The sequence below is a fragment of the Rutidosis leptorrhynchoides genome, chromosome 11 (genome assembly GCF_046630445.1).
Source record: "Rutidosis leptorrhynchoides isolate AG116_Rl617_1_P2 chromosome 11, CSIRO_AGI_Rlap_v1, whole genome shotgun sequence".
Lineage (NCBI taxonomy): Eukaryota > Viridiplantae > Streptophyta > Magnoliopsida > Asterales > Asteraceae > Rutidosis > Rutidosis leptorrhynchoides.
Genome location: NC_092343.1, coordinates 196,141,278 through 196,213,366, shown reverse-complemented (window position 1 = coordinate 196,213,366; position 72,089 = coordinate 196,141,278). Strand labels below are relative to the sequence as shown.

Below are 72,089 nucleotides of genomic sequence, written 5' to 3'. Positions count from 1 at the left end.
CTACATTCGTACTATTCGAAGTAATCGAAATATCTTATACATATTACTCAACAGTAATAAAACTCTATTTATCAGCTCATATTTGTCATGAAAACATTTTTATTGTTAGCCATGACGACCACACTCAAATTTCGGGACGGAATTTCTTTAACGGGTAGGTACTGTGACAACCCGGGAATTTCCGACTAAATTTAAACTTAATCTTTATATGATTTCGATAAGATAAGCAAAGTCTGTAATGTTGAAGTCTCAAAAACTGTGAACTGTGCTCATGTATACATTGGACCTTCGACTATTCCCGACGATTCACGAACAATTAATTGTAAATAAATATGTGTGTATACATGGTAATTGGAATTTATAATTTGTAATATATATATATATATATATATATATATATATATATATATATATATATATATATATATATATATATATATATATATATGTAATAAATATTAAAAATTCAATATATTATATAATTTGTAAATAATAATAATTTGTAATATATATAATCTGTAGATATTAAATATTTAATAAATGTTATTATATAATATATTATGTAATTATTAAATATTAGTACAAAACTAATAATAATAAAAAAACTGCAAGTTAAAATATGAATGTTATAACAAATATTATTATTACTACCTTTATTATTATTATAAATATTAATACCAATAGTATCATTAATATTAATTAGTATTATTACTAATATTGTTAGTAATAATATTATTATTAATTATTAATTATTAAACCTAATGAAATTATCATTATTGTTATCAGTAATATCATTATATTATTATAATCAGTATTTTTAAAATGTATTATTATTATCTTATAAATAATAACATGATTATTATTAATATAATTATTATCAATATTACTAAAATATTTATATTGCTTATAATATATGAAAACAGAAAAGAAAAGACAGATATGCACGAATTAGTTTCATATTACCATCAACTGTATGGATTTTTGCTTACTATCCCTGGATTTGATTATGAATAGAATTAAATCACAGATACACACAAAATCTTTTAGAATCAAAATCAGATATAATCATTCGGTAAGATACAAAGATTGTTTGATGTTAATTAGATTTAGAATCAAATTCAGTTGTGTATCAACATCACTTTTCTTTTTATATTATTCTATCCGTCCTTCCTTTCTGCAATTTGTACCATTGAATCTTCACTTCAATAAGACAATCGAGTAACTATAAATTCAGTTGAAGGTCTTACTCAGCTTTTATTCCTTCTGTTCCAGATTGATTCTTCTCGTTGACTACTTCCAAGCTATATAACAAAATCTGTTAGAAATAAATATCAAATAAGTGTACGAATTTATCATAGGTCACTATCTGTTTTGTTTTTTCCTCCTGACTTCTTCTTCCACTGGAATACCAAGTCGACATCTTCTTCAATATAAAACAAATCGATCGTACCTTGGAGTTCTATTTTCAATCATTCAAAAAATGCACATATAACATATGCATAGGAGAAATATAATATACATAGATATAAAACCTTCCTCTTCTCCTAAACCATCACCAACGTGCCACTTATGATCTTCTGTTTCGATTGTCACCAAGAACACCTGTTTATTACCTTCCATCATTCATGTCTTTCTGTTTCTGTTTAGTCGAGCCAACACCAACCATAAATCACCTTTGGCCGTAGAAACCCATCGTGAATCACCATTCTTATTTTCTTTTTCTATTCACAACATGAATATCCAACACCATGATAATCAAAACCCTACACCACTTTAAAACAAACCACCACCAAATCTCCATTTGTTTCTTGCATTTTTCTTGTTTTTGTCTAAACCAAAAATAATCATCCTCACACCTTCTGTTTCGTGAACCACTTATCAACCGCCATCGCCTTCCACTTTCGTCATCAAACAATCACCAACGAGTCACCACAATCACCATGAACAATCCCTCATGAACAACCAACAACAACTACCCAAAAACTGCTATTGCTATTTCATCAGTTTCTGTTGAAGTTGAAAAAGCATAAGGAAGAAGTATTAAAGATAATGATAATTGATAAATACAGACGATGATAGAACTACAACTTACGTTATATTTTTTTTCTTGACTTCTTCGATGAAACCCCATGATCATCTTCTTCAACTCAATCCTTACTACTATAAGAAGTTCGAAACCTTAACACCCACGCACAGACACTATGAATTTGAATATGCGGCCTGTATATAATAGCACACACGATGTACGATTATTTTGGCATCTTGGATATAGAATAAAATATATAGACAATGCATTATCAATTACTAAGTGGAGCAAAATAACATTTGATGGCAGACAACAATTAATCACTTTATTAAAGTGGCTGTTGAATATGATAATTAATCAATATATGACACGTTTGTGATAGACTTAAATTAATGGTATTGATATTTGGAAATTTTTTCGGATGCTGTTGGGATCCAACGGATCATGGTGGGGCAATTAATCTTTGAAGGGTCATTTGATTCGTTTGCCCATAAGAAACCCTATCATAGATTTTGTTACTGTATAATGCAAATTGAGTCCGTTAACTGTTTAGGAATTGGGTTTATATTGGGTCAAATATACGTTGATGGGCCGAGATCCATTTCAGATTTCTTTTCGGCCATATACTGATGAAGATATGAAGTATTAAGAACGTGAGTTTTGATGATAATGGAGACAATGTGATGGTAATGACGTGTTTAAAGAAGAAAAAGGAAACACAAAAAAACGAGTTAAATAGAAATGAATCGAGTGTTAAATTAGAAAGAAAACAGATGGAAGAATGGTTAGGAGTGTTGTGGTCTAAGCTAGAGGTCGCGGGTTCGAGTCTTGACTGAGGCATTACTTTTTAGGAGCCTAATTCTTTGAGGTAGTTACTTATTCATTAGCATTATTATTATTATTGTTAATTATTATCATTATTATTATTATCATAATTATTATTAATGTTATTATTAGTACCATTTTTAGTAAAAGTATTTTTTTTTACTATTATTATCATTATTAGAAAACTTATCATTTTTATTAAAATTATTATTATTACTATCATTATTGTTATCATTAATGTTATAACTATTATTAGCCTTATTTTAGTATGATTATAATTAACATATCGCAAACTGGAGAAAATATATAAAAATATATTTATTACCTAAGTATACTAATATCACATAATATTATGTTTTAACTTATTTAATATTATAACGTTAACTAAATTTTATATCAGATAAATATTACAAAATATTATAAGTATTAATGAAATTATATATAAGAAAATTAATCTTAATACATAACAGAATATATATAAACTTAGTTGAATTATAATGTGTTAATATATATACATGATATAGGTTCGTGAATCCGAGGCCAACCCTAATTTTGTTCAATATCGTTATATGTATTTTTACTACAAAATACAGTATGGTGAGTTTCATTTGCTCCCTTTTACTCTTTATATTTTTGCGCTGAGAATACATGCACTGTTTTAAAGACTGTTTTACAATATTTATATGCGTGAGTTTCATTTGCTCCCCTTTTAAATGCTTTTGCAATATATATTTTTGGGACTGAGAATACATGCGCTGCTTTATAACTGTTTTATGAAATGGACACAAATACTAAAACTGATTTTTGCGTGAGTTTCATTTACCTTTTTACCCTTTATATTTTTGGGCTGAGAATACATGCGCAATTTTTATAAATGTTTTTACGAAATAGACAAAAGTAATAAAAACTACATTATATGGTTGAATGATCGAAATCGAATATGCCCCTTTTTTATTAAGTCTGGTAATCTAAGAATTAGGGAACAGACACCCTAATTGACGCGAACTCTAAAGATAGATCTATCGAGCCCAACAAGCCCCATCCAAAGTACTGGATGCTTTAGTACTTCGAAATTTATATCATGTCCGATGGAGGATCCCGGAATGATGGGGATATTCTTATATACATATTGTGAATGTCGGTTACCAGGTGTTTAATCCATATGAATGATACTTTTGTCTCTATGCACGGGACGTATGTTTATGAGAAATGGAAATATGAAATCTTGTGGTCTATTAAAATTATGAAATGATTATTTATGTTAAACTAATGAACTCACCAACCTTTTGGTTGACACTTGAAAGCATGTTTATTCTCAGGTATGAAAGAAATCTTCCACTATGCATTTGCTCATTTTAGAGATATTACTTGGAGTCATTCATGACATATTTCAAAAGTCGTTGCATTCGAATCTTCGCGTTCATCAAGATTATTATGAAGTCAATTATAGTTAGATATATTATGAAATGGTATGCCTGCCGTCAACTTTTGATGTAATGAAAGATTGTCTTTTCAAAAACGAATACAATGTTTGTAAAATGTATCATATAGAGGTCAAGTACCTCGTGATGTAATCAACTGTTGTGAATCGTTTATAATCAATATGGACTTCATCCGGATGGATTAGGACGGGTTTCTACAATTAGCATATGATTTCATATGACATTTTAATTGTGAATCATTAAAAAAGACTTTATAATACATTTAACGGTTTCGTGTTCCTAGTTTAAACAATAATCAATTTTGGTACTATACGGTTCGGTACCATTACTCCTATATGTAAAACCGAAAACAAAAGATTTGGTTTTTTGCACGTTCAATTACCTAAGTTACAAATACCATGTACTAACCAAGTATTGTAGTCCTACTTATTTGCAAGTATTGTAGTCCTAAGCATGTTCCATTGGGAATGTTCGACCGATCTTATGTTGTGGCATAACAAATGACTTTTACCTTCATCTAATCTAATCTCATAATTTCACTATGTAAATTTCCTTATGTGTAAGCATTAAATTTTTAAATAATTTTTAGTTAAATAAGAAATGTTTGAGATTGTGTTATGATACATGTAGAAGTAAATCACGTGCCTAGCGAATTTGCGTATAAATTGCAGTCAAGCACATGTAACATGTAGACTATGAAATGTACGTGTGAAAAAAGAAAGACATGCGAATTATACTGTAAACTGCACACACATAATTTTAAGTAATTTAAAGCTAGCTTTCCATGTAGTAAACATAAACATAGTTCACTTCACATAATCACATGATTCTTGACTTTTGCGAAAACAATGTGAAGGTACTTACTCATTTCAAATAGGTACCATCTACTAAACAGTATATACCGAAAAATACCAGTACCGATACTGAAACCGGTACCGCTTGTGTCAAATGGTTCGGTCATCGGCTCCTGAAATTGTCAAAATTCGCTATCGGTATTTTCGGTTCTGGTACTGGTCTAGTACCAATCTCATCCCTACTGCATGTGGTTCTTAAGTTATCCAAGTTCTGTGTTTAGTTCATTGTTTCATATGGGTCAACAAGGGCCCTCACGACTGGACTTAAAGCAAGAGTCACAACATTTTTGGCTTTATCGTACGGCTTTTCATTACACACGATATAATATATTGAAAATTCATGAACTTCATATCCCATCTTGTACATTTGAGAAGCAACTAAGTTTTGAACATATGAACAAATGTGAAAAAACTCACATCTGAAGAGCCGGATTGTTGGGTCAACACAATCAACTGTCACCACGGGTAGTTCATAGTTAACACTTTCAACATCTGAAGAGCCGGATTGTTGGGTCAACACAACCAATTGAACAAGTGGTCAGGAATCCACCCAATATTGAAGTAGCCTCACTAACAACAACATTCGAGAAACAACATGTGATAAATCATATATAGATGACCATGTGTAGCTAAACACAAAGCAAAATAAGATGAAAAGGCCTTTGACACCAAATGCTTGATCGACACTTACCCTTGAATTTGTATGAGTCTTACTATGATGTGAAATATTAGGACATTACTTTCAATCGTATCATAATAAAATTTATTATTAATCATCATGACAAAATAAGAAAATCAAACAAAACAAAACAATAGCCCAGCTTATGAACACCAAAAGAAACAAACAATAGCCCTAACCAGCTTATGAACATAACTTAGGATCAGCTCGTGGACACAACTCATGATCCATTACCTGCTGCGGTTGTTGATAACCTCCGTAACCAGCTGCTCCAGCAATTTAAGATTCTTTGCAGATATGCCAATTTAACAGGTCCTGCTTCCTGAAGAGGAAACATCGCCCATTGCTTCGGTGCCCATATTTGGTTCAACCAAATCTCCAGCCCTATAAAAAAGTGGCGCTATTAGCTAAAACCATTCACCCAAGAACTGGCTTGGTTCGGTGAACTGGCTTGTTGTCAACATGATGTTGGTTTGTGGTCACTTTGTGACTGTTTGATATGGGTAACAGGAAACAGTTGGTCAACATATATTCGGGGTTACTTATTTACATTTTTAGTTGACGAACATCTACTATAGTACGCTGTTATTAGTCATTTATTGTGAACGAGTCTCAATTACAAAGTGTAATAAACTGAAGATAAAATGAAGTTGTACGGTGTTACCTAGAAATTAGATCAAATTCCTGCGAGTACATATGCGGTGTTTTTACTATTCTGGTATTTTTCATCCTCTAGATTTGTGAATGGCGTTCTGTTGAGCCCTGCTGATGGGTCCGTTGCATAATCGTCTTAGTACCTGTTTACGACATTCAGTTTAATCAGAGGAACCCAAAGCTGTACAACTAACTATGTTATCTTCCTGATCAGCAGGTGAATCGACGTCTTTGGAAACCCACACACGTCCTTGTTCACAACAACCATGGTAGCGCAATTGATTACCCCGAGAGCACGATCTAACATGCTCTTCGAACCAAAAATTAGAATCACCATTGATTCATCAGCTTACCACCACCACAACTCATGGCTATTTCATCTCCATCAGTGTAGCCAGTCGCCACCAGCTAAACCTTTACTATGTACATACTGTCAACTCTATTAAAACCCTTTTATCCACCGGCTGCTGGTATATATTTTTGCACAATGTATTTAGCCATTGAAGATTCCTACATAATCGATATTCAATTAAACCATCATTAACTTCACATAAAAGAGTCGATGGTAACTACGGAGTAGTATTTTGAGCTAGCTTTATACATATAATAAAAAACTATACCATCTGAGCAAGTCTAGTAAGAATGTAATTTTGATTAAACATTACCCGTAATTACATTTTTTTGGAAAGGCACCTGCAATTACATATTAATATTATTATAATGATAATCATCATATACATAACAATAAAATATCTTATCTATAGTATAACCTTCTCTTAATGCAATATAAACTCTCAGCAGAGGTGTAAGCAATTTCAATCATAATAAATGGAAGAGGCTGATAAACAAACGACTTTTGACGAACTCCCATAACGCAAAAGGTGCAAATGCCTTAACATGTACCTATGAGGCTCTAGTATATATACAACTCTAATTGTAAAATTTCTCAAAACAAAGATGCTCACATACAATCTTTTGACACACCATGGTAAATTTACAGTCAGATACATATATATAGCTCGAAGCAAAGGAAGACAAAACACCATGGCTGCAACTATTAGGTTGTCATGCCAAGATATGACGCATCTATTCCATTACATGAAACCATGTCAGTATAACGGGTGACATGTAGTAAAACAATAAATAACAGCGACAATTTTGACTAATCTACTTGGAAATGGAACATCTTAGTTATATGTTATCTCCAAAAGGTCAATTAAATAAAGTAAAGGAAAGCAGCTAAAACCAAATATGAGATGGGAATGTATTTTACTTCCAATAGGTTGGCAAGGACAAAAGAGTTGAAAAACATGTTTTCATAAACTTAAAGGCTCATATAGTCATATATTGATTTTTTAAACAAACTACAATCTATTGTAAAATTATAAAGATCTTGTAATCTTATCAATATTATTACTGTTTATTTGCTTTTAAAGCGGCTAAAAATGGCGATGGGTCACAGGATTTGAACTGACCCATTCATTATTTTACATGTCCGTAGAAGACGAAAGAACATCCATGAAGAAAGAAGCATGTCCATAGAAGACGAAAGCAGAAAGTCGAGCGGGATTTTAGTGATTTATGCTTCATATGTATACAACTGCTAATCGAAGATACAATCGTTCAAGAATTTATGTTTGCTTCTATTTTCCCTAAGTAAATGTTTTAAAAATTATGTCACAATATGTTACAAATGAAGACCGAAACTCAGTCTATGTTTGTGTATGTGGATCAAGTGTCTTTATAACATCTTCTTTAAGACATATGTAGCAATACTTGCACAAGTTGAAAATAAAATGTTACCAAAATTCACGATTGGCCAAGCAGAATATAAAATTTTAGCTGTGGAACCCTAAATTGAGTGTACACAAAGTTGGAGTACCAAAAACATTATCAAAAGTTATGTATAACACTGTAGATCAGCATATTGAATCTGTGATGATACCTTGTAGGACGGTGACCATGGTGTGATTTGAACAAGGCTGTTGTTAAATCGTACGACTTCTGGTGAAATTAGCCATCATCTAAAATGATTAAAAAAATCCCCTGTAACGCAACACAAATATAAATCAAAGATCGTAAAATGATGAACAAAATTAAAAATAACAAATACCTTCAAGTACGACTAAAATCGCAAAAAACTACCTTCAATTTATATATGCGATGGATTGACCGAGAGTTTGTGAGTCGATGTTGCTGAATCGCTGGTAGGTGAGATTCAATGTATCTTAATGTTAGAATCAAGTAACGGGATCTAAAATACGATTTAGCAATAGATGTACTATTAGGGTTTTCTTATGAAACTAAAAGAGGCGAATGTTAAAACTTAAAGGCTCTTGAGAATAAAACTAAAGAGGGAACTAACTGTTCAAGAAATTTGGGGAAAAACAAGAGTGAAGTTTCGCGGCATGGCGCTAATTTTTCAGACCTTGAAATACTTGCAGATATCAAATATCAATATCAAGTATCAATTTTTTTATAAACTTAAAACATACGGAGTATTAATAAATCGTTTAATTTAAAATTTAACTTTCATTTAATGTTATTTTAAAGAATAGTTAATAAATTAATTGTTATACTTAAAATTAATTTTCAACAATAAAAGAGACACATTTAAAACTTTAATTATTTCAAAAAGTTATTTACAGTAAGTAATAATAATTTTGGGACGAACAAAAATACTAAAATAGACAATTTTATTTTGTGGGACAGATGAATTATTTATTAAATATTTTCTTCAAACTAAAAAGAAATTCACATTACCATTTATATTCGTTTACTATTTATATACGTTTGAGAATAAATATCCGTTAATCAAAATAATATACGGAGTACTAAAAATCCATTTAACAGGGAAGTGTTAAAATTTTGAGAAAGAACCGGGAACCTTGCGCCTAATTTTTCAGAGAGTGAAATACTTTTTAGTTTTCCATTGTTTATCTACATACCAATATTTTTATTTATTAAATATATTGTTGTAAATATCAATATTCAAATATTCTATATTTATAATATTTACTTAATTTTATATTTTAAAATAATAATACGAGTATAAGTTATCATCTTTATATCGTGATTGACTCTGGATCGAACATATATATTATATGAACATATCCATAATCATTGTTTAAATATTTATTCACTATCTTGACTATCAAATTATTCATTCTTTCACCTAATGTAAACACATATTCTTGTAAAAAAACGTAAATTAAAATTGAAATAGGTTCAGGAACACAAAGTAAATGCATAGGAGAATTTAAACGAAAGATTACCTGAAAACAATATAGTTAATTAAAGGCTTTTGAAAGCCATAGCTGGAACAGCAGAATTATATTGCATAATTAGAATAGCAACAATAAATAACAAAAGAACAACTATTTGACAAAACATAAACACCAGGAAGGCTTCCAAATTTTAATGGTTGATTTGGTGAGGGTCTATTTGGTGGTGGATGCATCATGGTTCATTAGTCTAGGGGTCTAATGGTTCGGTGATGGTCTGGTGGTGGTCTCATGGTGCTTCTATGGCCCGGTGGTGTTTGGGTGATAGTTCATTGGTCCTATGATGGTTTGGCAGTCCGGTGGGGATTCAGGGTCGGTCTGGTGTTTCGGTGGCGGTTGGGTGATCGCCGGTGGTCTTATTTTTCAGTGGTGGTTTAATGGTCTGGTTATGGTTTGTTGGTCCGGTGGTGCTCATTTCTACCACCGCCACCACAACCACCACGACCATTACCATTCAACACAACTACTCCACCACCACCATTATCACTCCCACTCTTCATTCATTATTTTTCATAGTTGGTGGTAGTTGGTAGGTGGTGGTGATGGATGGTGGTTAATGGTGGTGGGTGATAGTTGATGGCGGTAGTGGGTGGTGGTGGTAGTTGGTGGGTGGTATGGTGGTGGTTGGTAGTTGGGAGAGGTGGTGGTGGTTGGTGGTGGTGATGGTGGCTGGTGGGAGGTAGTGACTGTTGGTGGTGGGTGGTGCTTATGGATAGGTAGTAGTGGTGGTTAGTGTACGTAATGGTTGGTAGTTGGTAGGTGGTGGTGATGGATGGTGGTTAATGGTGGTGGGTGATAGTTGGCGGTGGAAGGTGGTGGGGTGGTGGTGGTTAGTAGTGGTAAGTAGTGGTGAGGTTGTGGTGGTTACTGGGAGGTAGTGGTTGTTGTTGTTGTTGGTGTAGGTGATTGGTGTTGGTGATTGGTGGTGGGTGGTGGTTATGAGTAGGTAGTGGAGGAAGGTGGTGGTTATTGGTGGTCGTGGTGGTTGGTGGTAGTTGGTAGGTGGTGGTGATGGATGGTGGTCGAAGGTGGTGATGGTGTGGTGGTAGTGGTTGAAGTTGGTGGTGGTAAGTGGGAGGTGGTGGTGGGTGGCGGTTATGAGTGGTTAATTAATTTTTTGATAAAGTTATAAAAATGTAATATTTAACATTTTGTTTCACTAAATTATTATAAGTTATAAGTTTTTTCTTGGATTAATTACATTTATTTTTAACAAGTTATTTTTTTTAATATATAGTTAACATCGCAACAAAACTGAAAGTATATGACTTATATGTAGCAACAGAAATTCAATAAAATGTTAAATAATTAGTCTACCGATTCGGTGAAATCAAAGGTTTTTTCTCAAAACACTTATCGTCGCCTATTCGCTGTGGGTTATCGTTTCGCCAAGTGAGTTTCTTTAAAAAAAAATTGTTCTCATTAATTTCTTGCTCTATTGTAATTGTTTTTTGCTGCCATTAATTTTCTTTCTTACCCTTTATTGATACTCAATGATCACGTATTCACGTATTCTGTCCATTATTATCTATTCAAATCATATATCGCGTACATATTTATTTAATATCTTATAAATTGAATTCAGTTTGATATTCAATTTTTGGTTAACGAAATTCAGAATGTTCAAAATTGAAAACCGTACAGAAAACCAATTTTTAAAATTCAGTTTCGATTTTACTTAATCCGAAAATGAATTTTCAAATTCGGTTTGATTTTTTTTTAATTTGGTTTCGGTTCAATATTCGGTCTAAACGGCGCCAGATCAAATCTTAAACACCCCTAGATTTTGCTGAAAAGAGATATGGACTAAATAATTTGGTTAAACAAAAAAAAAAAAACAAAAGTTCACGCTAAAACAATTTATAAAATTTAAAACCCTTAAATTATTCCCCAATTTTCAATCCGCCTTTTATTCTAAAAAATAGCAACCGTTTCCTTTTCATTTGTATAGGAACGAAATGAAAAAGTGTTAGAGATTTAAATTTGATTTGGCAAAGAATCCTTATTTTTTTTTTCAGTTTTCCCAAAGTGCGACACACGAAAAAAGGGGCACAATCGTCGCTGCTCCCATCGTTGGCGCCGCCTCTGCTACCACCACCGACGCCGCTTATGATATAATTTTTGGAGATACAAAGACAGGAAGCGGAACGAAATTACAATACACATGAACAATTGAAAATTTGCTAACTATTGGAATCTAATAGAGGTAGAAGCATATCTACTATCTAATCTAATTGAAATAAGATACTCCCTCCGTCTCATTCCAATAGTCCACAGACAAAAAACACGCAATTTTAGGAAATCCCACTAACTTCATTTCTCCACCAATGAAATATCTTCTCTCTTCAGATTCACCAATGAAATATCTTCTTTTCTTTCTATTTATGGAAGTGGACTATCAGAATGGGACAACCCAAAATGGAATACTGCCCTATTGGAATGAGACGGAGGTAGTAGTTGTTTAATTTGACTACTCCATGACTAAAAAAATAATTGTCCTAGTAATGGAAAAATGTTAATGGAATATTGTTAATAAAAAAGGAGTACTGTTACTTTTTTAACGAAGTTATAACTTAAAGTAAAAGTAAAGTAAAAGATATTCATTTTTCTTTGTTAATATTTGTAACGAATCTATATTTCTTAAAAGAAAAAAAGTTGTGCTTAAAAAATTTTAAAGATCCAGCGGCCCAAATTAACTCTCTTTATCTCAAATTCTTTTCTCATCCTAAATCTATTTCACTTCTATAATTCCCCAAAAATCTCCCTTCCCATCGCAGATGCTAAACGGATCGCTGCTTTTTTAAAACCCTAATCTATAACCGATTGCTTTTCTCAATCAGTCCTAATCGATTTCCCTAAAAACATCGCTAGAGATATAAGTACATGTATTTTCTCAATCGATTTCTTAACTAATTGCCTTTTACAATCGTTTAAGTAATCGATTTTTTTAACTAATTGCTTTTTCCAATCGTTTAAGTAATCAATTTCTTAATCGATTTGTTCAATCGATTACTTATCAAAATTGATTTGTTTCATTGATTTCTCCAATGGAAGTTCTCATTCGAATTTTTGAAGACAACTATGCAAAATGACTGTTTTTTTCTCAAACTTTTGCAATCTATAGGGTTTAATTAGATTGGTATTTTCATTTGTTGTAAAACTCGTTGGATCTGATAATAATGCCAAAACTGATCGAGGTTATAAATTGCGTGAAATTCACCATCTTCAGGTTTGTTCGTCATGGATTATTTCAATTTATTACGTATATTCCCAAATGTACATATAGATTTCCTGGATTGGTGCTTCAGTTAATAATGTTTTAAGGTTTAATTTGGGGTGGGAATGCTATATTGATGTCCTGAAACTTATGAAGAGACAGTTGTTGATTATCACTCCTTTGTAGTGGAAGAGAGTTTAATATTGTAAGTCAGTCTTTAGAAAAATATTATCACTCCTTTGCTATATACCTCTCCTGAAACTTATGCCTGTATTTGAAGCTTTTGTGCTCGGAAGGATAAGCATTCATTTAAAAATTAATCAATACTGTTAAAATAGTTCTTATTATGGTTTGTGGTTAGAAGTCATTCGTTTATACGACTATTTGTTGTTTTAAACCTTAAGTAAGGGAACAACTGCTATTTAAGGAGGATAAATCTGTTTGACAAGTTTGATTGGGTTGTTTAATCTGGGATACATAGATTGTAGTGACCCGAACTTTTTCATGTTTATATATATATTAAATGAAATTGTTATTTACATGATTAAGTGTTTCCAACATATTAAGCAATCAAACTTGTTAAGACTTGATTAATTGAAATAGGTTTTATATAGACAATTGACCACACAAGTTGACCGGTGATTCACGAACGTTAAAACTTGTAAAAACTATATGATGACATATATATGGTTATATATATATAGTTAACATGATATTATGATAAGTAAACATATCATTAAGTATATTAATAATGAACTACATATGTAAAAACAAGACTACTAACTTAATGATTTTGAAACGAGACATATATGTAACGATTATCGTTGTAACGACATTTAATGTATATATATATATATATATATATCATATTAAGAGATATTCGTACATCATAATATCATGATAATATAATAATTTAAAATCTCATTTGATATTATAAACATTGGGTTAACAACATTTAACAAGATCGTTAACCTAAAGGTTTCAAAACAACACTTACATGTAACGACTAACGATGACTTGACGACTCAGTTAAAATGTATATACATGTAGTGTTTTAATATGTATTCATACACTTTTGAAAGACTTCAAGACACTTATCAAAATACTTCTACTTAACAAAAATGCTTACAATTACATCCTCATTCAGTTTCATCAACAATTCTACTCGTATGCACCCGTATTCGTACTCGTACAATACACATCTTTTAGATGTATGTACTATTGGTATATACACTCTAATGATCAGCTCTTAGTAGCCCATGTGAGTCACCTAACAATGTGGGAACCATCATTTGGAAACTAGCATGAAATATCTCATAAAATTACAAAAATATGAGTAATCATTCATGACTTATTTACATGAAAATAAAATTACATATCCTTTATATCTAATCCATACACCAACGACCAAAAACACCTACAAACACTTTCATTCTTCAATTTTCTTCATCTAATTGATCTCTCTCAAGTTCTATCTTCAAGTTCTAAGTGTTCTTCATGAATTCTACAAGTTCTAGTTTCATAAAATCAAGAATACTTCCAAGTTTGCTAGCTTACTTCCAATCTTGTAGAGTGATCATCCAACCTCAAGAAATCTTTCTTATTTACAATAAGCTATCTTTTTAATACAAGTTAATAATCATATTCAAACTTTGATTCAATTTCTATAACTATAACAATCTTATTTCGAGTGAAAATCTTACATGAACTGTTTTCGTGTCATGATTCTGCTTCAAGAACTTTCAAGCCATCCAAGGATCCTTTGAAGATAGATCCATTTTTCTCATTTCTAGTAGCTTTATCCAGAAAACTTGAGGTAGTAATGATGTTCATAACATCATTCGATTCATACATATAAAGCTATCTTATTCGAAGGTTTAAACTTGTAATCACTAGAACATAGTTTAGTTAATTCTAAACTTGTTCGCAAATAAAAGTTAATCCTTCTAACTTGACTTTTAAAATCAACTAAACACATGTTCTATATCTATATGATATGCTAACTTAATGATTTAAAACCTGGAAACACGAAAAACACCGTAAAACCGAATTTACGCCGTCGTAGTAACATCGCGGGCTGTTTTGGGTTAGTTAATTAAAAACTATGATAAATTTTGATTTAAAAGTTGTTCTTCTGGGAAAATGATTTTTCTTATGAACATGAAACTATATCCAAAAATCATGGTTAAACTCAAAGTGGAAGTATGTTTTCTAAAATGGTCATCTAGACGTCGTTCTTTCGACTGAAATGACTACCTTTACAAAAATGACTTGTAACTTATATTTCCGACTATAAACCTATACTTTTTCTATTTAGATTCATAAAATAGAGTTCAATATGAAACCATAGCAATTTGATTCACTCAAAACGGATTTAAAATGAAGAAGTTATGGGTAAAACAAGATTGGATAATTTTTCTTGTTGTAGCAACGTGAAAATTGGTAAAAAATCTATATTAATCATATCCTAGCTAACTTATATTGTATTATACATGTATTCTAATATATTATGTAATCTTGGGATACCATAGACACGTATGCAAATGTTTTGACATATCATATCGACCCATGTGTATATATTATTTGGAACAACCATAGACACACTATATGCAGTAATGTGGGAGTTAGCTATACAGGGTTGAGGTTGATTTCAAAAATATATATACTTTGAGTTGTGATCTAGCCTGATACGTGTATACACTGGGTAGTGGATTGATTCAAGATAATATATATCAATTTTTTCTGTACATCTAACGTTGGACAACTAGTTATAGGTTACTAACGAGGACAGCTAACTTAATAAACTTATAACATCAAAATGTATTAAAAGTATTGTAAATATATTTTGAATATACTTTGATATATATGTACATATTTTTTATAGGTTCGTGAATCGACCAGTGGCCAAGTCTTACTTCCCGACGAAGTAAAAATCTGTGAAAGTGAGTTATAGTCCCACTTTTTAAATCTAATATTTTTGGGATGAGAATACATGCAGGTTTTATAAATGATTTACAAAATAGACACAAGTACGTGAAACTACATTCTATGGTTGAATTATCAAAATCGAATATGCCCCTTTTTATTAAGTCTGGTAATCTAAGAATTAGGGAACAGACACCCTAATTGACGCAAATCCTAAAGATAGATCTATTGGGCCTAACAAACCCCATCCAAAATACCAGATGCTTTAGTACTTCGAAATTTATATCATATCCGAAGGGTGTCCTGGAATGATGGGGATATTCTTATATATGCATCTTGTTAATGTCGGTTACCAGGTGTTCACCATATGAATGATTTTTATCTCTATATATGGGATGTATATCGAAATATGAAATCTTGTGGTCTATTGTTACGATTTGATATATATAGGTTAAACCTATAACTCACCAACATTTTTTGTTGACGTTTTAAGCATGTTTATTCTCAGGTGATTATTAAGATCTTCCGCTGTTGCATACTAAAATAAGGACAAGATTTGGAGTCCATGTTTGTATAATATTATGTAAAAACTGCATTCAAGAAACATATGTCGATGTAATATATTTCTATTGTAAACCATTATGTAATGGTCGTGTGTAAATAGTATATTTTAGATTATCATTATTTGATAACCTACGTAATGCTTTTGAAACCTTTATTGATAAAATAAAGGTTATGGTTGTTTTAAAAATGAATGCAGTCTTTGAAAAACGTCTCATATAGAGGTCAAAACCTCGCGACGAAATCAATTAATTTGGAACGTTTATAATCAATATGAACGGGACATTTCAGTTGGTATTCGAGCGTTGGTCTTAGAGAACCAGATTTTTGCATTAGTGTCTTATCGAGTTTGTTAGGATGCATTAGTGAGTCTGGACTTCGACCGTGTTTACTTGAAAAATTATTGCTTAACAAATTTTGTTGGAAACTATATATTTTTAACATGTGAATATTATGTGATATATTAATCTCTTAACGCGTTTGATATTATGTGATAGATGTCTACATCTAGAACAAGTCCCATTGACTCACCTAATAATAATGAAGAGTCAAATGTAAATTGGAATGATTCGTGGACTGATTCACAAGTTCCCGAAGAGGAACCGGAAGAAGAGTCGGAACCGGAAGAAGAATCGGAACCGAAGAAGAATCGGAACCGGAAGAAGAAATAGAACCAGTGGGAGAAATAATAAAACGGTTAAGTAGAAGAAAATCCTCAACCAACCGACCAAAGTTAATTATGGTCAATGGTGTTTCCGCCAAGGAAGCAAAGTATTGGGAGGATTACCAATTCTCCGATGAATCGGATCCCGACAAGGATTCCAATGATGTTATAGAAATTACCCCAACACAATTTAATAAGGCAAAAGAGAACAATAAGGGAAAGGGCATAAAAATAGAGAAATTTGATTCCAAACCCGATGAACTTTATATGTATCGTCAACACGCGTATTTCTTAAGTTGTGACAATAACCCGGGAACCTCTAAACCACCAGGTTTTTCTAAACCAATGTGGAAAACGACGGCTCGTATTAGGGGAACATCATATATCCCTAGAAACTTGGCAAAACAAACCAAAACCGAAGAAGAAGAAACGAGCGAGTCGAAATAAGATAGTTGTATTCGTGTGGTGTAATATATGTAATATAGTGCACTTATGCTTTATGATATATATGTAAAAATTGCTTGTATTAATAAGTATTTTTTTATGAATCTAACTCTTGTCTATTTTACAGTATAAAAACACAAAATGGATAGACAACCCAATATTTTAAGAGACCTACCCGGAGACATGATTGATGAACTCTTGTCTAGAGTCGGTCAGAATTCCTCGGCACAACTATTTAAGGCGAGATCAGTTTGTAAGACATTCGAAGAACGTTCCAAGAATGCCTTGATTTATAAAAGGATTTCGTTCGAAAGATGGGGGATATCACATTGGGAAATCCATAAGTTACGATGTGTTTACTTTGACGCATATATTGCGGGGAACCCAAATGCTATTTTACGCAACGGGTTAAGAAATTATTTTGACTCAATATATCTGAATATAGGACTTCGTGATTTAGAAAAAGCGGCTAACATGCAATATAAAGAAGGATGTTATGCTTACGGGTTAGTAATGTTCGCTTCTCACCAAAGTGAGAACAAGAACATCGGGCTACAACTATTAAACAAAATGTTCCCATAAGTGACGGAGTCGGTAATTGGGGTAAGAAATGAGGTTTTTAGGTTATTATCAGACTGTTGGTCATTACGTAACCTTCATCTTTTTGACGATGTTACAACACATTATCTAACTATCCGTCACAACAGTTATGTTCCACAAAACCAAGGATGGGAAGTGGTATTAGTAAAACCAGAATGCATGACTTGTTTCTGGACGTATGAATTACGTGTCTTTATTGCCTTTACTGAACGCCTTATTTATTAACTAGAATTATCCTCGCAACTACTTTGTATCAAAGTTTTATGTGCTATATTTCATGCTATATGTAAAAAAAAAAGCGGTATTGTAAGTTTGCAAGTTATTGTATAAAGGTTTGAATATGATTTTTTTTTTTGTGATTAGTTTTTCATATAGAATTGTAGTAGTTGAAATGGTATGTTAGCTACTAAGTATGAACTTAACGGGTAGGTACTACCCGAATTAAAGAGTATAAAACGCTAATATGAAGAAAGAACTTTTATAAATAAGTTCATATTACGCTACGAAATACTATTGACTACTCTTGATATTCTATATGATTAACTCGTTTCATTTGACTATTTTGAAGGAAATGGCACCGACTACTCGACACACCTTGAATATGAGCGAAGAGGAATTTCGTGCCTTTCTTGCTTCAAACATAGCCGCAGTACAGGCTGCGCTACATACCAACAATAACCTTGGATCTAGCAGTACAGGAAATCGTGTAGGATGCACCTACAAAGAATTCACTGCCTGCAAACCTTTAGAATTTGATGGAACCGAAGGACCGATCAGATTGAAACGGTGGACCGAGAAGGTCGAATCGGTGTTTGCCATAAGTAAGTGTACTGAAGAGGATAAAGTGAAGTACGCTACGCATACCTTCACAGGTTCTGCGTTAACATGGTGGAATACCTATCTAGAGCAAGTGGGACAAGATGATGCTTACGCACTACCGTGGTCAGCATTCAAGCACTTGATGAACGAGAAGTACCGTCCCAGAACCGAGGTCAATAAGCTCAAGACAGAACTTAGAGGGTTACAAACCCAAGGATTTGATATTACCACGTCCGAAAGACGATTCACAGAATTATGCCTATTGTGTCAGGGAGCGTTCGAAGATGAGAAAGAGAAGATCGATGCGTTTGTGAAAGGATTACCGGAAAGAATCCAAGAAGATATAAGTTCACACGAGCCCGCCTCCATACAACAGGCATGTAGAATGGCTCACAAACTAGTGAACCAGATTGAAGAAAGAATTAAAGAACAGACTACTGAAGAGGCCAATATGAAGCAAGTCAAAAGAAAGTGGGAGGAAAACGGTGATAAGAATCACCAATACAACAACAACAACAATTACAACAATAATCGCAACAACTATCCCAACAATCGCAACATCAATCGCAACTACAACAAATGGCCCAACAACAACAACAACAACAACAACAACAACAGCAGCAACTACAACAATCATCCCAACAACAATCAGAAGCAGCTATGACAAAGGTGTGAAAAGTATCACTCGGGGTTCTGCACAAAATTCTGCAACAAGTGTAAAAGAAATGGTCATAGCGCGGCGAAGTGTGAGGTCTACGGACCAGGGGTTAACAGAACGAAAGGAACAAATGGTGTCGGAACGAGTAATGGCGGAGCAAGTAGTGTCGGAGCAAGTTATGCCAATGTAGTTTGTTATAAATGTGGAAAACTGGGCCACATTATTAGAAATTGCCCGAACCAGGAGAACACGAATGGACAAGGCCGCGTAAGAGTTTTCAATATTAATGCGGCAGAGGCACAGGAAGACCCGGAGCTTGTTACGGGTACGTTTCTTATTGATAATAAATCTTCTTACGTTTTATTTGATTCGGGTGCGGATAGAAGCTATATGAGTAGAGATTTTTGTGCTAAATTAAGTTGTCCATTGACGCCTTTGGATAGTAAATTTTTACTCGAATTAGCAAATGGTAAATTAATTTCAGCAGATAATATATGTCGGAATCGAGAAATTAAACTGGTTAGCGAAACATTTAAGATTGACTTGATACCAGTAGAGTTAGGGAGTTTTGATGTGATAATCGGTATGGACTGGTTGAAAGAAGTGAAAGCAGAGATCGTTTGTTACAAAAATGCAATTCGCATTATACGAGAAAAAGGAAAACCCTTAATGGTGTACGGAGAAAAGGGCAACACGAAGCTACATCTTATTAGTAATTTGAAGGTACAAAAACTAATAAGAAAATGTTGCTATGCTGTTTTAGCACACGTTGAGAAAGTACAAACTGAAGAAAAAAGCATCAATGATGTTCCCGTCGCAAAAGAATTTCCCGATGTATTTTCGAAAAAATTACCGGGATTACCCCCACATCGATCCGTTGAATTTCAAATAGATCTTGTACTAGGAGCTGCACCAATAGCTCGTGCTCCTTACAGACTCGCACCCAGCGAGATGAAAGAACTGCAAAGCTAATTACAAGAACTTTTAGAGCTTGGTTTCATTCGACCAAGCACATCACCGTGGGGAGCTCCTGTTTTGTTTGTCAAGAAGAAAGATGGTACATTCAGGTTGTGTATCGACTACCGAGAGTTGAACAAACTTACCATCAAGAACCGCTACCCACTACCGAGAATCGATGACTTATTTGATCAACTACAAGGCTCGTCTGTTTATTCAAAGATTGACTTACGTTCCGGGTATCATCAAATGCGGGTGAAAGAAGATGATATTCCAAAGACTGCTTTCAGAACACGTTACGGTCATTACGAGTTTATGGTCATGCCGTTTGGTTTAATTAATGCACCAGCTGTGTTCATAGACCTTATGAACCGAGTGTGTGGACCATACCTTGACAAATTTGTCATTGTTTTCATTGATGACATACTTATTTACTCAAAGAATGACCAAGAACATGGTGAACATTTGAGAAAGGTGTTAGAAGTATTGAGGAAGGAAGAATTGTACGCTAAGTTTTCAAAGTGTGCATTTTGGTTGGAAGAAGTTCAATTCCTCGGTCACATAGTGAACAAAGAAGTTATTAAGGTGGATCCGACAAAGATAGAAACTGTTGAAAAGTGGAAAACCCCGAAAACTCCGAAACAAATACGCCAGTTTTTAGGACTAGCTGGTTACTACAGAAGGTTCATCCAAGACTTTTCCAGAATAGCAAAACCCTTGACTGTATTAACGCATAAAGAGAAGAAATTTGAATGGAAGGATGAACAAGAGAAAGCGTTTCAGTTATTGAAGAAAAAGCTAACTACGGCACCTATATTGTCATTGCCTGAAGGGAATGATGATTTTGTGATATATTGTGACGCATCAAAGCAAGGTCTCGATTGTGAATTAATGCAATGAACGAAGGTGATTGCTTATGCGTCTAGAAAATTGAAGATTTACGAACAAAATTATACGACGCATGATTTGGAATTAGGCGCGGTTGTTTTTGCATTAATGACTTGGAGGCACTACTTATATGGGGTCAAAAGTATTATATATACCGACCACAAAAGTCTTCAATACATATTTAATCAGAAACAACTGAATATGAGGCAGCGTAGGTGGATTGAATTGTTGAATGATTACGACTTTGAGATTCGTTACCACCCGGGGAAGGCAAATGTGGTAGCCGACGCCTTGAGCAGGAAGGACAGAGAACCCACACGAGTAAAATCTATGAATATAATGATTCACAATAACCTTACTACTTAAATAAAGGAGGCGCAACAAGGAGTTTTAAAAGAGGGAAATTTAAAGGATGAAATACCCAAAGGATCGGAGAAGCATCTTAATATTCGGGAAGACGGAACCCGGTATAGGGCTGAAAGGATTTGGGTACCAAAATTTGGAGATATGAGAGAAATGGTACTTAGAGAAGCTCATAAAACCAGATACTCAATACATCCTGGAACGGGGAAGATGTACAAGGATCTCAAGAAACATTTTTGGTGGCCGGGTATGAAAGTTGATGTTGCTAAATACGTAGGAGAATGTTTGACGTGTTCTAACGTCAAAGCTGAGCATCAGAAACCATCAGGTCTACTTCAACAACCCGAAATCCCGGAATGGAAATGGGAAAACATTACCATGGATTTCATCACTAAATTGCCAAGGACTGGAAGTGGTTTTGATACTATTTGGGTAATAGTTGATCGTCTCACCAAATCAGCACACTTCCTACCAATAAGAGAAGATGACAATATGGAGAAGTTAGCACGACTGTATTTGAAGGAAGTCATCTCCAGACATGGAATACCAATCTCTATTATCTCTAATAGGGATGACAGATTTATTTCAAGATTCTGGCAGACATTACAGCAAGCATTAGGAACTCGTCTATACATGAGTACTGCCTATCATCCACAAACTAATGGACAGAGTGAAAGGATGATACAAACATTTGAAGACATGCTACGAGCATGTGTTATTGATTTCGGAAACAGTTGGGATCGACATCTACCATTAGCAGAATTTTTCTACAACAACAGCTACCATTCAAGCATTGAGATGGAACCATTTGAAGCACTTTATGGTAGAAAGTACAGGTCTCCGATTTGTTGGAGAGAAGTGAGGGATAGATAGATTACGGGTCCGGAGATAATACAAGAAACTACCGAGAAGATCATCCATATTCAACAACGGTTGAAAACCGCCCAAAGTCGACAAAAGAGCTACGCTGACATTAAAAGAAAAGATAGAGAATTTGAAATTGGAGAGATGGTCATGCTTAAAGTTGCACCTTGGAAAGGTGTTGTTCGATTTGGTAAATGAGGAAAATTAAGTCCAAGGTATATCGGACCATTCAAGATTATTGATCGTGTCGGACCAGTAGCTTACCTACTTGAGTTACCTCAACAACTCGCGGCTGTACATAACACTTTCCACGTCTCGAATTTGAAGAAATGTTTTGCTAAAGAAGACCTCACTATTCTGTTAGATGAAATCTAAATCAACGAAAAACTTCAATTCATCGAAGAACCCGTCGAAATAATGGATCGTGAGGTTAAAAGACTTAAGTAAAACAAGATACCAATTGTTAAGGTTCGATGGAATGCTCGTAGAGGACCCGAGTTCACCTGGGAACGAGAAGATCAGATGAAGAAGAAATACCCGCATTTATTTCCAGAAGATACGTCAACACCTCCAACTGCTTAAAATTTCGGGACGAAATTTATTTAACTGGTAGGTACTGTAGTGACCCGAACTTTTCCATGTTTATATATATATTAAATGAAATTGTTATTTACATGATTAAGTATTTTCAACATATTAAGCAATCAAACTTCTTAAGACTTGATTAATTGAAATAGGTTTCATATAGACAATTGACCACCCAAGTTGACCGGTGATTCACGAACGTTAAAACTTGTAAAAACTATATGATGACATATATATGGTTATATATATAGTTAACATGATATTATGATAAGTAAACATATCATTAAGTATATTAATAATGAACTACATATGTAAAAACAAGACTACTAATTTAATGATTTTGAAACGAGACATATATGTAACGATTATCGTTGTAACGACATTTAATGTATATATATCATATTAAGAGATATCCGTACATCATAATATCATGATAATATAATAATTTAAAATCTCATTTGATATTATAAACATTGGGTTAACAACATTTAACAAGATCGTTAACCTAAAGGTTTCAAAACAACACTTACATGTAACGACTAACGATGACTTAACGACTCAGTTAAAATGTATATACATGTAGTGTTTTAATATGTATTCATACACTTTTGAAAGACTTCAAGACACTTATCAAAATACTTCTACTTAACAAAAATGCTTACACTTACATCCTTGTTTAGTTTCATCAACAATTCTACTCATATGCACCCGTATTCGTACTCGTACAATACACAGCTTTTAGATGTATGTACTATTGGTATATACACTCCAATGATCAGCTCTTAGCAGCCCATGTGAGTCACCTAACACATGTGGGAACCATCATTTGGCAACTAGCTTGAAATATCTCATAAAATTACAAAAATATGAGTAATCATTCATGACTTATTTACATGAAAACAAAATTACATATCCTTTATATCTAATTGTAACGACCCGTCAAAATCGCTATTGACGCGGCACGTTAATCATTGATTCCACAGTGAGGTTTTGACCTCTATATGATAAGTTTTGATAAAATATTGCATTCATTAAAATAAGTGACTTTCTAAACATAGAAAGTTAGAAACATGTGGGCGAGTGCTTAGGTATAAGCAAAACCCCGAAATACATAAGTCTTTAATTTACAGGTTGACATCACAGTCCAATTATTTATTACACAACGCAGTTTTATTTTGAATGCAATAAACTTTGTACAAAGCATGAGAGACTCCATGCAGGCAACAAGCACATCACAGCGGAAGCATTCTAAGGACCTGAGAATAAAACATGCTAAAAAGTCAACACGGATGTTGGTGAGTTATAGGTTTAATTGCTCGAGTCATAAACATATATAAAGATAGACCACAAGATTTCATCAAAAGTTTATCAATAGATTCTACGTAACAGAGCACCCTGGTAACTAAACTTAACGCTATAGTGATAATTACCCCATTCATTTTAATACACGCAAACCAACGTGAAATGTCCCGTTCTTATTGATTAAAAACGTTCCATATTAATTGATTTAGTTGCGAGGTTTTGACCTCTATATGAGACGTTTTTTTTTAAAGACTGCATTCATTTTAAAACAAACCATAACCTTTATTTCATCAATAAAGGTTTAAAAAGCTTTACGTAGATTATTAAATAATGATAATCTAAAATATCCTGTTTACACACGACCATTACATAATGGTTTACAATACAAATATGTTACAACAAAATAAGTTTCTTGAATGCAGTTTTTACACAATATCATACAAGCATGGACTCCAAATCTCGTCCTTATTTAAGTATGCGACAGCGAAAGCTCTTAATAATCACCTGAGAATAAACATGCTTAAAACGTCAACAAAAATGTTGGTGAGTTATAGGTTTAACCTATATATATCAAATCATAATAATAGACCACAAGATTTCATATTTCAATACACATCCCATACATAGAGATAAAAATCATTCATATGGTGAACACCTGGTAACCGACATTAACAAGATGCATATATAAGAATATCCCCATCATTCCGGGACACCCTTCGGATATGATATAAATTTCGAAGTACTAAAGCATCCGGTACTTTGGATGGGGTTTGTAAGGCCCAATAGATCTATCTTTAGGATTCGCGTCAATTAGGGTGTCTGTTCCCTAATTCTTAGATTACCAGACTTAATAAAAAGGGGCATATTCGATTTCTATAATTCAACCATAGAATGTAGTTTCACGTACTTGTGTCTATTTTGTAAATCATTTATAAAACCTGCATGTATTCTCATCCCAAAAATATTAGATTTTAAAAGTGGGACTATAACTCACTTTCACAGATTTTTACTTCGTCGGGAAGTAAGACTTGGCCATTGGTTGATTCACGAACCTATAACAATATATACATATATATCAAAGTATGTTCAAAATATATTTACAACACTTTTAATATATTTTGATGTTTTAAGTTTATTAAGTCAGCTGTCCTTGTTAGTAACCTACAACTAGTTGTCCACAGTTAGATGTACAGAAATAAATCGATAAATATTATCTTGAATCAATCCATGACCCAGTGTATACGTATCTCAGTATTGATCACAACTCAAACTATATATATTTTGGAATCAACCTCAACCCTGTATAGCTAACTCCAACATTCACATATAGAGTGTCTATGGTTGTTCCGAAATATATATAGATGTGTCGACATGATAGGTCGAAACATTGTATACGTGTCTATGGTATCTCAAGATTACATAATATACAATACAAGTTGATTAAGTTATGGTTGGAATAGATTTGTTACCAATTTTCACGTAGCTAAAATGAGAAAAATTATCCAATCTTGTTTTACCCATAACTTCTTCATTTTAAATCCGTTTTGAGTGAATCAAATTGCTATGGTTTCATATTGAACTATATTTTATGAATCTAAACAGAAAAAGTATAGGTTTATAGTCGGAAAAATAAGTTACAAGTCGTTTTTGTAAAGGTAGTCATTTCAGTCGAAAGAACGACGTCTAGATGACTATTTTAGAAAACATACTTCCACTTTGAGTTTAACCATAATTTTTAGATATAGTTTCATGTTCATAATAAAAATCATTTTCTCAGAATAACAACTTTTAAATCAAAGTTTATCATAGTTTTTAATTAACTAACCCAAAACAGCCCGCGGTGTTACTACGACGGCGTAAATCCGGTTTTACAGTGTTTTTCGTGTCTCCAGGTTTTAAATCATTAAGTTAGCATATCATATAGATATAGAACATGTGTTTAGTTGATTTTAAAAGTCAAGTTAGAAGGATTAACTTTTGTTTGCGAACAAGTTTAGAATTAACTAAACTATGTTCTAGTGATTACAAGTTTAAACCTTCAAATAAGATAACTTTATATGTATGAATCGAATGATGTTATGAACATCATTACTACCTTAAGTTCCTTGGATAAACCTAATGGAAAAGAGAAAAATGGATCTAGCTTCAACGGATCCTTGGATGGCTCGAAGTTCTTGAAGCAGAATCATGACACGAAAACAAGTTCAAGTAAGATCATCACTTGAAATAAGATTGTTATATTTATAGAAATTGAACCAAAGTTTGAATATGATTATTACCTTGTATTAGAATGATAACCTACTGTAAGAAACAAAGATTTCTTGAGGTTGGATGATCACCTTACAAGATTGGAAGTGAGCTAGCAAACTTGAAAGTATTCTTGATTTTATGTAACTAGAACTTGTAGAATATATGAAGAACACTTAGAACTTGAAGATAGAACTTGAGAGAGATCAATTAGATGAATAAAATTGAAGAATGAAAGTGTTTTTAGGTGTTTTTGGTCGTTGGTGTATGGATTAGATATAAAGGATATGTAATTTTGTTTTCATGTAAATAAGTCATGAATGATTACTCATATTTTTGTAATTTTATGAGATATTTCATGCTAGTTGCCAAATGATGGTTCCCACATGTGTTAGGTGACTCACATGGGCTGCTAAGAGCTGATCATTGGAGTGTATATACCAATAGTACATACATCTAAAAGCTGTGTATTGTACGAGTACGAATACGGGTGCATACGAGTAGAATTGTTGATGAAACTGAATGAGGATGTAATTGTAAGCATTTTTGTTAAGTAGAAGTATCTTGATAAGTGTATTGAAGTCTTTCAAAAGTGTATAAATACATATTAAAACACTACATGTATATACATTTTAACTGAGTCGTTAAGTCATCGTTAGTCGTTACATGTAAGTGTTGTTTTGAAACCTTTAGGTTAACGATCTTGTTAAATGTTGTTAACCCAATGTTTATAATATCAAATGAGATTTTAAATTATTATATTATCATGATATTATCATGTATGAATATCTCTTAATATGATATATATACATTAAATGTCTTTACAACGATAATCGTTACATATATGTCTCGTTTAAAAATCATTAAGTTAGTAGTCTTGTTTTTACATATGTAGTTCATTGTTAATATACTTAATGATATGTTTACTTATCATAGTATCATGTTAACTATATATATATATATATATATATATATATATATATATATATATATATATATATATATATATATATATATATATATATATATATATATATATATATATAATAGTTTTTACAAGTTTTAACGTTCGTGAATCACTGGTCAACTTGGGTGGTCAATTGTCTATATGAAACATATTTCAATTAATCAAGTCTTAACAAGTTTGATTGCTTAACATGTTGGAAACATTTAATCATGTAAATATCAATCTCAATTAATATATATAAACATGTAAAAGTTCGGGTCACTACAGTACCTACCCGTTAAATAAATTTCGTCCCGAAATTTTAAGCTGTTGAAGGTGTTGACGAATCTTCTGGAAATAGATGCGGGTATTTCTTCTTCATCTGATCTTCACGCTCTCAGGTAAACTCGGGTCCTCTACGAGCATTCCATCGAACCTTAACAATTGGTATCTTGTTTTGCTTAAGTCTTTTAACCTCACGATCCATTATTTCGACGGGTTCTTCGATGAATTGGAGTTTTTCGTTGATTTGGATTTCATCTAACGGAATAGTGAGATCTTCTTTAGCAAAACATTTATTCAAATTCGAGATGTGGAAAGTGTTATGTACAGCCGCGAGTTATTGAGGTAACTCAAGTCGGTAAGCTACTGGTCTGACACGATCAATAATCTTGAATGGTCTAATATACCTTGGATTTAATTTCCCTCGTTTACCAAATCGAACAACGCCTTTCCAAGGTGCAACTTTAAGCATGACCATCTCTCCAATTTCAAATTCTATATCTTTTCTTTTAATGTCAGCGTAGCTCTGTTGTCGACTTTGGGCGGTTTTCAACCGTTGTTGAATTTGGATGATCTTCTCGGTAGTTTCTTGTATAATCTCCGGACCCGTAATCTGTCTATCCCCCACTTCACTCCAACAAATCGAAGACCTGCACTTTCTACCATAAAGTGCTTCAAACGGCGCCATCTCAATGCTTGAATGGTAGCTGTTGTTGTAGGAAAATTCTGCTAACGGTAGATGTCGATCCCAACTGTTTCCGAAATCAATAACACATGCTCGTAGCATGTCTTCAAGTTTTTGTATCGTCCTTTCGCTCTGCCCATCAGTTTGTGGATGATAGGCAGTACTCATGTCTAGACGAGTTCCTAATGCTTGCTGTAATGTCTGCCAGAATCTTGAAATAAATCTGCCATCCCTATCAGAGATAATAGAGATTGGTATTCCATGTCTGGAGACGACTTCCTTCAAATACAGTCGTGCTAACTTCTCCATCTTGTCATCTTCTCTTATTGGTAGGAAGTGTGCTGATTTGGTGAGACGATCAACTATTACCCAAATAGTATCAAAACCACTTGCAGTCCTTGGTAATTTAGTGATGAAATCCATGGTAATGTTTTCCCATTTCCATTCCGGGATTTCGGGTTGTTGAAGTAGACCTGATGGTTTCTGATGCTCAGCTTTGACCTTAGAACACGTCAAACATTCTCCTACGTATTTAGCAACATCGGCTTTCATACCCGGCCACCAAAAATGTTTCTTGAGATCCTTGTACATCTTCCCCGTTCCAGGATGTATTGAGTATCTGGTTTTATGAGCTTTTCTAAGTACCATTTCTCTCATATCTCCAAATTTTGGTACCCAAATCCTTTCAGCCCTATACCGGGTTCTGTCTTCCCGAATATTAAGATGCTTCTCCGATCCTTTGGGTATTTCATCCTTTAAATTTCCCTCTTTTAAAACTCCTTGTTGCGCCTCCTTTATTTGAGTAGTAAGGTTATTATGAATCATTATATTCATAGATTTTACTCGAATGGGTTCTCTGTCCTTCCTGCTCAAGGCATCGGCTACCACATTTGCCTTCCCTGGGTGGTAACGAATCTCAAAGTCGTAATCATTCAACAATTCAATCCACCTACGCTGCCTCATATTCAGTTGTTTCTGATTAAATATGTGTTGAAGACTTTTTTGGTCGGTATATATAATACTTTTGACCCCATATAAGTAGTGCCTCCAAGTCTTTAATGCAAAAACAACCGCGCCTAATTCCAAATCATGCGTCGTATAATTTGTTCGTGAATCTTTAATTGTCTAGACGCATAAGCAATCACCTTCGTTCGTTGCATTAATACACAACCGAGACCTTGCTTTGATGCGTCACAATAAATCACAAAATCATCATTCCCTTCAGGCAATGACAATATCGGTGCCGTAGTTAGCTTTTTCTTCAATAACTGAAACGCTTTCTCTTGTTCATCATTCCATTCAAATTTCTTCCCTTTATGCGTTAATGCAGTCAAGGGTTTTGCTATTCTGGAAAAGTCTTGGATGAACCTTCTGTAGTAACCAGCTAGTCCTAAAAACTGGCGTATGTGTTTCGGAGTTTTCGGGGTTTCCCACTTTTCAACAGTTTCTATCTTTGCCGGATCCACCTTAATACCTTCTTTGTTCACTATGTGACCGAGGAATTGAACTTCTTCCAACCAAAATGCACACTTTGAAAACTTAGCGTATAATTCTTCCTTCCTCAATACTTCTAACACCTTTCTCAAATGTTCACCGTGTTCTTGGTCATTCTTTGAGTAAATAAGTATGTCATCAATGAAAACAATGACAAACTTGTCAAGGTATGGTGCACACACTCGGTTCATAAGGTCCATGAACACAGCTGGTGCATTAGTTAAACCAAACGGCATGACCATAAACTTGTAATGACCGTAACATGTTCTGAAAGCAGTCTTTGGAATATCATCTTCTTTCACCCGCATTTGATGATACCCGGAACGTAAGTCAATCTTTGAATAAACAGACGAGCCTTGTAGTTGATCAAATAAGTCGTCGATTCTCGGTAGTGGGTAACGGTTCTTGATGGTAAGTTTGTTCAACTCTCGGTAGTCGATACACAACCTGAATGTACCATCTTTCTTCTTGACAAACAAAACAGGATCTCCCCACAGTGATGTGCTTGGTCAAATGAAACCACGCTCTAAAAGTTCTTGTAATTGGCTTTGCAGTTCTTTCATCTCGCTGGGTGCGAGTCTGTAAGGAGCACGAGCTATTGGTGCAGCTCCTGGTACAAGATCTATTTGAAATTCAACGGATCGATGTGGGGGTAATCCCGGTAATTCTTTCAGAAATACATCGGAAAATTCTTTTGCAATGGGAACATCATTGATGCTCTTTTCTTCAGTTTGTACTTTCTCGACGTGTGCTAGAACAGCATAGCAACCTTTTCTTATTAGTTTTTGTGCCTTCAAATTACTAATAAGATGTAGCTTCGTGTTGCCCTTTTCTCCGTACACCATTAAGGGTTTTCCTTTTTCTCGTATAATGCGAATTGCATTTTTGTAACAAACGATCTCTGCTTTCACTTCTTTCAACCAGTCTATACCGATTATCACATCAAAACTCCCTAACTCTACTGGTATCAAATCAATCTTAAATGTTTCGCTAACCAGTTTAATTTCTCGATTCCGACATATATTATCTGCTGAAATTAATTTACCATTTGCTAATTCGAGTAAAAATTTACTATCCAAAGGCGTCAATGGACAACTTAATTTAGCACAAAAATCTCTACTCATATAGCTTCTATCCGCACCCGAATAAATTAAACGTAAGCAGATTTATTGTCAATAAGAAACGTACTCGTAACAAGCTCCGGGTCTTCCTATGCCTCTGCCGCATTAATATTGAAAACTCTTCCGCGGCCTTGCCCATTCGTGTTCTCCTGTTTCGGGCAATTTCTAATAATGTGGCCCGGTTTTCCACATTTATAACAAACTACATTGGCATAACTTGCTCCGACACTACTTGCTCCGCCATTACTCGTTCCGACACCATTTGTTCCTTTCGTTCTATTAACCCCTGGTCCGTAGACCTCACACTTCACCGCGCTATGACCATTTCTTTTACACTAGTTGCAAAATTTGGTGCAGAACCCCGAGTGATACTTTTCACACCTTTGGCATAGCTGCTTCTGATTGTTGTTGTTGTTGCGGTTATTATTGTTGTTGGGATGATTGTTGTAGTTGCTGTTGTTGTTTTTGTTGTTGTTGTTGTTGGGCCATTTGTTGTAGTTGCGATTGATGTTGCGATTGTTGGGATAATTGTTGCGATTATTGTTGTAATTGCTGTTGTTGCTGTATTGGTGATTCTTATCACCGTTTTCCTCCCACTTTCTTTTGACTTGCTTCACATTGGCCTCTTCAGCAGTCTGTTCTTTATTTCTTTCTTCAATCTGGTTCACTAGTTTGTGAGCCATTCTACATGCCTGTTGTATGGAGGCGGGCTCGTGTGAACTTATATCTTCTTGGATTCTTTCCAGTAATCCTTTCACAAATGCGTCGATCTTCTCTTCCTCATCTTCGAACGCTCCCGGACACAATATGCACAATTCTGTGAATCGTCTTTCGTATGTGGTAATATCAAATCCTTGGGTTCGTAACCCTCTAAGTTCTGTCTTGAGCTTATTGACCTCGGTTCTGGGACGGTACTTCTCGTTCATCAAGTGCTTGAATGCTGACCACGGTAGTGCGTACGCATCATCTTGTCCCACTTGCTCTAGATAGGTATTCCACCATGTTAACGCAGAACCTGTGAAGGTATGTGTAGCGCACTTCACTTTGTCCTCTTCAGTACACTTACTTATGGCAAACACCGATTCGACCTTCTCTATCCACCATTTCAATCCGATCGGTCCTTCGGTTCCATCAAATTCCAAAGGTTTGCAGGCAGTGAATTCTTTGTAGGTGCATCCTACACGATTTCCTATACTGCTAGATCCAATGTTATTGTTGGTATGTAGCGCAGCCTGTACTGCGGCTATGTTTGAAGCTAGAAAAGTACGGAATTCCTCTTCATTCATATTCACGGTGCGTCGAGTAGTCGGTGCCATTTCCTTCAAAATAGTCAAATGGAACAAGTTAATCATACAGAATATTAAGAGTAGTTAATAGTATTTCGTAGCATAATATGAACTCATTTATAAAATCATTTTCTTCATATTAGCGTTTTATAAGTTTAAATTCGGGTAGTACCTACCCGTTAAGTTCATACTTAGTAGCTAATATACAATTCAACTACTACAATTCTATATAAAAAACTGATTATAATAATATTTCGCGTTCAAACTTTTATACAATATTTTACAAACTTACAATACCACTTATTTTACATAAAGCATGAAATATAGCACACAATAACTTTGATACAAGATAGTTGTGAAGATAATTCTAGCTAGTACACAAGTCGTTCAGCAAAGGCAATAAAGACACGTAATTCATACGTCCAGAAACAAGTCATGCATTCTGGTTTTACTAGGACTACTTCCCATCCTTGGTCTTGTGGAACATAACCGTTATGGCCGTTGATAAGACAGCGTGTTGTAACGTCATCAAAGGGACGAGGGTTACGTAATGTCCAACAGTCCCGTAACAATCTAAAAACCTCATTTCTTACCCCAATTACCGACTCCGTCACTTGTGGGAACATTTTGTTTAATAGCTGTAGCCCGATGTTCTTTTTCTCACTTTGGTGAGAAGCGAACATTACTAACCCGTAAGCATAGCATGCTTCTTTATGTTGCATGTTAGCGGCTTTTTCTAAATCATAAGTCCTATATTCGGATACATTAAGTCAAAATAATTTCTTAACCCGTTGCGTAAAATAGCATTTGGGTTCTCCGCAATATATGCGTCAAAGTAAACACATCGTAACTTATGGGTTTCCCAATGTGATATCCCCCATCTTTCAAACGAAAGTCTCTTATAAACCAAGACATTCTTGGAACGTTCTTCGAATGTCTTACAAACTGATCTCGCCTTAAATAGTTGTGCCGAGGAATTCTGACCGACTCTAGACAAGATTTCATCAATCATGTCTCCGGGTAGGTCTCTTAAAATATTGGGTTGTCTATCCATTTTGTGTTTTTAAACTGTAAAATAGACAAGAGTTAGATTCATAAAAAATACTTATTAATACAAGCAATTTTTACATATATCATAAAGCATAAGCACACTATATTACATATATTACACCACACGAATACAACTATCTTATTCCGACTCGCTCGTTTCTTCTTCTTCGGTTTTGGTTCGTTTTGCCAAGTTTCTAGGGATATATGATGTTCCCCTAATACGAGCCGTCGTTTTCCACATTGGTTTAGAAAAACCTGGTGGTTTAGAGGTTCCCGGGTCATTGTTACAACTTAAGGACTTCGGGGGTTGACGATACATATAAAGTTCATCGGGGTTGGAATTAGATTTCTCTATTTTTATGCCCTTTCCCTTATTATTTTCTTTTGCCTTTTTAAATTCAGTTGGGGTAATTTCTATAACATCATCGGAATTCTCGTCGGAATCCGATTCATCGGAGAATTGGTAATCCTCCCAATATTTTGCTTCCTTGGCGGAAACACCATTGACCATAATTAACCTTGGTCGGTTGGTTGAGGATTTTCTTTTACTTAACCATTTTATTATTTCCCCCACCGGTTCTATTTCTTCATCCGGTTCCGATTCTTCTTCCGGTTCCGATTCTTCTTCCGGTTCCGAATCTTCTTCCGGTTCCTCTTCGGGAACTTGTGAATCAGTCCACGAATCATTCCAATTTACATTTGACTCTTCATTATTATTAGGTGAGTCAATGGGACTTGTTCTAGAGGTAGACATCTATCACATAATATCAAACGCGTTAAGAGATTGATATATCACATAATATTCGCATGTTAAAAATATATAGTTTCCAACAAAATTTGTTAAGCAATCATTTTTCAAGTAAACACGGTCGAAGTCCAGAATCACTAATGCATCCTAACAAACTCGATAAGACACACTAATGCAAAATTCTAGTTTTCTAAGACCAACGCTCAGATACCAACTGAAATGTCCCATTCTTATTGATTAAAAACGTTCCATATTAATTGATTTCGTTGCGAGGTTTTGACCTCTATATGAGACGTTTTTTTTAAAGACTGCATTCATTTTAAAACAAACCATAACCTTTATTTCATCAATAAAGGTTTAAAAAGCTTTACGTAGATTATCAAATAATGATAATCTAAAATATCCTGTTTACACACGACCATTACATAATGGTTTACAATACAAATATGTTACAACAGAATAAGTTTCTTGAATGCAGTTTTTACACAATATCATACAAGCATGGACTCCAAATCTCGTCCTTATTTAAGTATGCGATAGCGGAAGCTCTTAATAATCACCTGAGAATAAACATGCTTAAAACGTCAACAAAAATGTTGGTGAGTTATAGGTTTAACCTATATATATCAAATCATAATAATAGACCACAAGATTTCATATTTCAATACACATCCCATACATAGAGATAAAAATAATTCATATGGTGAACACCTGGTAACCGACATTAACAAGATGCATATATAAGAATATCCCCATCATTCCGGGACACCCTTCGGATATGATATAAATTTCGAAGTACTAAAGCATCCGGTACTTTGGATGGGGTTTGTAAGGCCCAATAGATCTATCTTTAGGATTCGCATCAATTAGGGTGTCTGTTCCCTAATTCTTAGATTACCAGACTTAATAAAAAGGGGCATATTCGATTTCGATAATTCAACCATAGAATGTAGTTTCACGTACTTGTGTCTATTTTGTAAATCATTTATAAAACCTGCATGTATTCTCATCCCAAAAATATTAGATTTTAAAAGTGGGAATATAACTCACTTTCACAGATTTTTACTTCGTCGGGAAGTAAGACTTGGCCACTGGTTGATTCATGAACCTATAACAATATATACATATATATTAAAGTATGTTCAAAATATATTTACAACACTTTTAATATATTTTGATGTTTTAAGTTTATTAAGTCAGCTGTCCTTGTTAGTAACCTACAACTAGTTGTCCACAGTTAGATGTACAGAAATAAATCGATAAATATTATCTTGAATCAATCCACGACCCAGTGTATACGTATCTCAGTATTGATCACAACTCAAACTATATATATTTTGGAATCAACCTCAACCCTGTATAGCTAACTCCAACATTCACATATAGAGTGTCTATGGTTGTTCCGAAATATATATAGATGTGTCGACATGATAGGTTGAAACATTGTATACGTGTCTATGGTATCTCAAGATTACATAATATACAATACAAGTTGATTAAGTTATGGTTGGAATAGATTTGTTACCAATTTTCACGTAGCTAAAATGAGAAAAATTATCCAATCTTGTTTTACCCATAACTTCTTCATTTTAAATCCGTTTTGAGTGAATCAAATTGCTATGGTTTCATATTGAACTATATTTTATGAATCTAAATAGAAAAAGTATAGGTTTATAGTCGGAAAAATAAGTTACAAGTCATTTTTGTAAAGGTAGTCATTTCAGTCGAAAGAACGACGTCTAGATGACCATTTTAGAAAACATACTTCCACTTTGAGTTTAACCATAATTTTTAGATATAGTTTCATGTTCATAATAAAAATCATTTTCTCAGAATAACAACTTTTAAATCAAAGTTTATCATAGTTTTTAATTAACTAACCCAAAACAGCCCGCGGTGTTACTACGAAGCGTAAATCCGGTTTTACGGTGTTTTTCGTGTCTCCAGGTTTTAAATCATTAAGTTAGCATATCATATAGATATAGAACATGTGTTTAGTTGATTTTAAAAGTCAAGTTAGAAGGATTAACTTTTGTTTACGAACAAGTTTAGAATTAACTAAACTATGTTCTAGTGATTACAAGTTTAAACCTTCGAATAAGATAGCTTTATATGTATGAATCGAATGATGTTATGAACATCATTACTACCTTAAGTTCCTTGGATAAACCTACTGGAAAATAGGAAAATGGATCTAGCTTCAACGGATCCTTGGATGGCTCGAAGTTCTTGAAGCAGAATCATGACACGAAAACAAGTTCAAGTAAGATCATCACTTGAAATAAGATTGTTATAGTTATAGAAATTGAACCAAAGTTTGAATATGATTATTACCTTGTATTAGAATGATAACCTACTGTAAGAAACAAAGATTTATTGAGGTTGGATGATCACCTTAAAAGATTGGAAGTGAGCTAGCAAACTTGAAAGTATTCTTGATTTTATGTAACTAGAACTTGTAGAATATATGAAGAACACTTAGAACTTGAAGATAGAACTTGAGAGAGATCAATTAGATAAAGAAAATTGAAGAATGAAAGTGTTTGTAGGTGTTTTTGGTCGTTGGTGTATGGATTAGATATAAAGGATATGTAATTTTGTTTTCATGTAAATAAGTCATGAATGATTACTCATATTTTTGTAATTTTATGAGATATTTCATGCTAGTTGCCAAATGATGGTTCCCACATGTGTTAGGTGACTCACATGGGCTGCTAAGAGCTGATAATTGGAGTGTATATACCAGTAGTACATACATCTAAAAGCTGTGTATTGTACGAGTACGAATACGGGTGCATACGAGTAGAATTGTTGATGAAACTGAACGAGGATGTAATTGTAAGCATTTTTGTTAAGTAGAAGTATTTTGATAATTGTATTGAAGTCTTTCAAAAGTGTATAAATACATATTAAAACACTACATGTATATACATTTTAACTGAGTCGTTAAGTCATCGTTAGTCGTTACATGTAAGTGTTGTTTTGAAACCTTTAGGTTAACGATCTTGTTAAATGTTGTTAACCCAATGTTTATAATATCAAATGAGATTTTAAATTATTATATTATCATGATATTATCATGTATGAATATCTCTTAATATGATATATATACATTAAATGTCTTTACAACGATAATCGTTACATATATGTCTCGTTTAAAAATCATTAAGTTAGTAGTCTTGTTTTTACATATGTAGTTCATTGTTAATATACTTAATGATATGTTTACTTATCATAGTATCATGTTAACTATATATATATCCATATATATGTCATCATATAGTTTTTACAAGTTTTAACGTTCGTGAATCACTGGTCAACTTGGGTGGTCAATTGTCTATATGAAACATATTTCAATTAATCAAGTCTTAACAAGTTTGATTGCTTAACATGTTGGAAACATTTAATCATGTAAATATCAATCTCAATTAATATATATATAAACATGAAAAAGTTCGGATCACTACACAATGTGTCTTAAACTCAAATAACATACGTCCGTTAAAAGGCTAGCGCTCTAGCTCGGACGGGGATGTCAAGCCCTATGGATCCATATACAATTATTCGCGCCCACCAGTCCATATCCTATGTACTGGCAGCTACTAGTTACCAAAGCTAAGGGATTTCCGGTTTAACTCAGTGTAGAATTTAGTATGTACTTGTGTCTTATCGCGTTTAAAATAAATTGCATGTATTCTCAGCCCAAAAATATTTAAAGTATTTAAAAAGGGATCTATAACTCACAGTTCAATATTGAGACTCAATATTGTTGGCAAATTGCGTAGACGTAATGATGGTAGACGACTGTATAGTTGGCCTTGGATTCAAGAACAATACCCCGAACAATACCCAATATTTCCTTAGCTTAAAGCGGTTTGAAACCCGAATTAAAACACCCTCGAATATACTTTATTATTATTAAACTTAAATTAAAATTATAATTATAATTATAAATTAAAATTTAAATTACATATGAAAATAAAATATGAATTATATCGTCGAACAAACTGGCCTTTTATAGTACTTTACGATTTACTGTAGCTCATGCGATCGCATGAGTTTTCAGGGTTTTTGCCATGCGATCGCATGGCCGCCTTTTTCGTTTTTGTTTGCTAGTTCGTCGACATCAAATAGTATTTTTACTGTAGCAAATAGGGTTTTACTGTAGGAAAGTCATTTTTACTTGTACATATATATATACATACATATAATTGTTCATGAATCGTCGAGAGTAATCAAAGGTAATTGTATATATGAAACAGTTCTAAAATTTTGAGACTCAATCTAACAGACTTTGTTTAGCGTGTTAAAATAATAAATCGTATAGAGAATTGGTTTAAATAAGTCAAAAATTTTCGGTTCATCACAGTACCTCCCCCTTAAAGAAAATTTCGTCCCGAAATTTTGAGTAGTACCTGTTTCATGAGCGATATCAGTGAACAAATGTGGATACTTTTGCTTCATCTGATCTTCACGTTCCCAAGTAAACTCGGGTCCTCGTCTTGCGTTCCAACGAACCCTAACTATCGGTATTTTGCTTTGTTTTAATTGTTTGACCTCACAGTCCATGATTTCAACAGGTTCTTCGATAAAATGGAGTTTATCATTGATTCGTATTTCGTCAAGAGGAATTACGACATCCTCTTAAGCTAAACATTTCTTCAAATTTGACACGTGAAATGTGTTGTGAACACTACTAAGTTCTTGCGGTAGCTTTAATCGATAAGCAACTGTTCCAATTCTTTCGGTGATTTTAAAGGGTCCTACGTACCTAGGACTTACCTTTCCTCGTTTACCGAATCGTACAACGCCTTTCCAGGGTGACACTTTCAACATGACTTTGTCGCCCACTTGAAATTTTAGCGGTTTTCTTCTTACATCAGCATAACTCTTTTGGCGACTCATGGCCGTTTTCAATCGCTGTTGTATTTGAATGATCTTTTCGGTGGTTTCGTGAATAATTTCTGGTCCAGTAAGTTGTCTTTCTCCTACTTCACTCCAGCATATAGGAGATCTGCACTTTCTACCGTAAAGTGCTTCAAATGGCGCTGCGTTGATGCTCGTATGATAGCTGTTATTGTATGAAAATTCTGCCAACGGTAAGTGTCGATCCCAATTGGTTCCAAAGTCAATCACGCATGCCCGTAACATATCTTCCAATGTTTGTATTGTTCTTTCACTTTGACCATCTGTCTGTGGGTGATAAGCGGTGCTCATATCTAATCGAGTTCCCAATTCTTTTTGTAATGACTGCCAAAAACGTGATGTGAGTCGGGTGTCACGATCAGATATGATAGAGATGGGTACACCATGCCTGGAAACTACCTCCTTCAAATATAGGCGTGCTAATCTTTCCATACTGTCTGTCTCCTTTATTGGTAGAAAGTGAGCTGATTTAGTTAGACGATCAACTATCACCCAAATAGTATCATGACTACTTGTAGTCCTTGGCAATTTCGTAATGAAATCCATAGTTATTCTTTCCCATTTCTACTGCAGAATTTCTGGTTGTTGTAGTAATCCTGACGGCTTTTGGTGCTCAGCTTTGACCTTTGCACACGTCAAACATTTGCTTACATAAGTAGCAATTTCTGTCTTCATATTAGGCCACCAATAAAACTTCTTGAGATCGTGGTACATTTTCCCGTTTCCTGGATGAATTGAGTACCTCGTTTTGTGTGCTTCATCTAGTACTAGTTGCCTTAGATTACCATGTTTTGGTACCCATATCCTATCAGCAAAATACAGGGTTCCATCGGCTTTTACTTCAAGCTGTTTTTCTAACCCTCTGCTCATTTCGCCTTTTTCATTTTCTTCTTTTAAAGCCTCTAACTGTGCTGCTTGAATTTGCTTTGTGAGATCAGTACGAATTGTAATATTCAAAGCTCGGACCCTAAGAGGTTTTACTCTTTCTTTTCGACTTAGGGCATCAGCTACAACATTAGCCTTTCCGGGGTGGTAACGGATTTCACAATCGTAATCGTTTAACAACTCTACCCAGCGACGTTGCCTCATATTGAGTTGTTTTTGATCAAAAATATGCTGAAGACTCTTATGGTCGGTGTACACTGTACACTTGGTGCCATATAGATAGTGTCTCCATATTTTGAGTGCAAAAACTACTGCTCCAAGTTCCAAATCGTGCGTCGTATAATTCTTTTCATGAATTTTTAGTTGTCGTGAAGCGTATGCGATGACTTTTGTGTGTTGCATTAATACACATCCTAAACCTTGGCGTGAAGCATCACAATAGATCACGAAATCATCATTTCCTTCCGGTAATGACAAAATGGGTGCAGACGTTAACTTCTTCTTTAATTACTGGAATGAGGATTCCTGTTCTGTGGACCAATCATACTTCTTTCCCTTTTGAGTCAATAAAGTTAAGGGTTTGGCGATTCTAGAGAAATCTTGAATGAATCTTCGGTAGTAACCAGCAAGACCTAAGAATTGGCGGATTTGTGTTGGAGTCTTCGGTGTTTCCCATTTACTAATGGCTTCGATCTTGGCGGGGTCAACTTTAATTCCATGTTTACTGACAACATGGCCCAAAAATTATACTTCTTACAACCAGAAATCACACTTCGAAAATTTTGCTTACAATTCTTCTTTCTTGAGTATCTCTAGTACCAGTCTTAAGTGTTGCTCATGTTCTTCCTTGTTCTTCGAGTAAATCAATATGTCGTCGATAAAAACAATTACAAATTTGTCTAAATACGGTCTACAGATGCGATTCATTAGATCCATGAATACTGCTGGAGCATTAGTCAATCCAAAAGGCATGACTAAAAATTTATAGTGACCGTAACGGGTTCTGAATGCAGTTTTAGGAACATCTTCTTCCTTCACTCTCAGTTGATGATATCCGGAGCGTAGATCAATCTTAGAATAAACACTTGATCCTTGCAATTGATTAAACAAATCATCAATCCTCGGTAATGGGTACCTATTCTTGATCGTTAATTTGTTTAATTCTCGGTAATCTATGCACATTCTCATAGATCCATCCTTCTTCTTGACGAACAGAATAGGAGCACCCCAAGGTGAAAAACTAGGACGAATAAATCCACGGTCCGATAATTCTTGCAACTGGTCTTGTAATTCTTGTATTTCTGAAGGTGCAAGTCTATATGGAGATCGGGCTACAGGTGCAGCTCCTGGTATGAGATCAATCTGGAATTCTACACATCTGTGTGGAGGTAGCCCCGGTAATTCTTCTGGAAATACTCCGGGATATTCTCTTACAACCGGCATGTCATTAATGCTTCTTTCTTCAGTATCGATCTTCTTTACGTGTGCCAGAATAGCATAACAACCTTTTCTTATAAGTTTCTGGGCCTTCATACAGTTGATAAAGTTCAGCTTTGAGTTGCTCTTCTCCCCATAAATCATTAATGACGTTTCATCCTTACGAGGGATGCGGATTGCTTTCTCAGCGCAAACAACTTCCGCCCAATTACGTCAAAACTTCCTAATTCTACGGGTATCAAATCGATTTTGAAGGTTTCACCAGCGAGATTCATTTCGCAACCATGACAAATTTTATCGGCTTTTATCAGTTTACCATTAGCTAATTCAATAGTATATTTATCGTCTAGAGGTAATGATGCACATTTTAGTTTAAAACTAAAGTCTTTACACATATAACTTCTATCAGCACCCGTATCAAACAAAATAGAAGCTAGTTGATTATTAACGGTAAACGTACCCGTGACAAGATTAGGATCCTCACGTGCTTTACTGGCACTAACATTAAATGTCCTCCCACGTGCGGGTTCTTTGTTCTTCTCCTTATCAGGGCATTGATTTATAAAGTGACCAGACTTCCCGCATCCATAACATTTCTTGACATCGGTCGATTTTGTCTTTACTTCAGAAACGGTGGCATAACAATCTTTCGCCACATGTCCTTTCTTGTTGCACTTATCACAGACCACTTGGCAATAACCTGCATGATGTGTGTAACATCTTTTGCAGAACGGATGGGGTCCCTTATAGTTTAGACTACCAGTTGCCCCATGTTGTTTACTTTTAAAAGTTTCTTGTTTCTTCAGTTGAGTACTTTTGCCCTTATAGTCTTCCCATTTCCTCTTTCCTTCAGTTGTCTTAACTTCGGTAATTGGTGTCTTAATCGAACTCTCTGTGATCTGGTCCATGAGTTGGTGTGCCATTGTCCTGGCTTCCTGCATCGTATTTGGTTTGGACGATGTAACATTTCCTTTGATATTGATCGATAAACCGTCAATATACATTTCTATCTTTCGTTTCTCGTTTGGCACCAATTCGGGACACAACAAGGCTAGTTCCATGAACCATCAATAACCTTCAGATTACATAACTCAGATTCCATTTTTCTGATCTCGTTTCGAGGACAGTACTCCTCGATTAGCATCTTTTTCAGTTCTTCCCAAGAGATATCATATGCCGTATCTATTCCTTCTGCTTTAGCATAATTGTTCCACCAAGTAAGTGCACCATCTTGCAACGTGCACGAAGCATACTTTGACTTGTCTTCGTTCGCACAATTACTGATTTTGAAAACGGACTCCATCTTTTCAAACCATCGGGTTAGACCGACTGGTCCCTCGGTTCCACTAAACGTCTGTGGTTTGCATCCTTGAAAAGTTTTGTATGAGCATCCGTTTCGTGAGTTTGTGTTTACGGCTGCTGCTTTGGCTGCTGCTTCGGCTGTTGCTTTTGCTGCCTCAGCTGCAGCAATTCTTTCATTCACACGTTTCTCGACTAGTTGCTCAAACTCAGCATCCGACATTTGAGACATGTTTCTTCAATAAACACAACATAGATAATTTAATCATATAGAATATTATAGGTAAAATGAGTTGTCAATAGTTAATCGTAGCATATTAATAAAATGAACCAATTATTATAAAAGCCTTTTCTTCTTATTAGCATTTTATAATTATTTCTAGGGTATTACCTACCCGTTAAGTTCATACATAATAGCTAGTACAAGGAATTAACTACTAAAATCCTAATAATATTCCACTATGAAAAATTATAGCGAGTTACTACATTATTATGTAATAATAATAATAAGAAGTAGTAATAATACAAATAATCATTCCATTCATTTATTATTGATAAACCAAAATAATACAATACCATACAATACTGATATTTTACATATGCTTATTTTACATAACAAGATAGAGTAGCACACATAAGCAATAAAATAGCGCATGGAAGATTTATGGTTGCGAGGTCGTTTATTCAGAACTATCAGAAACTTCTTCCCATTTGGTTCTCTCTGCCAATTGTTTGTTTGCACATGGTCCGACAGACATTCTGGCAGTGTATTTTATTTTTAGTTGGGGTTTTGAGGTACCCGTTGCCTCAGTGGATTTAATACAATAAGGGTGGTTACGGATCGAATGGTCCTATTCTTTTTTAATAATTAAGGACATTTTATTGTTGTGGTTGTTTTTATTATCTATAGCAAGTTGGAATTTCTCCTTAGTGATCTCTTTTATTTCATTAGTGAAATCTTCCTCCTTACTGATCTCGTCTGATGATGAACTGTCTGAGTCATGTGTAGGAGAATATGATGACGAACTGCAAGAATATGTACCGGTGGTCATGAACCGAAATCTGCCAGGCGTAATCGGCACAACCCACCCGTCGGCGGTATATCTGGACCAATGTCCATATTTGTTTAGAAATGGATGATCCTCGTTTACTTCAGGGATCATGGGTCCATGCCAATGATACTGTGGCTCCAAAAAACTAAAGCTGGGTGGAGCTGGAACCTCCTCTGGGTTTACCGGGAGTTGAGATTCCCCGGCTAACACAATTTCTTCTTTAATAGGTATTGGAACGCCCTTTTCAGTTGTGGATATAATAGATTCAGTGTCCGATTTCGAGTCGTACAAAATGATAGGATTAGAAGAAGTCATCTATCACATAATTGAAACAACAATTACGTTAGCATATAAATAAATCACATATAATGTTTTTGACCAAATGATAAGTAAAAATCAGTAAAAACAGATATGATCATAGTCCAGACTCACTAATGCATCCTAACAATTACCAGTTAAACACACTAATGTAATTTCTAGTTCCCTTTGACCTCAAGCTCGGATACCAACTGTAACGACCCGTCAAAATCGCTATTGACGCGGCACATTAATCATTGATTCCACAGTGAGGTTTTGACCTCTATATGATACGTTTTGATAAAATATTGCATTCATTAAAATAAGTGACTTTCTAAACATTGAAAGTTATAAACATGTGGGCGAGTGCTTAGGTATAAGCAAAACCCCGAAATACATAAGTCTTTAATTTACAGGTTGACATCACAGTCCAATTATTTATTACACAACGCAGTTTTATTTTGAATGCAATAAACTTTGTACAAAGCATGAGAGACTCCATGCAGGCAACAAGCACATCACAGCAGAAGCATTCTAAGGACCTGAGAATAAAACATGCTAAAAAGTCAACACGGATGTTGGTGAGTTATAGGTTTAATTGCTCGAGTCATAAACATATATAAAGATAGACCACAAGATTTCATCAAAAGTTTATCAATAGATTCTACGTAACAGAGCACCCTGGTAACTAAACTTAACGCTATAGTGATAATTACCCCATTTGTTTTAATACACGTAAACCAACGTGTCTTAAACTCAAATAACATACGTCCGTTAAAAGGCTAGCGCTCTAGCTCGGACGGGGATGTCAAGCCCTATGGATCCATATACAATTATTCGCGCCCACCAGTCCATATCCTATGTACTGGCAGCTACTAGTTACCAAAGCTAAGGGATTTCCGGTTTAACTCAGTGTAGAATTTAGTATGTACTTGTGTCTTATCGCGTTTAAAATAAATTGCATGTATTCTCAGCCCAAAAATATTTAAAGTATTTAAAAAGGGATATATAACTCACAGTTCAATATTGAGACTCAATATTGTTGGCAAATTGCGTAGACATAATGATGGTAGACGACTGTATGGTTGGCCTTGGATTCAAGAACAATACCCCGAACAATACCCAATATTTCCTTAGCTTAAAGCGGTTTAAAACCCGAATTAAAACACCCTCTAATATACTTTATTATTATTAAACTTAAATTAAAATTATAATTATAATTATAAATTAAAATTTAAATTACATATGAAAATAAAATATGAATTATATCGTCGAACAAACTGGCCTTTTATAGTAGTTTTCGATTTACTATAGCTCATGCGATCGCATGAGTTTTCAGGGTTTTTGTCATGCGATCGCATGGCCGCCTTTTTCATTTTTGTTTGCTAGTTCGTTGACATCAAATAGTATTTTTACTGTAACAAATAGGATTTTACTGTAGGAAAGTCGTTTTTACTTGTACATATATATATATACATACATATAATTGTTCATGAATCGTCGAGAGTAATCAAAGGTAATTGTATATATGAAACAGTTCTAAAATTTTGAGACTCAATCTAACAGACTTTATTTAGCGTGTTAAAATAATAAATTGTATAGAGAATTGGTTTAAATAAGTCAAAAATTTTCGGTTCATCACGCTAATCCATACACCTACGACCAAAAACACCTACAAACACTTTCATTCTTCAATTTTCTTCATCTAATTGATCTCTCTCAAGTTCTATCTTCAAGTTCTAAGTGTTCTTCATAAATTCTACAAGTTCTAGTTTCATAAAATCAAGAATACTTCCAAGTTTGCTAGCTTACTTCCAATCTTGTAGAGTGATCATCCAACCTCAAGAAATCTTTCTTATTTACAGTATGATATCTTTCTAATATAAGGTAATACTCATATTCAAACTTTGATTCAATTTCTATAACTATAACAATCTTATTTCGAGTGAAAATCTTACTTGAACTGTTTTCGTGTCATGATTCTGCTTCAAGAACTTTCAAGCCATCCAAGGATCCTTTGAAGTTAGATCTATTTTTCTCATTTCCAGTAGCTTTATCCAGAAAACTTGAGGTAGTAATGATGTTCATAACATCATTCGATTCATACATATAAAGCTATCTTATTCGAATGTTTAAACTTGTAATCACTAGAACATAGTTTAGTTAATTCTAAACTTGTTCGCAAACAAAAGTTAATCCTTCTAATTTGACTTTTAAAATCAACTAAACACATGTTCTATATCTATATGATATGCTAACTTAATGATTTAAAACCTGGAGAAACGAAAAACACTGTAAAACCGAATTTACGCCGTCGTAGTAACACCGCGGGCTGTTTTGGGTTAGTTAATTAAAAACTATGATAAATTTTGATTCAAAAGTTGTTCTTCTGGGAAAATGATTTTTCTTATGAACATGAAACTATATCCAAAAATCATGGTTAAACTCAAAGTGGAAGCATGTTTTCTAAAATGGTCATCTAGATGTCGTTCTTTCGACTGAAATGACTACCTTTACAAAAATGACTTGTAACTTATATTTCCGACTATAAACCTATAATTTTTCTGTTTAGATTCATAAAATAGAGTTCAATATGAAACCATAGCAATTTGATTCACTCAAAACGGATTTAAAATGAAGAAGTTATGGGTAAAACAAGATTGGATAATTTTTCTTGTTGTAGCAACGTGAAAATTGGTAACAAATCTATATTAATCATATCTTAGCTAACTTATATTGTATTATACATGTATTCTAATATATTATGTAATCTTGGGATACCATAGACACGTATGCAAATGTTTTGACATATCATATCGACCCATGTGTATATATTATTTGGAACAACCATAGACACTCTATATGCAGTAATGTGGGAGTTAGCTCTATAGGGTTGAGGTTGATTCCAAAAATATATATACTTTGAGTTGTGATCTAGCCTGAGACGTGTATACACTGGGTCGTGGATTGAATCAAGATAATATATATCTATTTTTTTCTGTACATCTAACGTTGGACAACTAGTTGTAGGTTACTAACGAGGACAACTGACTTAATAAACTTAAAACATCAAAATGTATTAAAAGTGTTGTAAATATATTATGAATATACTTTGATATATATGTACATATTTGTTATAGGTTCGTGAATCGACCAGTGGCCAAGTCTTACTTCCCGACGAAGTAAAAATCTATGAAAGTGAGTTATAGTCCCACTTTTAAAATCTAATATTTTTGAGATGAGAATACATGCAGGTTTTATAAATGATTTACAAAATAGACACAAGTACGTGAAACTACATTCTATGGTTGAATTATCGAAATCGAAGATGCCCCTTTTTATTAAGTCTGGTAATCTAAGTATTAGGGAACAGACACCCTAATTGACACGAATCCTAAAGATAGATCTATTGTGCCTAACAAACCCCATCCAAAGTACCGGATGCTTTAGTACTTCGAAATTTATATCATATCCGAAGGGTGTCCCGGAATGATGGGGATATTCTTATATATACATCTTGTTAATGTCGGTTACCAGGTGTTCACCATATGAATGATTTTTATCTGTATGTATGGAATGTATATTGAAATATGAAATCTTGTGGTCTATTGTTACGATTTGATATATATAGGTTAAACCTATAACTCACCAACATTTTTGTTGACGTTTAAAGCATGTTTATTCTCAGATGAATATTAAGAGCTTCCGCTGTTGCATACTAAAATAAGGACAAGATTTGGAGTCCATGTTTGTATGATATTATGTAAAAACTGCATTCAAGAAACATATGTCGATGTAATATATTTCAATTGTAAACCATTATGTAATGGTCGTGTGTAAACAATTTATTTTAGATTATCATTATTTGATAACCTACGTAATGCTTTTGAAACCTTTATTGATAAAATAAAGGTTATGGTTGTTTTAAAAATGAATGCAGTCTTTGAAAAACGTCTCATATAGAGGTCAAAACCTCGCGACGAAATCAATTAATATGGAACGTTTATAATCAATATGAACGGGACATTTCATAGATACATACATGTGATAGGACTATTTGTTAAGTGCACATGACTGATGAATTTGTGATAATATAAAATTTTATAACAAGCATCAAATATTACAGCAAAGTGATTAGCTTTTTTCTTTCATATGTAAAGCTAATATTATGGCATCATAGATTGATTATATATAGGAAAAAAGAAATTTGAGTTTTTTGCTCATCTATGTACAGTTTTAGCTGATTGACTTGGTAATTGAAATCATAAAGTGGAGAAGCTAATGCAATTTTATTGTGGGCTTTTTGTTGATTTTGCTCTACCTTTTTGCCATTTTTTTTGTTTTACTTTTGATAATATTGATAAAGATGGGTGAATTGTGTGATTATGACTAATTGGAATGTATTTTTATAGGTGAGGACCGGTATGACAATGACAGAAAAGATCTTTTCTAGGGCTACTGAAAAATCCCATTTGATCCCAGGTGAAAATGTATGTGTCAACATTGATGTTTTGATGACACGTGATGTTTGTGGCCCGGGTGCAATTCGAATATTTAAAAAAGAATTTAGAAATGATGCCAAAGTATTCAAAACATTTGTTTTACCTTTTTAGTGGTACGTTTAATTTGCAGTATGATGCAAAATGGTTGTGGTGAGCTTATGACTAATGTGGTTATTGTTTTAGGTTTGGGACCGTGAAAAGATTGTCATTATACCTGACCACTATATATTTACGACTGATGAAGTGGCTAATAGAAACTTTTAGATATTAAAGATCAAATACTTACGAGCAAGGGATCAAATACTTTTATGATATTAAAGATCTTAGCAACTTCAAGGTATTATGTTCTCACCTTTTGGAAATCATGATATTATATTTTGTAACATATATGATATTTAATCATGTGTTCAATGTATATTAAATGAGTTTAAAATGTTAGTGTGGGCTAATCCTGATTTCAAAGGTGTATGTCATGTTGCTCTTGCGCAACTCGGAGAGGTACTCTTGAATCCATTAGTCTAATTTAAGCGAAGATCTTAAATGAGTTGGTAAAATGAGCGGGTCAATTAGGTTTGAAATTTTTTATTATCTAGGAGTTTTATGCTTATAAAAGTACAGGTGACTTATGACTTGTTTGAATTACTTGACCCGGTTCTTGATTTAGTTTTGTTTTATTAGAGATAAACGTAATCAGTCCATTTATAGGACGAAATTGTCACCTCTGATTGCTACTGTGTGAACTCTTCACACTTATTTTTTTGTTGTTCATAACTTTGCGTTAAGGTCTTTCTTGGTACATACTCTCACACATGTGTACAGTTGGTGCATTTGGTCAGTTTGCTACCGGAATCAGACAGGGATGCTGGTTTTTTTTAGGAACTGAAAAACTTTTGCTTAAGGTTTGAAAAAAGTATGCTTTTTATAGTTACATCTAGTTAGTTATCATATTTAAAATAATATAATTTTAGCATTTACACCTTCTTTTGTTTAAGTTTAAATTGAAAAGTTAATTGGATCTTTGACAAGTTATTGAATGAATGTTTATTTGATTTCTTCTTTTCACCTGAAGGTGCAGGTGCCACCAACTTAAAGATTTATGTTGGATGGAAAAATGCCAGATTATTTTTTGCTCTCTATAATTACGTCTATCGCGTGGCCTTCTACGTTCATAATGGTATGCCTATCATAAATTTGTGATTATATTAATTTTTATAATATGCATTTTATGCTTATAAAATATATGGTTTCTTTATTTGTAGGTTGTACCTTTGGACTGATAAAGATACTTGCTTATCCAAGATGTTCTGCATTGCTTTTCATTGTTTTTAATTTTTTTGTCAAATGTTATTCGATGTCTTTATATGTTGAATTATTTTGTGAATTTTTTATGTTTGGTGCTTTTTATGTTATGAGAATAATTTATTGAAATCTAATTATGTTTTATTTCATATTTGATTTTTAGTATAAATTGCTAATTGGTGTCCATTATCATATTAAATAAAAACTGACATTGAAACTGAAACCGTCCAAAATTCGAAAACCAAACTGGATCTGAATATAGAAACCTATTTAGAATTACTATGACTTGATAGGACTCATTTTATGGTTTTAATACTATTACTTGATAGGACGCCATATTGTTTAATAATACATTTGTATTAGGACTTTTTAAATGGTACCAACCTTGAAAACATTATATTAGGACTCTGTATGTAGTACTAAACTAACACCTTATTATATATTAGGACCCATTTTATGGTTTTAAGGTTTAATAAATTTATATAAGGACTTTTTTAGTGGTACTAACCTTAAAAATCATTATATTAGGACCCTATTATGTGGTACTATAGTAACATTTGTGTATATTGGGATCTTTTTTCTTGGTACTAAACAAGAATGTCGATACATTAGGACCTTTTTTGTTGGTACTAATGTAGTATTTTTTTTATAATGAGACTCTTATTTGGGTACTAACATAATAATGAGACTATTTTTGTTAGTCCTTAAGAAATATAAAACTTAAATAGGACCCCTTTGTTGGTACTAATGTAATTTTTTTTTTTTACTTTTGGGACCCTTTTGTATGTCTCAATCTAAATAAAAGTCACACGATACGTACTTGTAAGGACTTTTCCGGGTGGTCGTTAATTATATTATAGGACCCGACATTTGGTTTCATAATCTTATTACCTTTTAGGACACTTTTTTGCGTCTATACTTAATACGACCGCCTTAGTTGGTACACATCTCCTGTTGGTCCTATCAGGCCAAAAGGTCCTATAAAGTGACATTATAGGACCAATTTGGGTGTCTTATATGTACACTTTTGTTGCAGTGATAGCTATCCTTTATATGTATTGGTATATTATAAAGTGTATTTAATACTTGTAAGGATATATTTACACTCGTAATACTTTATATGTAAATACATTTTAACATAAGTTAATTACGTCGTTTAAATAGTAACATATATATTGTTAAAAAATTCTTTAAATTAGTAATATGAAAATATATATATAATACTTTGTTAATATACTTAATGTGATATTTAATTATCATATTTTCAAGTTAAATATATATAAATCTATATATATACACAATAATTAAACAATTAAACAATTAAATCAAGTTATGACGTTCGTGAATCGTCGGAATAAAAGGGTGACCAAAAGCTTGTGTAAAACTCTTTCCGGAGGTTCAAGACTTATTAAAATTCATTGCTTATCAAGTCGGAATTATTAAATCATATAAATAGTATAATCAAGTAGTCGGAAAAATTCGGGTCGTTACACCCGCACCCTTACTCTTCTTGTTCGAATGACTAGTAGCTTCGAACTTCCTCTTGCCAAAAGTAAAACCACTTTTTCTCAAGTCGAGTGACTCAAAACCTTTGGCCATATTGAATAACTCATCAAAACTTTTTACCACATTCACACTAATCTTCTCTAGATAGCTATCGTTCTAGGTTCGATAAAAATCTTCTTTCAACATCTTATCATTCCCGACATACTCCGAGCAAAATTGGGTCTTTGACAAAAAACGGATTTGAGAGTGTTTAAATCCATCGACCCTTGTCTCAAGACACGTAACTCATCCTTAAGTCTAGTAAGATCGGCCGAACTTCGGTACTCTTGGAAAAACTCCGCCTTGAACTCGTCCCAAGTAAAATCTATACATTGTTTTTCACCGTAAAGTTAGATTTTTGCATCCCACCACAACTTGGCATCACCTCTTAACATGCTACAACCATACCTCGTCTTCTTTTTGAGAGGGCATTCACAAGTACGAAAAGCCCCCTCCATATCGGAGATCCAATGGGCACTCTTAAGTGGGTCCTGTTCGCCCTCAAAAGTAGGAGGTTGAGCATCTTTGAAATTCTTGTAGAAAAAGTCTCGCCTTCCAACATTATCTTCGTGAAGAACGGCCTTAATTTGTTCTTTAACTAAATCGACTACTTGCTCGTCAATCGAATCTAGGAACGTCTTTCTAACGTCCTCGAGAAACTTCGTTCTTTAACGTTGAAAGATGGCCTCAACTTTGGCCGTGAATTCGGAGTCCTCGCTCGGGCCTCCATTTTCGGTATCATGACCGTTTCTCATCTTCATTCTATAAAACAAAATAAATTAGACAACGAAACGATAAGTCGTGACACACATATATACACATATACACCTTACCGCCACATCTTGCTCAACAATCATCGTACTTCGCTTGTTTGACACGATTTGCACCCGTAACAATGGTAGCTAGTCATTATTGCGCATCTCGCATTAACTTGCTAGTGTGTGTGAAAATTGGAAGTAAAATTTGAAAAATGAATGTGTAAAAATGAGTTAGAAATGGTGCTTATTTGTAGGCTTGAAAATTTGGTTTTTAGTGAAAATATCTAGTATAAGTTAAAATGTATTAAGTCATGGATGACATATTAAATTAATTAGGTCATGGATGATATATTACACAAATAATTGCAGATTTCTATTGGTATATACCAATAGTAAATACTTCTAGAAGCTGTGTATAATACGGTTAAAAATACCGTATGAATGCGAGTAGAATTCTTGAGGAAATTGAATGGAAATACGACTACTTTATATGTACTGGTATATTATAAAGTGTATTTAATACTTGTAAGGATGTATTTACACTCGTAATACTTTATATGTAAATACATTTTAACATAAGTTAATTACGTCGTTTAAATAGTAACATATATAATACTTTGTTAATATACTTAATGAGATATTTAATTATCATATTTTCAAGTTAAATATATATAAATCCATATATATACACAATAATTAAACAATTAAATAATTAAATCAAGTTATGACGTTCGTGAATCGTCGGAATAAAAGGGTGACCAAAAGCTTGTGTAAAACTCTTTCCGGAGGTTCAAGACTTATTAAAATTCATTGCTTATCAAGTCGGAATTATTAAATCATATAAATAATATAATCAAGTATCCGGAAAAATCCGAGTCGTTACAGTACCTACCCGTTAAAGAAATTTCGTCCCGAAATTTGATCGAGATCATCATGGCTGACAATAAGTATGTTTTCATGACGAATACGAGTTGAAAATTTAGAGTTTTATCATCAGTGAGTAATATGGATAAAACAATTCGATTATGTGAAGTGTATGAGTGAAGCAATCGTAAAATAGTGAAATGAGGAAAGTAAATATTCGTCTTAACTTTTGACATCGTCACGGTTGATATCCGGATTAAAGAAAATCTTTGTAATCTTAATAAGATTTTATTCTTCAGTAATTAAGGAAATTAAAATTTTCTTCGATTAGGTGCGTAATCTGCCTCGATTGCTATGTCTGATATTTCGCTATAAATTAACACCCCCCTTTGTTTCCTTATTTCCACATCTCTCATCTTCTATACCTTCTTCCTTAATTCATACTTTCAAAACATTCGTCAATATGCTCCATCCAGTTCTAATTCTTGATATATTCTTGACTATCACATATGTCATTCTTCATTTTCATCTACCACCGGAGGAATCTGTTTACTTCTACTATGCTCTTGGGTTCATATTGTTTTTAGTTCTCCCGTATCTTTATATTGCTATATGCATTGATATACACTGTTTGTAATTCTCTGTGTTGTTGTGGTGCTTATATTTTTCCTTATATTTAAGAGCTTCTGTGCTTGTGTATTGTCATTCACAGTTATTGCTCTCTTTCATTTGCTGTGATTTATACACTATTCCTATTTCGAAGCTTCATGCTTTTGTTTTCTCTTCTCGATTTTTAAGTAAAGCGAGTAATGGTCAAGAATTCGTAGGTATGGAGTTTCAGATGAACATGACTAATGTTCTAAGAGAAAATTTGTAATAGCACGATCTTGATTAGTCAAATTACCAGAATTCAAGAGAAAAGATAGAACTATTAAGAAAATATGTTCTTGATACGTTTAGAGATTAGGTAGAATGTAAGAGTCATGTAACATAGAGCATGATGATGGTATGGTCTATGAATCATCATGTACCATTAGAAACTCTTCATGACTTACTGTAATATAATCACGTTGATCAGGCATCATTATATTATACTAACTCATGCTTCAGTTCCCAACACTACTTCAATAACATTCATATTTTAAATTTTGAATTTTTCCAAGATTTAGAAACTAAAATAGTTTCCTTTATGACGTAACACTGATAGCGTGAAGAGATAAAAGACTTTAGATAAGAATAGTTATGAAAATATCTTCAGAAATATGGAGGATATTTATAATAAAATATACGATGATATCTTAGAATATCTAAGATCAGAGGATGATGAAGAATATTGTCCACGAGGGTTTCGAGTAAGGAGTAAGGTATTCGCTAAAGACTTCAGCAGACACTGAATCATTTGGATTCTTTGAAGGCAGATTTAGTCCTTGTGATTTGTCCACAGCCTCCTTCAGGGTTTGCTCAATCCGTTTTCCAGTTCTAAACCTTCTCTTTTTCTGTGCTTTGCTAACACAATATTCTTTATCATCAACTTTTAACTGTTATGGTTGTCTACAGTTTCGGCTGCTTCATTCAGCTTTTTCAAAACTTCATAGTATTGATTCGTAAGCTGAAGTGCTATTCCGGATTTCGGAATTATAATTCCAGGAGATAACGTTATATGTATATGAAGAAATGATGTGAGATTCAAGAATAATTATTGATGCTTCCTGGGGGTTAGTAAGGCAATTATTGTTACAAGACGTAGATGGGTACATGACAAGGTTTTATAGTGATCTTTCAGAGAGATTTAAGTCAAACAGCAATAAAGTTGCTGGCAAGCTTACTACTAATGTGGTGAAATATAAAAGGTTCCCCGGTAACGATGGAAAAAAGACAACGTATATATCAAGGTTATAATAAGGCTACTCCGGATGAAAAGTCGAAGTTGTCTTGTTAGAGCTGTGACAAAATTCTCTATTTTGAAAAGGGATTATAAAGTTATTTGGGTAATAATAATGCTAAAGGATCTCACACGGATATGTGTTGAACCTTTGCTTAGGTTCCAAGTGTCCTCCGAATGCATATCTATATGCATATATTCTTCGTATGTATCGTGTGATTGGTTCATTATCTCGATTGTTCCTTAGTTGAGGTATTTTCAAGAATTTTGAAGGGTTTAGACGCAGGTTGTCATCGTCAATATCCGTATAATGAATTTGTCTTGAATCTTGAATGATACGAATATCTTTATGAGTTTTGTGAATGAAAGTGATGTTCTAGTATAGTTTGAATTTAAAGTATGATTTTGAAGGATGTAGGAATCTAAGAGTGAAGTCATCTGTTTAATCTTGACTTGGATTCTGATCTCTCAAAACCAGAATAGGTAATTGAATTTGAATGAGAATGGTTGTTCTGGTTTCTATGAAAGAATGTATATTGTTGTGAAAGTATTGAGTATGGTTAATGATTATTGAATCAGAATTGAAGAAAGTACAGTATAACATATTAATTGTGAATTTGTATCATTTGTGACGACCCAGAAATTTTAGACCAAATTTAAAGTTAATCTTTATATGGTTCCGACACGATAAGTAAAGTCTGTAATGTTAAAGTCTCAAAAAAATTTTGAAATGTGTTCATGTAATCAATTACCCTTTGACCATTTCCGACGATTCACGAACAACTGTTTGTAAAAAGTTATGTTTAGATGTATAAAGTGTAATGTAATATATATATATATATATATATATATATATATATATATATATATATATATATATATATATATATATATATATATATATATATATATATATATATGTATAAATAAATAAAATAAAATTATACATATAACTTAACCGTATTATTACTTCACAACCCATTTTTGTTTTCAAATTAAATTAAGTATGAATGCTAATAATTAATAACAATATAGATGAGTAGATAGTAATTAGTGAAGTTTAAGTGTGAATTGATAATAAGGTATTGATATAAATATTACGGTGTTTTTTTTTTTTTTTAATAAAAAAATTCAAGTAGCAGGCATACTAGATTAACCATTAATTAGGGATGTAATGGTTAAATTGTGATAAGATCACACAATTGCTAATTAATTTATTTATGTGTTGGGATCAATTATAACTAGTACACGAATCTTGAAATATCATCCATATCTAAATTAAAATACCAATTAATCTAATCTAAATGATAATAAAAACAACAAACTTACGGAAGTCAAACATTCAAGAAACGTACATAATAAGTTACACAAGTATTGGCCTAAGAAAAATTTAAATATTTGATTAGGTCCAGCTAAAAAAAAAAAAAACTTTGATCCACTCATTGTCCTTCTACTCCGTATTATTTATTTGTTCACTTTTGTAGACCCATACTCACTTGTCCTTGCACCAATTGTGAAACCCACTAATTCTTTTGTTCCCTGATTGATTCACGTTTATTTTTCTAATGTAATATTATATTATATTCTTATATTATATATAATTTATGCTATGAGCGTATGCATAGTCACACACAACATTCACTGAATCAATCTATATTAGTGATTGAATTATTATGTATAATATTAAATTAGGATACTGTGTTTGATTGTTGACTAATACATGCATGTCCAACTCATCCCACTATCATTTGCTAACCAAAAGTATAATTCATTCTTTCATCTTAATTCATATGATATTATATATATAAGATCATCACTCTTTATCTATATCAACATATAGATACGTACAACAAATTACCTCCCTCTTTCATTCTTCCTTGTTCGTGAATCTCAAACCACCGAGAACAATCACTAACAATTACCACACATGATCACCTTCAACAATGGAACCCATTTAACCACCCAATATCACCACCATTGAAACCCAATCGAAAACCCAATATCGATCAAAGGCTGCTGCTATCGGTTATATTCTGTTCGACCATCACAGACCCAAACCCATAATTGCTTGCTCGAAAACCACCTAGAACTCGTGAAGAACAACTGCTATAGCGTACCACTACTATACCGTACCTATAAACTGCAGCTATGACTTGCTATTTCTGTTCGACTCAAACCAAGAAGCAAACGTTAAATCACCACATTTCTATTTAACTTCCGCTACTTCATTTATGCTTTGATAAGTAATCCAAACAACCCTATTACCACTTATTTCATGCTACTATAATCTGTTTTAACTCACCACCAAGTTCATTACCGCCATTATTTGGATTAATCGAACAACCACAATTGACCATTTGTTTTTCCTACTACTAACTTCGGTTTCACAGTTGTGAATCACCACCTTACCACCACTTCTTGTAACCATCAATCACCTATATTAAACCATCACAAGACGATACTCGTTTCTGTTGTTGTTTTAGTTTAACAATACCATCGAACCATCACTCAAGAACGCCACCAAACCACCATCTATTACCACCTTTCAACAACTAGAAAACCCTCACTACCTCCTAACATCAACTACAAATCAGCTTGCAAACCACCTTTATTAAACTATCAACTCGTCGCTTATTTTATTTTTAATATGAACAACGGTTCCCAATGGCCCTCACAACAACTTGTATCATTGATAAAAACGAACCTCCCTTTATATATCTTTTCACCATATACGCACCCAATATAAATTATATATATGCAGTTAAGATTTAAAATGGATGCCTCGTGATTTATTTTTTTTATTGATGGCCGACCAGTGGATCTTCGAGTGATATCTAATTACATAAAAAAAAAATTTGGTAAAGGGTTGCTTTCCTTGCTAATACTGAACCCAATTGGCTTTACTAAAGATTTATATATAATGCATTTGATAAAGGTATATATGTCGTGCATGAGGGACACCAACATGATGGCCTACAACCAATAATATAATGCTACCATTTGAACAATTGAAGATTGAGAAGAATCGGAGTTGGTACAGCTCATACCATGTGCTGAGTTGCACTTATTTTTTTTAGCGGGCTATGAATTTTTTTCCCTCTACTTAATTATTTTGGTACTTGAGCCATGAAGAGTGTTGATAATGGTGATGGTTCAGTATTAAGAAATAGATGATGATACGTTAAATGAAGAGGTAATGGAAGTTGATACATGACATGATAGAGGATTATGATGTTTAAAGATGATGGATTTAGGATATGATGATAATGATAGTTTATGATGAGATGGTGGATAATAAATCGTAATTAGATTAAGGAACAATGATGACGATTATGATCAACGATATTTGATATTGATGATGATCCGAATCATATGATGATGAATTGATTAGGGAAAAAGAGGAAGATAGATATGAGTTATATATTTTAAATGGTGCTATAAATTAGACAAAATGAAACGGATGAATGGTTTAAAGATATTATCGGGTTAGCGGGACGTCGCGGATTCAAACCCGGACTTGGGCATTTCTATTAAGGGCTACTTCTTTGAGGTTCATGAATCTAAGGCCAACCCTGCAATTGTTCAATATAGTCATATGTATTTTTACTACAAAATACATTAGGTGAGTTTCATTTGCCTTTTTACCTTTTATATTTTTAGGCTGAGAATACATGCACAACTTTTATAACTGTTTTACGAAATAGACACTAGTAATCGAAATTACGTTCTATGGATGAATGATCGAAACTAAATATGCCGCTTTTAGCTTGGTATCCTAAGAATTAGGGAAACAGACACCCTAATTGACGCGAATCCTAAAGATAGATCTATCGGGCCCAACAAGCCCCATCCAAAGTACCGGATGCTTTAGGACTTCGAAATTTATATCATGTCCGAAGGAGGATCCCGGAATGATGGGGATATTCTTATATGCATATTGTGAATGTTGGTTACCAGGTGTTCAATCCATATGAATGATATTTTTGTCTCTATGCATGGGACGTATATTTATGAGAAATGAAAATCTTGTGGTCTATTAAAATTATGGAAATGATTATTTATGTTAAACTAATGAACTCACCAACCTTTTGGTTGACATTTTAAAGCATGTTTATTCTCAGGTATGAAAGAAATCTTCCACTGTGCATTTGCTCATTTTAAAGATATTACTCGGAGTCATTCATGACATATTTCAAAAGACGTTGCATTCGAGTCGTTGAGTTCATTAAGATTATTATTAAGTTAATTATAGTTGGATATATTATGAAATGGTATGCATGCCATTAACTTTCAATGTAAATGAAAATTTGTCTTTTTAAACGAATGCAATATTTGTAAAATGTATCATATAGAGGTCAAGTACCTCGCGATGTAACCAAATGTAATGTATTCGTCCAGATGGATTAGGACGGGTTATCACAGTTGGTATCAGAGCGGTGGTCTTAGCGAACCAGGTCTTGCATTAGTGTGCCTAACTGATAGTCGTTAGGATGCATTAGTGAGTCTGGACTTCGACCGTGTCTGCATGTCAAAAGTTTAGCTTATCGTTTTTGTCGAAAATCATCTGCTTATCATCCTTAGGAAATTACCTGCTCATTATTCTTAGTCTAGACACGTTTTACTGCATTGACTGCATGAATAGTGTATAGACAAAATTCATATCTTAGCGTATCTGACAATTCATATCTTAGCGTATCTGTTACTGTAGACCTTGCCTGATATCTCTCGTAAATTTTTCCGTAATTTAAGGGATCCTGGTACTATATATATCTATGCATATTATGCATTGAGAATACATTCAACTATCAATTGCTGTCACTAAACTCTTCATACCAAAAATCTTTTCTGTGATCGCGTAAGATGGCCTCTACGAATCGACCACGTTCCTCTGACTTCGAAGACAGCGTGACAGGAGCACACCAACCAATCAACTACCGTGATTACTGGATAAAATGGGGGTGGGTTCTCGACATACTCACCCTATGGAGAAGGGAAGAAGGTACTCCATATAATGAACCGAATCTACCACCTAACCTTGGAGTACTCGACCTGCTCACCGGCGAACCTGTTCGCAACACTGTTTATACCCTTTTTGCAAGAATTTTTCGTCTTGAGGCTACCATTAACGGAACTAGAGAAGATATTCGACCTCTACCTCACACTGATAACCAACCAGGGTTAGTAGAAGAAGTTAAAGAACTCCAAGATCGAGTGTTAACTTTAGAGAGCACGGTACACAATTTACAAGCACCAACAGTATCACCAACACCGGTAACATCACAAGCCTCAGCACCAACAGCACTAATACCACCAACAACAACATCCGCGTCACCAACTTCAAAATCTCATTCTGTACCTCGAGTATAATCATCGTTCTACATGACGTTCCACATCATTTATCTTCGTTCGACATAGCGATTATGTAATCTCTAATGTTTTAGAGATTATATATTCTTATTCTAACGGTAAATCAAATGAGTTTAATATCATATTGACTCATTAAATCCATGATTACATCTGAAGAAAATATATAGGTATATATATATTTTTCCATAAAGATTGTAATTAAAAATTCTTTTGTACAAACTGTTAATGGTGAAAATATTTTAACGGGTAGGTAATACCCGAGGAATATTCAGATTTCACATTAATAAGTTACACTGTGCATTCTTCGAAGCTGATTCAACAGCCGTTTACTATCCTACTTACATCCACCGATATACAAATCCGTTCAACACAGAATAACCATTTTCATCCAATTTCATATTTGGATTTTGATTTATCAGAATCCAACAAGTGGCATAATGAAGAAAACATTTGACAATATAAAATTTGTTAGAAACAAACAAATTAACTATGAGAAATTTTACTAAGAATCCACGCTAATTGTTCCTAGCTAATTGTTCCTAGCTAACTGATTACATTTTATTTATCGCAATTTAATTATCGCAATTTACATTCTCGCAATTTTATTTATCGTCATTTAATTTCTGTTATTTATTTTTACGCACTTTAAATATCGGGACACGTATACAAGGTTTTGACATATCATATCGACACATCTATATATATTATTTGGAATAACCATAGACACTCTATATGCTGTAATGTTTGAGTTCGCTATACAGGGTTGAGGTTGATTCTATAATAATATATATAGTTTGAGTTGTGATCGAGTCTGAGACGTATACGGGTCACGACACGTATTAATTAATTCGAATATAATATATTAAACTATATATGAATTACTGGACTGTTAACTGTGGACTATCGACTGTGGACTAATAACATTGGATAATTAAAAAGAATTAAAATATTGTTGATAACATATGAAACTAAACAATTCTTCAAGTTTGCCACTTGATTTCATTTTAAACCTCATTTGTATCTTCATAATTACATTCTGCATTCAAACCTTTCATGACTTTTGAAAACACCTCAATCGAGAGGATGAACCAACCGCACTTCATCTACGAAAGGAAGAACTTATGCATATAGTTATGCATCTGAAAACACTAGGAACCTGAGTAAACGTTTAACACGTATTTGTGCTAGCTCCTTTGGCGTTGTTATTACCGAAAATAACTTTGCAATCCCTTTTCAAATTAGCAAATTTTGTCACAGCTCCAACAAGTCAACTTCGACTTTTCATTTAAATTAACCTTATTATAACTTTGATATATATGCGTGCTCTTTTATTGTTACCGGGGAACCTTTTATATTCCATCATATTACCAGCAGACGTACCAGCAACCTCGTTGCTCCTTGGTTTAAATCTCTCCGACAAATCACTATATTTATCTATTGAAGTCTCATCATGTACTCATCCGCATCTTGTAACAAGAATTGCCATACCAATTACCGGGAATCAGAAAATCTGTATTGCGAGTCTCGCAACGTTTCTACATCAAAATTTATATGTATACATATAACATTCAACTCTTAGAATTATGATCTACAATTCTGAAATTTTGAAAAACATCCAGCCTACGAATCAATACATTGATCTTTGAAAAAGCTGAATGAAGCAGCAGAAACGGTAGACAACCGTAAACGACATTAATCATCGGAAGTTTGATGATAAGGAATAGTATGTTGGAAAAGCTCAGAAAAGTTGGAACTGGAAAACGGATTGAGCTAACCACGAAGGAGACCAAGAACAAATACAAGTACCATACCCTATATTCAAAGAATCCAGGTAATTCTGAATCCGTTGAAATCTTTAGAGAATATCTTGCTCTGAAGTCATGTTAAAATCTTGCGAAAAATTTTTCTTCATCAACCTTCGAACTTAGAAATTCCAAAATATCATCATCAATATCTTCGATATTTCTGAGGATATTTTTATAAATATTCTCATCCAAAAATATATACCTCTTCGTGCTTCCTGTGTTACATCATAAAAGAAACTATTTTAGTTTCTAAATTTTGAAACCTTCGAGTTTGAAGTATGAATGTTTTTAAAGTAGTGTGGGAACTGAAGCATGAGTTAGTATAATATAATGACACTTGATCAACGTGATTATTTTACAGTAGGTCATGCTGAGTTTCTATTGGAACGTGATGATTCACAGATCATAACGTCATCATGTTCCATGTTACATAACTCTTTCATTCTGCTTAACTTCAGAATAAATCAAGAAAATATATTCTTGATAGTTCTATTCTCGGTGATTCTGGTAATTTGACAAATCAAATCGTGCTAATACATTCTTTCTTATTTAGAACATGATGTTTATCCGAAATTCCATACTTACGAATTCTGGACCGTTACTCGCTTTACTAGAGGTCGGGAGGATAATAAAAAGGCAAAGAGCTCCAGAATATAAGAGAAAATATAAAGCCCAATAACAACACAGAGATTACAAACCGTGGATATTAATACGAGTAGCAATATAAAGACACGGTATAATTAAGAATAGTATCATCCCAAGGTAATAGTAGAAGTAAACAAATTCTTCTGGAGGAAGATTGAAAAGAAGGATGACAGAAATGATAATTAGGAAAAATATCAAGGATTAGAACGGGATTAAGCATTTTCACAAAAAAAAAAAATTTTGGATGTATGAACTAAGAAATAAAGTATAGGAATTTTGAGAATGATGGAACGGAAGAGCTTAATTTATAATGGGAATATCAGATGGATTAGTCAAGGCAGATCACCATATTTAATTAAAGAGATCTTAATTCCCATAAATCCCGAAGAATCAAATCTTATAGATTTCGAAGATTTTCTTTTAAATCTCTTGAATTCGAGAAATCCACCGCGACTACGTCAAAAGTTAAATCTTTATCTCAATCTGTTGTGACAGCTTCACTCGTACGCTTCACATAAACAAATCGTTTTATCTATATTAGTCAATAATGATAAAACTCTAATTATCAACTCATATTCGCCATAAAAACAATTTTATGATTAGCCATGACGACCTCACTCAAATTTCGGGACGAAATTTCTTTAACGGGTAGGTACTGTGACGACCCGAAAATTTTCGACCGAATTTACACTTAATCTTTGTATGGTTTCGACACGATAAGCAAAGTCTGTAATGTTAAAGTCTCAAAAAAATTTTGAAATGTGTTCATGTAATCAATTACCCTTTGACCATTTCCGACGATTCACGAACAACTGTTTGTAAAAAGTTATGTTTATATATATATATATATATATATATATATATATATATATATATATATATATATGTATAAATAAATAAAATAAAATTATACATATAATTTAACCGTATTATTACTTCACAAACCATTTTTGTTTCTAAATTAAATTAAGTATGAATGCTAATAATTAATAACAAAATAGATGAGTAGATAGTAATTAGTGAAGTTTAAATGTGAATTGATAATAAGGTATTGATATAAATATTACGGGGTGTTTTTTTTTTTTAAATAAAAAAATTCAAGTAGCAGGCATACTAGATTGACCATTAATTAGGGATGTAATGGTTGAATTGTGATAAGATCACACAATTGCTAATTAATTTATTTATGTGTTGGGATCAATTATAACTAGTACACGAATCTTGAAATATCATCCATATCTAAATTAAAATACCAATTAATCTAATCTAAATGATAATAAAAACAACAAACTTACGGAAGTCAAACATTCAAGAAACGTACATAATAAGTTACACAAGTATTGGCCTAAGAAAAATTTAAATATTTGATTAGGTCCAGCTAAAAAAAAAAACTTTGATCCACTCATTGTCCTTCTACTCCGTATTATTTATTTGTTCACTTTTATAGACCTATACTCACTTGTCCTCACACCAATTATGAAACCCACTAATTCTTTTGTTCCCTGATTGATTCACGTTTATTTTTCTATTGTAATATTAGATTATATTCTTATATTATATATAATGTATGCTATGAGCGTATGCATAGTCACACACCACATTCACTGAATCAATCTATATTAGTGATTGAATTATTATGTATAATATTAATATTAAATTAGGATACTGTGTTTGATTGTTGACTAATACATGCATGTCCAACTCATCCCACTATCATTTGCTAACCAAAAGTATAATTCATTCTTTCATCTTAATTCATATGATATTATATATATAAGATCATCACTCTTTATTATCTATATCAACATATAGATACGTACAACAAATTACCTCCCTCTTTCATTCTTCCTTGTTCGTGAATCTCAAACCACCGAGAACAATCACTAACAATTACCACACATGATCACCTTCAACAATGGAACCCATTTAACCACCCAATATCACCACCATCGAAACCCACTCAAAAACCCTACGAATATCGATCAAAGGCTGCTGCTATCGGTTATATTCTGTTCGACCATCACAGACCCAAACCCACAATTGCTTGCTCGAAAACCACCTAGAACTCGTGAAGAACAACTGCTATAGCGTACCACTACTATACCGTACCTGTGAACTGCAGCTATGACTTGCTATTTCTGTTCGACTCAAACCAAGAAGCAAACGTTAAATCGCCACATTTCTATTCAACTTCTGCTACTTCATTTATGCTTTGATAAGTAATCCAAACAACCCTATTACCACTTATTTCATGCTACTATAATCTGTTTTAACTCACCACCAAGTTCATTACCGCCATTATTTTGATTAATCGAACAACCACAATCGACCATTTGTTTTTCCTACTACTAACTTCGGTTTCACAGTTGTGAATCACCACCTTACCACCACTTCTTGTAACCATCAATCACCTATATTAAACCCTCACAAGATGATACTTGTTTCTGCTGTTGTTTTAGTTTAACAATACCATCGAACCATCACTCAAGAACGCCACCAAACCACCATCTATTACCACCTTTCAACACCTAGAAAACCCTCACTACCTCCTAACATCAACTACAAATCACCTTGCAAACCACCTTTATTAAACTATCAACTCGTCGCTTATTTTATTTTTAATATGAACAAAAGTTCCCAACGGCCCTCACAACAACTTATATCTTTGATATAAACGAACCTTCCTTTATACATCTTTTCACCGTATACGCACCCAATATAAATTATGTATATGCAGTTAAGATTTAAAATGGATGCCTCGTGATTTATTTTTTTTATTGATGGCCGACCAGTGGATCTTGGAGTGATATCTAATTACATAAAAAAATTTGGTAAAGGGTTGCTTTCCTGGCTAATACCGAACCCAATTGGCTTTACTAAAGATTTATATATAATGCATTTGATAAAGGTATATATGTCGTACATGAGGGACACCAACATGATGGCCTACAACTAATAATATAATGCTACCATTTGAACAATTGAAGATTGAGAAGAATCGAAGTTAGTACAGCTCATACCATGTGCCGAGTTGCACTTATTTTTTTTAGCGGGCTATGATTTTTTTCCCCCTTTACTTAATTATTTTGGTACTTGAGCCATGAAGAGTGTTGATAATGGTGATGGTTCGGTATTAAGAAATAGATGATGATACGTTAAATGACGAGGTAATGGAAGTTGATACATGACATGATAGAGGATTATGATGTTTAAAGATGATGGATTTAGGATATGATGATAATGATAGTTTATGATGAGATGGTGGATAATAAATCGTAATTAGATTAAGGAACAATGAGGACGATTATGATCAACGATATTTGATATTGATGATGATCCGAATCATATGATGATGAATTTATTAGGGAAAAAGAGGAAGATAGATATGATTTATATATTTTAAATGGTGCTATAAATTAGACAAAATGAAACGGATGAATGGTTTAAAGATATTATCGGGTTAGCGGGACGTCGCGGGTTCAAACCCGGACTTGGGCATTTCTATTAAGGGCTACTTCTTTGAGGTTCGTGAATCTGAGGCCAACCCTGCAATTGTTCAATATAGTCATATGTATTTTTACTACAAAATACATTAGGTGAGTTTCATTTGCCTTTTTACCTTTTATATTTTTGGGCTGAGAATACATGCGCAACTTTTATAACTATTTTAAGAAATAGACACAAGTAATCGAAATTACGTTCTGTGGATGAATGATCGAAACTGAATATGCCCCTTTTAGCTTGGTATCCTAAGAATTAGGGAAAGAGACACCCTAATTGACGCGGATCCTAAAGATAGATCTATCGGGCCCAACAAGCCCCATCCAAAGTACCGGATGTTTTAGTACTTCGAAATTTATATCATGTCCGAAGGAGGATCCCGGAATGATGGGGATATTCTTATATGCATATTGTGAATGTCGGTTACCAGGTGTTCAATCCATATGAATGATATTTTTGTCTCTATGCATGGGACGTATATTTATGAGAAATGAAAATCTTGTGGTCTATTAAAATGATAGAAATGATTATTTATGTTAAACTAATGAACTCACCAACCTTTTAGTTGACACTTTAAAGCATGTTTATTCTCATGTATGAAAGAAATCTTCCGCTGTGCATTTGCTCATTTTAAAGATATTACTCGGAGTCATTCATGACATATTTCAAAAGACATTGCATTCGAGTCGTTGAGTTCATTAAGATTATTATTAAGTCAATTATAGTTGGATATATTATGAAATGGTATGCATGCCATCGACTTTCGATGTAAATGAAAATTTGTCTTTTAAAACGAATGCAATGTTTGTAAAATGTATCATATAGAGGTCAAGTACCTCGCGATGTAACCAAATGTAATGTATTCGTCCAGATGGATTAGGACGGGTTATCACATAATTCTCGGGTATTACCTACCCGTTAAAGTTTCACAAGTAATATTTTGTACAAGAGAATTTTTATTACAGTCTTTATAAAAATATATGTTTTTATATTTTTTGCAGATGTAATATAGATTTAATGAGTTAATATACTATTAAACTCATTTGATTTTTGCTGGAGCTAGAATGAATAACCCCTAAAACTTTAGAGATTACATAATTTTTGCGAAGTATTTCTTCAACGTAAATGAAATTATGAATCAATACTTCATTATTCATTTTTATTGATATTTCCTCGGTGATTGATGTTGGTGTTCGTAGAATTCTTGTGAACTTCGCAAGACACGAATGACATTTTCTAGAAAGTTTCGAGTACATCGAAAACGAAAGTGTGAAATCTAACACGTACTCGAACAATACACTTGATTTATTATGAAATGGAATCTATTGAGTTGAAGCAGAGATTATAATTAATGATTGTTAAGTCATTAACGAAGGATGTACATCATAGCATATTAGTAATATGAATTAACTGAGTAGTATCTACCCTTTAACATTCACACGTAATAGCTTACTACGAAAAGATATATTGTGGTTTAAAAACTCATATATATATATATATATAAAATATACATATAAATTTTTCAGAGGGGATGAGTTAATACTTCATAACTCGTTGATACAATATGCTCGTTGTTGATTTGTGATGATTTCGGTGATTATGGAACTGGCGGAGATTTTGATGTTGTAGGTGCTGCTGGTACTAGTGATGCTGTCGGTACTGCTGGTGCTGCTTGTATAACAAGTCTATTTTGTAACGCACGCACCATTCCTGTCAGGGTTTCTATTCTGCCCTGTATCATCTCTATCCATCCACTCATCTTGATTTACGGTTATGATTAGAATAAATAATCTCTAAAACTTTAGAGATTACATAATCACCGTAGAATATTTCTCCGATGAAGTTATGAATCAATACTTCATCGTTTGATGTTGTTGGTATTCCTTGGTATCTACAAGGCGTATGATGTTGATGCTCGTGGGACAGATTGTGATGTTGGGGCTTGCGATGCGGATATTGTTGGTGATGGTAATGGTACTGTTGGCATGGATGTGGGTGGTGCAGTTAGTGCTTGTGGGGCTTGTGATGCTTGTAATTTTTGCATCATATTCTCCAAAGCCACCACTCTAGCGCGAAGCTCGTTGACTTCTTCTAGTACACCGAAATGATTGGCGGTTGGAACGAGCGGATGAATAAGATCTAGAAGTTTAGTTAATATATAATCGTATCGAGATACTTTGGAAATGAGGGTGAAAATGGTGTTTCGGACGGGTTCGCCGGTAAATGCTTCAGGTTCTTCGCCGAGAGGGAAATTTTGTGGGTGGAAAGGATCGCCTTCTTCTCGTCTCCATTGACTGAGTCATCTATGAACCCATCCCGAATCCATCCAGAATAGATGATGGCTAATCGGTTGATCCATTCCGGTTACACTGCTTTCGGAGCTCAGGTGAATATCCATATCAGAATAGCTATCAGAATCCGATGAACTTGAACCAGTTGAAGGATCCATCTCGTACATAGTAGGGAAAAGATTTTTGAAATGAAATAAATTATAGGACTAGTTTGGTATTCCTCAATACATAATTTAGATATGTATTTATAATACCAGAATCCTATAAGTTACGAAGGATTTTATGGAAGATGTTAGACAGAGTTTACTGTAATAGATATACTTAAGATATGAAATTTGTCTATACACTATCTATGCAATAAATGCAGTAAGACGCGTCTAGATTTAAGATGATAAGCAGGTAATTTTTGACAAGAAATGATAAGCAAAACTTTTGACATGTAGACACTGTCGAAGTCCAGACTTACTAATGCATCCTAACATCTATCAGTTAGACACACTAATGCAAGACCTGGTTTGCTAAGACCCCTGCTCTGATGCCAACTAAAACGACCCGTCCATATTACTATAAATGCAGTACGTTATTCATTGGTCCCATAGCGAGGTATTTGACCTCTATATGATACGTTTTAGAAAATATTGCCTTCGTTTCATAAAAAGCACACCATTATTATACATAATGCATGTTTTAAACAAGTGGGTTATTATTTAAGAAATAATCCCCATAATACATAGGTTTCCAAATACTACACAGGTGACATAACAGTCGAATATAATACATGACAAATGTTTTATTGAATGCAACACTTCATTTAAAAAAAAATGAGACTCCATGCACAGCTTGCTTAGATAATGCAACAGCGGAAGACTTTCTTAAGGACCTGAGAATAAACATGCTTAAACAGTCAACACAAAGGTTGGTGAGATATATAGGTTTAAAGTTAGTATCGATATAAATATAGACCACACGATTTCATAGTTACAAACATTTCAATAAAGATATTCTATAAGTTGTTGAGCGCTTCGGTAACCATACTTAACCATTAATGTGGCATATTCCCTTTATTATGAAATCTCCCTACACTGTACCAAGTGTAGTAAAAATGAAGTACTATATAACCATTTACGATACTAGAGCGACTAGCCCGGTTGGGGTTGTCAAACCCGATAGATCTATCAATAGGATTCACGCTTACATGTTCTTACAACATGTGAATATTAGTTACCAAGCTATTAGGGAAGATATGCAAGGTGGTACAACTCAACGTAGAATATATTTTAAGTACTTGTGTCCATCGCGTAAAACATAAAATGCATGTATTCTCATCCCAAAATATTTTTAGAGTTTAAAAATGAGACTATATACTCACGGTAGTAAAAGTATATTAATAATAAGGTTTCAACTTATTAAAAATATGGCCGTCGTCCTTGGATTCACGAACCTGTAACAAATATATATATATATATATATATATATATATATATATATATATATATATATATATATATATATATATATATATATATATATATATATATATATATATATATATATATCAAAATGTAATACAACTATTATTCATATCATATCTTCAATCACATGTGATTGTTTAAGTTCATATTTTCAATTACGTGTGATTGTTTAAGTTTATATTTTCAATCACGTGTGATTGTTTAAGTTGTCAAGTTAGCAGTCAAACGTTAGTAGTCCACAATTAGTAGTCCACAGTTAGTAGTCCATAGTTAGTAGTCCACAGTTAGTAGTACATAGTATACACGTGTTGTATAAGACTCAATCATGACCCACAATACCGCTATTGTAGTTACACGTATTGTGTATGTGGTGTCTTTTGATTTATCTGACGTATTGTGTAACCATGACATGTTAGAATACATGTATAATACAAGAAAAGTTAGCTAGGATATGGTTAGTATAGATTTTAATGAATCAATCCCGTAATCAACTTATTCATTTCTAACCAATATTGTTTTGCCCATAAGTTCTTTGTTATAAATCCGTTTTGCGTGAATCATGCTATGGTTTCATAACGAACTGTAATTTGTGAAACTAAACTGAAAAAGTGGTGGTTTATAGTCGGAGTTACAAGTTATAATCCATATTTGAAAGAGGTAATCATTTCCGTCAAAAGAACGACATCTTGATGACCATTTTGAAAAACATACTTCAATTTTGAGTTTAACTATGATTTTTGGATATAGTATCATGTTCATATGAAATATTATTTTTCCATAAGAACAACTTTTAAATCAAAGATTATGATAGTTTTTAATTATCCAACCCAAAACAGCCCCCGGTTTTACTACGACAGCGTATGTCCGGTTTTACGGTGTTCTTCTTGTTTCCAAGTTTTAACTCAGTAAGTTAGTATATCATATAGATATAAAAAAATGTTTTAAGTTGTTTTTAAAAGTCAAGTTAGAAGGATTAACTTTATTTTCGAACAAGTTTAGAATTAACTAAACTATGTTCTAGTTTATAAGCTCTTATATAGATAGCTATAGACATATGAATTGAACAAGAGTTGAAGTAGAGTTTTTACCTCAAGTTTAGAATGTAAAGTTGCTGGAAAGAAGTAGTAGAACAAAACTTGAGAGAGTTATTGCAAGTGTGTGTGAAAATTGGAAGTAAAATTTGGAAAATGAATGTGTAAAAATGAGTTAAAAATGGTGCTTATTTATAGGCTTGAAAATTTGGTTTTTAATAAAAATATCTAGTATAAGTTAAAATGTATTAAGTCATGGATGACATATTAAATTTATTAGGTCATGGATGACATATCACACAAATAATTACAGATTTCTATTGGTATATACCAATAGTAAATACTTCTAGAAGCTGTGTATAATACGGGTAAAAATACCGTATGAATGAGAGTAGAATTCTTGAGGAAATTGAACGAAAATATGAGTATAGCTATCCTTTATATGTATTGGTATATTATAAAGTGTATTTAATACTTGTAAGAATGTATTTACACTCATAATACTTTATATGTAAATACATTTTAACATAAGTTAATTACGTCGTTTAAATAGTAACATATATATTGTTCAAAAATTCTTTAAATTAGTAGTATGAAAATATATATATAATACTTTGTTAATATACTTAATGAGATATTTAATTATCATATTTTCAAGTTAAATATATATAAATCCATATATATACACAATAATTAAACAATTAAACAATTAAATCAAGTTATGACGTTCGTGAATCGTCGGAATAAAAGGGTGATTAAAA

At 33.4% G+C, this 72,089-nt stretch overlaps 1 long non-coding RNA gene across 4 annotated transcripts; it reads left to right on the top strand.

Annotated features, from left to right (window-relative positions):
- The first annotated feature begins 12,713 nt into the window (after window positions 1-12,713).
- Window positions 12,714-50,260, top strand: LOC139877418 (uncharacterized). 4 transcript variants are annotated; one of them, XR_011768575.1, is made up of 3 exons: window positions 12,714-12,993; window positions 48,779-50,042; window positions 50,128-50,260. It is a non-coding gene; the product is annotated as an uncharacterized lncRNA (long non-coding RNA). The 4 variants fall into 4 exon arrangements; XR_011768573.1 differs by lacking the exon at window positions 12,714-12,993 and adding an exon at window positions 13,014-13,186; XR_011768576.1 differs by lacking the exon at window positions 12,714-12,993 and having other exon boundaries at window positions 48,472-48,981; window positions 49,052-50,042.
- Window positions 50,261-72,089: the final 21,829 nt, after the last annotated feature.